The sequence below is a fragment of the Protobothrops mucrosquamatus genome, unplaced genomic scaffold, assembly GCF_001527695.2.
Source record: "Protobothrops mucrosquamatus isolate PMUCROS unplaced genomic scaffold, P.Mucros_1.0 scaffold294, whole genome shotgun sequence".
Lineage (NCBI taxonomy): Eukaryota > Metazoa > Chordata > Lepidosauria > Squamata > Viperidae > Protobothrops > Protobothrops mucrosquamatus.
The window spans coordinates 958,060-1,023,272 of record NW_015386638.1 but is presented as its reverse complement, the minus strand read 5'-3'; the positions used below and the strand labels follow the sequence as shown (position 1 = coordinate 1,023,272).

The 65,213-nt window shown below is 39.2% G+C and overlaps 1 protein-coding gene across 1 annotated transcript; it reads right to left on the bottom strand.

The window, feature by feature from the left end:
- Window positions 1-6,828: 6,828 nt before the first annotated feature.
- Window positions 6,829-41,234, bottom strand: BCOR (BCL6 corepressor). Its single transcript, XM_015814911.1, has 14 exons — window positions 41,095-41,234; window positions 39,706-39,784; window positions 35,823-38,648; window positions 35,147-35,200; window positions 34,561-34,744; window positions 33,254-33,529; window positions 32,575-32,928; window positions 28,750-29,078; window positions 28,183-28,320; window positions 21,126-21,292; window positions 10,976-11,121; window positions 9,325-9,402; window positions 9,000-9,150; window positions 6,829-7,997 (listed from the first exon to the last, which is right to left on the bottom strand). Exons 1-14 carry the CDS (start codon window positions 41,178-41,180, stop codon window positions 7,709-7,711), a joined length of 5,157 nt encoding a protein of 1,718 aa, XP_015670397.1. The 5' UTR covers window positions 41,181-41,234; the 3' UTR covers window positions 6,829-7,708.
- Between the last annotated feature and the right edge of the window lie 23,979 nt (window positions 41,235-65,213).

Below are 65,213 nucleotides of genomic sequence, written 5' to 3'. Positions count from 1 at the left end.
GGAACGCTGCTATCATGTCACCCCTAGTTCTTCTCTTCATTAAAGTAGACACACCCAATTCCAGCAACTCTTCTTTATATCAGTGGTTCTCAACCTGTGGGTCGGGACCCCATTTGGGGTTGATTGACCATTTCACGGGGGTCGCCAAGCAAGGCTGTCCGCCATTTTTTTTGTCCGCCATTTTTTCCCCCTTTTCCGGTGGGTGCCTTACCTCCCTTGGGCTGGGCCAGCTGGTGGTCGGCCTGCTCCGTCTCTGCCGCTTGCCAGCTACGCCTCGGCCAGCGCAGGGGGCGGAACCACGCATGCACGGCGCTCCTGGGCAGGGAAAGTCCTCAACTTACAACCGGTTGGGTAGTCCTCGACTTATGACCGGTTTAGTCCTCGACTTACGACCGGTTTAGTCCTCGACTTACAAACGGTTGGGGTCGCGGCATTAAAAAGGTTGAGAACCACTGCTTTATATGTTTTAGCCTCCAGTCCTCAGATCATCATTGTTACAAAAAAAAAAGTGGAGTAAATCTAGTAACTCCAATATGGATGCACAACAGAGCTCTTTCAAATGCTGACATGTGATAGACTTGGATGCACATGCATGCTGCAAATAGCAGGAGCTCACACAAAAATAAATACAAATATAAGATGGGAGATACCTGGGTTGGCACTAGTGAAAAGGATTTGGGAATTTGTCAACCACTTACTAAATATAGGTCAGCAGTGTGATGCAGCTATTAAAAAGACAGAGGCTATCTTGGATGCATTAGCACAATATAGAATCCACATCACACAAGTAATTCTTCTACACTGCTCTGCTCCCACTCAGAACCCATTTATATACTGTCTCCAATTCTGGGCACCACAGAGCAAAAGAATAGTAACAGATTGGAATATTTACCAGGAGGGTCTTGGAAATCAAGCCCTATGGAGTAGCTAGCAGTTAAAGGAATTGGGAATAGTTAGCCTACAGAATATACCACTGAGGGAAGATACAATAGAATTCTTCAAATATCTGAAGGGTTATTAAATAGAAGGGAAGGCCCCCCCTCCCTTCTCTCAATAAAATATGACGGGGTCTCCTGTCCTTGGGTTATTACCTCGTTCAAATCTACTCTACAGTCCTCCTTGAAGGGTGGACGTACTCTATAGTCAATACGACGGTGTTTTCACCATCCAAGAAGAGACTTCTAGAGGTTTACTTCCGACCTACCAATAGATAGTCTGGGATTTTACCTAGGAGGACCGAGGAAAGGGTTTGACTAGATTTGTTGTTGTTGTTGTTTAAGACACTTCTGTCTGCTATGGTCAAGAGAGTGATTTACATATATCCATAAAAATATACTAAAAAGTCCTCCACTCAGATAGGAAAAAAGCAAGAAAAACACAAACAGATATCTAGAACAGGGCTTTTCAACCTTTTCACCCATTGTACCACTTTTAGGATATGGCAATATCCGAGTACCACCAGTCGCCTGGCAAGGTGTCAAAAACTTGATGATCAAAAAAAAAAAGGAAAAAAGTGATAAAGTACAGGTAGTCCTCGACTTACAACAGTTCACTTAGTGACTGTTTGAAGTTACAATGGCACTGAAAAAAGTGCCCCCCAAGCCACAGCTGAGCAAGACACCTGCCTGCCTACCCAGCAGCGCTCTTCCTCCTGTCCGAGGTTTTCATTGTTGTGAGCATTTCTGTTGAGGATTGGCAGCGGTGGGCAGGGGTGTTTGGTTTTTATTCCCCCCCGTCTGCTGGGTGGTTGCAGCAGGTTTTGGTCACTTCACATGACCCTGGGACACTGTGACCGTCATAAATATGAATCAGTTGCCAAGCATCTGAATGTAAATCACAAGACCCTGGAGATGCTGCAACATTCCAGCTGATCGTTGCTTCTTCTGGGCTCAGCAGAAGCGCCAGGATCAGTGCTGCTTTCCAGCTGATTGGTGCTTCTTCAGGGCTCAGCAGAAGCGCCAGGATCAGCACCGAGCTCCAGCTGGAGCCTGGCGCTGATCCTGGTGCTTCCACTGAGCCCTGACAGCCCTGCAGCTCCAGCCATCTCTCGCTCAGGCTTGTGTGGTGCTGCCACCGGTTCAGTTCATTTCCCTCCCCTGCTACCACTTTTCTAGGATGGTCGTGTACCACCTGCCAGGTGCCAATGTACCACAGGTGGTACCCGTACCACTGGTTGAAAAGCCCTGATTAGAAGATCTCTCAGATTCTGCTAAGGCAGAAAGGAGGACGGGGAAGGCAGAGACAGACATATAGACAGACAGATGTGTGCCAAGTAGTCCAATCCAACAGCAGATGTAGTTCTGGCCCCTAAATTCAGAGAAACAATATGTGTAACATAATGATGTTACACCAATCTATAATGAAGTGAATGGTCATCTCTAATATTTTGGGTCTTGATTGGTATATTGTTATGACTTTATATCTTCCTTTTTTTAAATTAAATACACCACCACCAAGGGGTGAAAGAACACTGATGAGCAAGCATACCTCACTTCTGCCAGGCCAGACAAACTGCAGAATATTTTGTATAAATTGCCCAGACTTTATAAATGTTGAAACTTTTAGGAAATGCAAAACAACTATGATTTTTATGATACATTTTTTGGTGATGTTTTGGTAGCCAAGAGGATCAAACTGCAATTCTGCATCTAATCAAAGGAATTTAAATCTGAATTTAAAGCTCTGCCTCCTACCAACATCAAAAAGGGAAGGGGTTGCTTTAAAAAAAATATTTTAGATTTCAAAATCTAAATTTTGAAAGTTAAATTGGTAATTTGGGGGAAAGCTTGGTCTTCAAGGGAAGTACCATATTTTAGCATTTTCCCAATTCTGTGAACACCAAGTTGGGGTAGGCTACATTATTAGCCTTCCAGTATTTTGTGACATTCTGGTTAATCTCAGTAAAATCAGCTGGGTGCTATTGCAGAGAATAATCACAATATCTTTGCCTCCTTGCAGCAAGATATCTGTATCTTTGAAGAACATTCATCTGTAGGCTGGATGTTTTTTTTGCTTGTCTATCTCTGTCCCTCTTGCCTTACCTAATTTCCACTTTTATGTAATAAGAAAGAACAAATCTTGCTGAATCCAGTTCAGTAATTGCAAATGGCTCTTCATTCTTTAAAAACATGGACAATCATATCTTCATTTGTTGATATTTGTTTTAAAAGCAAAAGAAAGTCCAATATGAATCTTGTCTATACCTAACCATACTTTTTTTTTTTTTTTAGCAATTTCCAACTTGTTTACCTTGTATTTTTCCTATGTGGATATGTAAGAAAGTACTATTGAAAAATAACACTTTGTTATACTCTGTCCCTTCCTTACTTATTTAATTGTAGGACTTTTACATCTATTCAAATTAATTCCTAGTTAGGAAGGTACTGTATACAATTTTTGGAAAGCTACAGCCAATTAGCTTATTGTTTAAAATATTCTATATATTTTAATTGTAGTTGATTTTATTATTTAAATCCACTGCATTTATTAACACAATAAAGAGAGACTACAGCATCTAAGTCTGATGTAATGTAATGTGCAGCATTACTTGGGGCATTTCCTAAGGCTAGGGAGATCTTATTTGTTTAATAAGTACTCATGAATATGCAAATCGGCATCAGTGCAGCACCTCAATTCTGTCACAATTAATGAGTTGCAAATTAATGTGACAACAAAAGGAAATTCTATTTAGCAACAGAACTACGATGTTTTATACAAAATGCAGGGATGTCGATGGTTCCAACCATAGGAAATACCTGGATGTTGTGTACTTTCTTCCTTCCTCATTGCCAGGGATTGAGTTCAACTAGAAGGCACCTTTATCTTACTATTGCCATTCAGCAGTCTATGAAGATAATCCTATCCAATATTTCCTTCATTGCCAGCCTGTGTTACAGGAAAAAAAAATACTCTTGGCCATTCCATTTTGTTGCAGCTATCAATCTGCACAATAGCCTGAAGTAACATTTTGATTTCATCCAGATTAATCTAGTTCCCGATGTACTCTCCTACTTCAAACCTACTTGTTTGCAAGGCCGGTATAAAATTAATCCTCTCGTTAAAATATACCTCAATGTTGAGTTAGATGAGCACTTTGCAGACTGATTTCTATAATCTGTTTTCTGAACTGATTTAGAGCTACAATATATGGATTAGAAATAAAATATACATACTGGAAAACAAGAAAGAGGTAAAGCAAACCTTGTTGTTGTTAGTTGCGAAGTCGTGTCCGACCCATCGCGATCCCATGGACAACGTTCCTCCAGGCCTTCCTGTCCTCTACTATCTTCTGGAGTCCATTTAAGCTCACTCCTACTGCTTCAGTGACTCCATCCAGCCACCTCATTCTCTGTCGTCCTCTTCTTCTATTGCCCTCAATCTTTCCCAGCATTAGGCTCTTCTCCAGTGAGTCATTCCTATTGATGCCTAATGATGTGTCCATGTTTTTGCATCTCATGCTTGGTATACTAATATAGACAATGATGGCAACATTCAAAAGTCAAGGAAAGGTTACAATACTTAAAATATTTTTAATTTGGGGGGGGGGGGAGTAAGGACAGATGGAGTAGAGATTTATGGGGTTATAAGCACAATGTAAGATGAGACTTCAGTACCACTAGCAAGAATAGCTTTCAAAGGTAAATTTCACTGACAGTGGCAGATACCAACAATCCAAATAACTTCAATGATGCCTCCACCTGTAATACTAGCTGCTGAAAAATAAGACTTGGGAAGAATTTTGCCTTCATAACCTGACTGTATGACTTCCTACTGGTTAACATTAATTGCTTCTGGAACAAGATTATGGGCTAGCAGGTAGGCAACCTTGCCTCTTTTATGACCCGTGGACTTCAACTCCCAGAATTCCTGAGCCAGCATGGCTGGCTCAGGAATTCTGGGATTGAAGTCCACGAGTCATAAAAGAGGCACGGTTGCCTACCCCTGGACTAGACAGTCATGTAAGATGATCTAGCAATATCTCTATGTTCTAAAACAGGGGTGAGGAACTATGGCCCCTTCATGACAAGTGGACTTTAATTCCTTGAATTCTAGAGCCAGCCATGCTGGCTCAGGAATTCTGCGAGTTGAAGTGCACAAGTCACAAAGGGGCCACAGTTCCCCATCTCTGTTCTAAATCAATGATAGTTTAATCATGGATTTTAAAAGAATCAAGATTTTGCTCTATGAATGCACAAACAAAATCTTTCTCTACATCATTTTTTAGCTATAGAGAATGTTAATTCAAAAGCACCCCTTGAGTTCAGTGGAACTTACTCTCTAAGACCGTGAGTTTATAATTTCTGTTTCACATAGGGTTTTTTAGGTTAAACTGCTGCCGATATAATGTGAAATTTCCATTTTGAGCAGTGAAAAAATGAAAAATAAAAGGCCTATCCTTTCAATAGCTATGGTTATATTCATTTTTGATGTGCTTTTATAGTAAATACCAATCTCTGGAATACATCTGCATCTTAAATCATCAGAAAAAGTGACTTTTGCAATTCATGTTTGAAAAGAGTCAACATTCTTTTCAAGAAAGTTATACCAATCAGCCTGTTCTTTGTATCTTACCTCAGCTTTCAACATCTTCATAGTTGTCAACCTGAGCATTGTAACTTGAATAAAAATTGTAGGACTTATCCCAGAGGTACCAGGGATACCAGGGACCGGGTTACATGGAGAGACGTTTTTCTACAGACCGGAGGGGGAGTGGTTTTGTGTGCTGCCTGCATCCTGCGGATGGGGCTTTCCTTGTTCGTGCAGACCGATTAATGGCATGCTGCGGCCTGGTACTGGTCCATGGACCGGAGATTGGGGACCCCTGACTTATCCAACAAAGGATTTGAAACTGATGTGTAAATGTATTTAAACCATAATTTAGCATCTTTGTGTGACTTTGTTCTAGATGATTTTTCAAGCAATTCATCTATAGTTATTTTTGAAAAAGCTAAAAATTATGGTGTTCCAAAACAAATCATGCTTTGCCCATTATAGTGCTTTTATAGAGGAGGGCCTTCTCATCTCCAGTAAGCAGCAGAAGATGATGAAGAATATGCAGTACAACCAGTGAAGAAATGCACAGCTGCTGAGGAAGGGTTACAAGACTTCGTTCAGCAGCTTAGAGCCACCACAGATAATTCTCCACTGAGCAACCGAATCCTTACACCCACCAACCAAATTGTCCAAATTTATCTTCTTTCTGCTGAATAATTGTAGACACAAGTGTTTTCTCTAGCAAATTCTCTCACCAGCCAATTATGCTGAATATTAAGGAGATAGGAAAAGAGATACTCCTAAAAATATTTCCACAATATTTAAGAAAACAAATCTAACATCTAATATGATACGGTGCTTGTAACGCTGCTGCTTGTGTCCAACATTGTGAAAAAGTAATTAATGTTGGACTTAACGTAAGGCCAAACCCACACGTCAACAATGCAGATATAAAACTACAAAATGTGCTTGGTACAAAAAACATTTTTAAAAAAACAAACAAACTCTGCAATGTTATATGTAAGTATGTAAAGATTAGAATTTGTGTTACAACTTCATGATACATGTTTTGTCACTTCCAATCCCTCTCCCCATCCCATCTACAGACATCTACAGCCAAATCTTGAGCTTTTTAGGGGGGGGGGTATGTATGTGTATGTGTGTATTTGTTTGTAATTTTGAATGAAGACGGATTATATATGACTGAAGACTGACTTGACTTTTCTTTCTGGGTAAAGACTGTACACATTTTTACTCATGGGAAAAAAGAGATACCATTTGGGTTCTCAGTTCACTCAAAGGTCATACAGAAAACTTTTGTTATTTCAGCATTGCTTTTTCAACAGTTTTATTGCCTTTAGCATCTTTTTTTGTAAAATATAAATACAAAGGCAGAAGAATTTACTTACAAAGTTAAAACACAAATCTCAAACATAAACACACAATTCAGAAAAAAGATTTAGCTTCTGTACAGTTTTAAGCAACTTCAACATAGGTTAGTTTTCAGTATTTTACAGAAAAATAGTTCAAAGTTTTCTTTTAAATAAAGAGCATCAAATGTTTAAACACACACATATAAAATGTGTGTGTGTGTATATATATATATATATATATACATATATATATAAACAATCCAGTTTGCCATGTGAAAAGTAAATTTCACATCTTTAAATTAGGATATAAAAGTTCACACAATTAGTAGATGTGCATGTGTATGGTTTTAATTTATATTACAGTCTACTGAATTGTATTCAATAGTGTGTACCTGGCCAAAGCAGGAATTTTTGTAAACAAAAACAAAAATATAATGAAGTGCCTCCCCCAATAAACTTTCCCAAGCTTACAATATTGATCACATCACCTATAATAGGCATCTTTATGTAACCAGTGCTTTGTTTGAAACAAAGCTATTTTGTTTTTAAAAAAAGTTCCATGTAAAAACAAATCTATACCAAAGTTTGTCTGCACTTAAAGGAATGTGCACACACTTTTTACCAATTTTATAATTTGTAAAAACAGAGTGGTCTCTTAAAAAAAAAATCTTCCAAAAGTCCACCCATCTGATATATTTGTGAGTGTGTTTGTGTGTGTGTATGTGTATTAGAGGAAAGCTCTTTTATTTAACAGTATCCTTTTCTTTACAGAAACAACTGCAGTAACACATATACATAAAGAAATATCTTACACAGAACTGTACATTAAGAAGCTGGGAGATTCACCAATGAATATCAGTTTCTTCATCTGGATGCAACCATTCAAGTGAGGCTCCAAGCAAAGATTGTAACTCATTAGTAAATTCTACCAAGTCCAACAGTTCCTTGCCTTCTGGGCTGAAAGCTTCCAGATCCTTTTGGGAAGCAAACAGCTGACTCAAAGATACCTGTTTGAAAAATTCTGCTTCTGCAACACTGACAACTTCCAAATTTGGGAAACTGCAGCGAAATATCCTGGGTGACATTTTCAGCCTCTTTGTTACATCAGAGAGCAAAAACCAGTTCCGTGGTCTAGAGACAAAAGTAAAATATTGACAAGATGATGAGAGGTTTCAATCAATTGCTAGTAATAATTTTATATACATTTCTATTTAAGGCAAAGAGATTTAAAAAATAGGTTAGTCTCTGTACTCTTCCGTCCACTTCCTGCTCCCCGCTCCAGTAAACTCATGGATGAAATCCAGTTTTAAACAAGCAAACATCTGTTCACACAATGGGACAGTATTTTTTCTCTTTCCCCTCCACCCCTCCCCATGTCCTGTTCTCAACCAACTGTGGTCTGTTTTCATAAGCTGCACCAAACCACAAGTTTTATCTTGTGAATATGTCTGCAATATCAGCATACATTCACACACAGAAATATATTTACATTGAATATGAACGAAGATGATCGGGGGACTGGAGGCTAAAACATATAAAGAACAGTTGCTAGAATTGGGTATGTCGTTTAATGAAGAGAAGGACTAGGGGTGACATGATAGCAGTGTTCCAATATCTCAAGGGTTGCCACAAAGAAGAGGGAGTCAAGCTATTCTCCAAAGCACCTGAAGGCAGGACAAGAAGCAATGGATGGTAACTAATCAAGGAGAGAAGCAACCTAGAACTAAGAAGAAATTTCCTGACAGAACAATTAATCCATGGAACAACCTGTCTCCAGAAATTGTGAATGCCCCAACACTGGAAGTTTTTAAGAAGAGATTGGACAACCATTTGTCTGAAATTGTATAGGGTTTCCTGCCTAAGCAGGGGGTTGGACTAGAAGACCTCCAAAGTCCCTTCCAACTCTGTTATTCTATTCTATTCTAATTCCTGTTTTAAGGAAGCCAATCTATAGGGAGTTTTTATGTTAAAAATACATAGGATGTGAAACCTATTTCTAGCAGACTGAATAGTGAAAGGTTCACTGCATTCAGTGAGACAAAAAGATGGCCCTGAGTATGTCAATAATAACTCAGATATTTATACATTAACACACACATCTTCCCCTTCAGTATAAACAACAATAGTGCTTACCCTTGAGAAAGAGACACTTGGATGTTATAACATGGCAAGAGAGGCACATCTGAGAATTCAAACTCAAAGATATCATTAAATCCATCTTCATCTTCATCATTTGGGCCAGGTGGATTAGACAGAATGTCAAATCCTGATTCACCTTTTGGCTCTATTTAAATAAAAACAAAAATAATTGAAGACCCTTTGTCATACAGTGCTTTTTCTCCCTTTCCTTTTTTTTACTTGCTCTCCCTTCTGTGAATTCTGCCCCCTCCCCATACATATACATGCACACATTTTGAAATAATACCAAAAAAAACCCCAAAACACCATGTCTTCTTACCACACAAAGAGCTGCCATAGAAGTCCCAGGACAAGCCAGGGTCATCAACATCACGACCTTGGAGATCAGTTAAATACTCTAGAGAGATACAACAATACAATATTGGGGGGGGGAGCCAAAGATGGGAAGTTTTGCAATCATAGCATGACAAAATATAACCCAGAGAGGTTTTATGCTTATCTGAAAACATACAGTATTAACATAAAGTAACAATCTGAATACTGCAGAACTCTAAGTGAAGTAATATCAAGTATCTTATTTCTTTTCAAATATAATTATTCTACTTTCATTTACTTTTCAGCAATCTCCAAATCCCATTTTCAGTATTTCAGTTTTGTGTGCTTCAAATTGATTCTGAAGATATGACTATAAAATTTAGGCTACACTTGCTACACAATCAGGCCAAGATCTTCACACCTTAATCACTAGACCGTTCTTTTGATGCCTAGAACTTTGAAAGCACAAGTGACAATGCAAACCTGAACTTAGTTGATCCCTCCCAAAAGCTAAGTAGAGTGGGATTTGGTTAGTACTTGGATGAATGGGAGTCTACCAGGATATACATGAGCTGTAGAGTAAACACTCAAGAGTTGTTTGACAGTGAGATGGGCAGCATATAAAACGAAAGAAAAAGAAAGAAAGAAAGAAAGAAAGAAAGAAAGAAAGAAAGAAAGAAAGAAAGAAAGAAAGAAAGAAAGAAAGAAAGAAAGAAAGAAAGAAAGTAAGTCAAACTTCTCATCAGGAACTAAGGTGCACTGTAGCACATCAATCTGAACCATGGTACTTCAGGTGAGCTAAGTTACAGAATGTGTCCAAAACCCAGGACCCACGACTCACATGGAAACATTTTTATGACATAAAACTTATCATAAAACAGTTTCTGCCATAATATGTCATAAAACATTTCCTGTGCTGATGTTTGACTATGTTATACAGTTCAACTTGGGCTATTTTCCAGACAGATACATCTCTGAATGTATCCCAACTTTTTCAGTGAAGGCAATACATTAGAAGCTCTGCCATTCTTGAAGGTATTGAGCAATCAGGGAAGCAAATATCTCTGAAAGGATGATCCAAGATATCATGGATTTTCTAGTTAGAGATAAAGTCTTCCAGTGATGGCATCCAAAGTATGAGAACTTCCCCAGCTCAAGTATGTACACCCTTAATACTATTTTTGCTATTTTTAGTATTTGTTGCTTTATTCATTTTAATTGGTAATTGCATTAATACTCGAGTAAGACTATTTTGTTCTGGAGAAAACAGCTTTAGTATTTCCAATTGCAAAAGATATAAATGGAAAGGTATGAAAAAGAGGAAAGTAGAATACTAATTGAAGAAATGTCCCTGACTGTATATTTCATACTGGTTATTCATACATCTCTTCCCGCATCCCAAAATTTGGATGACATCATAATATTGGCCACTGTTGATGACCACAGATGAAGAGATCTATGAGCTACTCGGAAGACTAAGATATTAACACTTTAAATCACAATACTAATACTATGAAAAAAAACTCTGTATTTCTGTTGTAAGTTAGGCAACAAAATATCTGAACCCCACAATCCTTACTTTTACTGTTATCTGAAGAGTAATTTATGTTTTGTAGAATATCAAATTGCAAATGGACAAACAAAAGTCTACACACCTGTTAGAAAAGTCTCCATCAGTTCACTGTGTGTCATTTTCACAATTGTTCTACCTGAGTATGTAGCAAGCGTAGGGTCAGCGCCATAAGAAAGGAGCAATCGGACAATTTCTAGGTGATCATTTTCCACTGCATCATGGATAGGCCTTAGGAAGGGAAGAGAGAAACTTTTGTTTTAAATCCACACAATGTAATAAGTTATGTTCTGTCTCCATTTAAAGCAAGTAGTACATGATGAGGAAGAGGACTACTGCATAAAGTGCTTTTCTCACATTTTAAAATATATTGTTAATTTATTTCAGGAACTGAAACTAATATACATATACTCTATTAAACAGCAAGCTCCTTGGAGAAAGTTATATTTAAATAAACATCTTTGAATAACAATCAAACCCCCTAGTATTGGCATATTGGTACATGTGTAAACAATATATATGTGTAAACAATATATTGAGCATTCACATCATAGTTTTGCTTTATAAAATTTAACTCCTCAAAACCCCAAACAAGTAGCTGTCTTAATGTTTTCCAATTTTATACAAACTTAGTTTCATTCAAAATGTACAATAACTATTAGCAACTTCTGGCTTATGAATCAAGAAAAGAGTAAAAACTATACAGGTAAAATTAACAATTATTGGTTGAAACCCTTAGAAGTAAATGTAAAAATATGCTATCAGGTTATGCTGAATAATTTCTTAAAATATGTCTGAATGACTACAGATACCACACACATGTGGGTATATTTAGGACTGTGGATAAAAAAACAAGATCTTCACTCAATGGAATTATAGAGGACAATGAAGCTAGAAGCAAATATGCCTTTGTTAGAATAATTTTGTTTTATCTGAATCAGAATTCTGATATTAAAGTAAAAAAACCATAATAATTTTAAACCCTAATATTGTTAGAAATCTCTACAAAATAAAATGTGCACACAGGGCTTAACTAAGACCTTGTATTAATTGAAATCAAAAATAAAATGGCATCTGTTTCATTTTTATGTATGAAAGCCACTTGGACTACCAACTAAATCTTTCTTCAGCACTGATGCCTATAGGCTCCTCACTTAAAGACAGTAATTGGGGCAGAATTTCCATTGTTAAACAATAAGGTTGTAAAGCATGTCACATGACCACATCACTTAAAGATGACAATCCTGGCAATCCCCGTTGCCATTAAGTAAAAATTGCACGTCATTCAGCGAAGACCTTATGACTGTGGAAGGGTTGCTGCACTGCCACACACATGGAAGTAAGTTGAATAGGAGATGTTGTGATGCTGCACAAGTGCAAGCAGGCTAAAGAAGGGGCAAGCCTGCACTATGCAGTACAAGATCTTGGGGTGGGGGGAGACTTTGGAAGAAAAACAGGTGGGAGTAACTTGCAACCTTCCCTGCCTGCTTCCCCAGTTGTTGGTGGGAAGCCAGCAGGGAAGGTGGCAAATGGTGATTATGTGATCATGGGATACTGTGAGCCAGTTGTCAAGCACCCAGATCACAATCATATGCAATGACCAGAACTTCAAGGACTGGTCATAAGTAGCACTTGTTCAGCACCTGTTGGGAAGCATCCAGCCTGGCAGGGAGGAGGAATCAAATGCGGAGGTAGCCCAGAGTTGCTCTGCAAGCACAAAAGGGCTATGGCCACCACCACCCCTCAGTTCCTTGAAGCCTTGTCTCATTGTTCCCAGGGGTAGGCTGCCAGACCGGGGAGATTCCTTTCTTATAGGCAAGTTAGCTTGAATTCTGCACGTGTGGGTCTCGTTGTTCACACCTGAGAGTACCATCACAATTTCAAATGGTTGCTGAACAAGTGGTCCTTATGGTCATTGATCAAGGACTACCTGTATTGCACCTGAAAATATCAACTAGTTTTTATAAGATCTGCTCTGTGAGACCCATCTTTCCTCTTTCTTTTCTAATACTGTTTTGCTATTCCCTACTAATTATAGAACTGATCTTATACAAATACATACTGGGGTTGATCTCACACTGGGCAAATAAAACACTTATTTTAGAGGGAGCAATGCAGGCTGTCCACCCCATGTGACTGGCTCACCGGGATTGGCAAGGGATATAATTTCAACATGACACTCAGTTGTATAGCACTGTCCCGGGTCATCCAAGAAATGCTATTAAAATGCTTTCCCACTAGCTGGAAGCTGTGTGTCTGGATGGGGAAAAACTGGCTTCAACTCAACCCTGACAAGACTGAATGGCTGTGGATTTAAGTGCCACCCATATCTAGTTATTTTCCATCATAAACTCTTCATGGAATTATATTCCCCCAGGAAGAGTTGGTGGGCAATTGGAGTAGGAGGGTCCTCCTGGACTCACTGCTCTTGCTCAAGGAGCAGGTATCAGCTATATCTAGGAGGACTGTTTTACAAACACATCTTGTGTGCCAGTTGTGCCTATTCCTGATTGGAAGACATTGCTCAGCTACACTGGCTTCGAATTAGCTTCAGAGTGTATTTTAAGGTGTTGCTTCTCACTTTAAAGACCTATATGGCATGGAGCCAGGCTACATGTGGGACTGTATGTTTTATATTGTGTTTTGACTGCTCAGAATTCATTAAAAGGATAGCAGACTTAAAATTTGATAAAAGCATAGATGGCCTCAGGAAAAGAAATCTTTTGAATTTGAGTCCTTTTGCAGATTTTTTGAATTAAGTTAACAAGCTAACTAAACACAAAATCATAAGACTTTCACGCACATGTACATTTCATACTTAAACTTTAAGTTTAATATATTCATAAAATTGGACATTAACAGCTATATGCTATCATCAACTGTACAACTTTTAACAAAGGCCCACTAGTGAGTGACCCCTTCTACTTCCTATTTTTGAATATTGCCTGGGAGAGTAAAAATATCGTTTATTGACAGAGAAGAAAAATATAGGGGATAGATTATGACTTGTGAAGCATGGCTGCTCACTGTATTAACCAACTACATATTTTCTGTAGCAATGTTTTTCAACCATGGCAACGTGAAGACATGTGGACTTCAAATCCCAGAATGGCTGGGGAATTCTGGGAGTTGAAGTCCACATATCTTCAAATTGCCAAGATTGAGAAACACTGTTCTATACTGTAGACAAAAGTAATAATGCAAGAAATTAGGCAGCTAATTGTAATAGTTTCAGAAACATTTATCTCCTTATAACAGAGCAATTCTTGCATCTTCTTTACACCCACATTCTACAGTACTGTATATAAACACATACTCCCACATACCATACATGCATAGTTAATCAGCAAAGTGAAAGAGATGTATGCAATGAAGAAAATGTTGCTATTTAAATTGGTAACCAATAAAACAGGGCTAAGGCAGAAAGAGAGCCAAGGATGGTAAACTTTGATGTTGTTGAGAGTGAATTGTAGAGTGGAATATGAGATAGGGAGGAACCCTTGAGATAAGGTGGCCCCAAGGGCTGGGAGAGGGAAGACAGGATTTGGGAAGTAGCTGAGTTGCAGGGGAGAAACATCACAAGCACTTAACATCAGGGTAGTGAATGATAAAAGACGATGGGAATGTCAGAATGGGCTACTCATAAGAAAGTGTTGGTTATCTGAGATTGATTGGCCTTCCAGTTCTCAGTATTCATCTCTAATATTAGGTCACCAGTGGTGCTAGTCACTGGCTGTTGCCACTAAATGCAGGATGTAAGAAGGTGCTTTCACCCATGATTTGATTATGAATGAGTCAGTTAATCTGGCACACATTACCAAGACCTGAGTGTGCCAAAAAGTGATGTTCCTTTCTCCGAAATATGCCCAATTGTGGTTCAGGTTTGGCACCAGTCACGACTCCATAGCAGAGATCGTGGTGGCAGTTGTTAGCCAGGAAGCCTTAAGCTCTCTGCACATAACTGGATATAAAATCCCTGGAGCTGAAGTTGTTGTCTAAGAAGCAGATGAGTTTTTGCTGCTTTGCTGACTTCCCAGCTGCACAGAAAATCCTTGCCAGAGCTGCTCAATTCAGTCATGGACCTGGCAATGGAGTATCCCATGCTCCAATTCTAGGAGACTTCAACCTGCCCTCTTGTGGCACAAAGGTGGCACACAAGTTCATAGCCAACATGGCAACAATAGACTTGATTCAGATCACCCAGGACCTAATTCATGCAGGTGGTCAAATATATTTATTTTTTGTCTTGACGGTGTAAGACTTTCTGATTATTCCTTTGTCATGGTCAGCTTAGTCTCTGATTGCTTTTTGGCTTGCTGGTGCTGCCCTCCCACTCATCTCCCATACTCTGGGACGTGGAAACCATTAATCACTCTGTCTCTGATGTCTCTGGGGGGGGGGGTTGAGGGGGTTTATTTTTTTTTACTGAGAATCTATTGGACAGTTTGACTGAGCCCCTTTTTTTCTACTTGGAATAAGCATTTTATGGGACGCTTGAATTGGGTAGCCCCTACAAGGCCTCTCCCTGCCCTTTAATCTCAGAAGGCTCAGTAAAATTAAATGGCAGAAGAGATACCTAGAGTGTCATTGAAGGAAGACATACAGTGAATTTGATCCAATATAATTAAGAGCCCATTTCAGGATTACATAAGAGTAGCAAAATGTAAATATTTTTCAATTCTTACCATTCTTATCTACAGACTGCCAACCAATAGCCCATTTTAAAGTGACCTCTTTCCTGATGGGGAAGGATGAGCCACAGCAATACATATAAGGACAGTGTGAGGAATATCCTAGATAAATTCACTCATATCTTCTTAAACTGGACCCTTGACTGGGTCACTGAGGCACAGTCTTGTTCAGTTATATGGGAAGACTTTCACCCTTTAACTCCTGAAAACTTGGAACTATTAATCCCACCCTGGTTACCAGTGGGCTTCTGGGTGGAAGATAAAGAGTCTGTTGTTCAGAAATGCTTACATGAACATGCAAGAGCTATTTATTTAAGGGACCATCTTTGTCCATTGTTTCTGCCTGCCCCTCAGATCAGACACAAATCAGCAAACTCTGGATCCCATCCATTAAACAATGTCATCTAATGGGACCCTGGAGGTGTGCCATCTCAGTTGCAGCCCCTGCCCTCTGGAACAGTACTGCCCAGAGATTTAAATGGCTTTAAGAATGCTTTAAATATGACTCCCCCCCCTCCCAAACTGTGAGAGGGACATAAATTCTCTACATGTGAGGTTTTATTGATTGTTTGTATGTGTTTTGTTCTACTAAAATAACAAACATTTTCTTCTCTTCTGCCTGCTGTTTTATACCTTTTAGTATTAATTCTATGAGCTGCCTTGTCTCTTAGAATTGGGTGGTCTTAGAAATCTTACTTGTAAATAAATAAACATATAGTTATCAGTGTTGAAAAGAATAGAGGAAAAACAAGACATTTAGCAGTTCCAGTTATGCCTCTTCCAATAAAAGATTCATAGAACAAATCTGTACAATTCCAGTGGTATATGCCCAAATCCCCATCTTTAAACAAAAACAGATTTCTCTGATTTAGTTCTGAATACATCAGTACTACACCAACTCTACCTAAACAGAAAAAATGCTGAAAGACCTGTTGTATTCATTTTCCTCCTTCCAGGGGAAAACCTTGTGAGAGCTATCCTTAAGATTATGGCACCTGAGAGTCAGTTTTATTCGAATCTCCTCTTGGCTCCCTGCCTGCGGAAATCACATCACTCTTGAAAGTGCCTGTCTCTTCTAGGCAGCACCTTCACTCATCCTAAAGCCCACAAAACTGCATTCTCTTTCAGCTGCTGCAGGCATCCAGTTATTCTATAGTACTCATTGCCCAATCTCTTTTGCAAACACTATAGTAACTCAGAGGTCAAGGAAAGACCCCCAGTGCATACGCAGATGCTTTCCAACTTACTGTTTCTTCGTAAACTGTGCAAATGTCATTTAAACCAGGTATCCAGTGTTGTGCCCTTGCCTTGAAGTTCTATTTTTCAACGAATGAGCTGCTTAACAGATAAGAGTTTAAGTGACTCAAGTGGTTTTTTTCTTGTAGTATATTAGGTGAAACCCAGCCACAGAAATCATGCCAGCTAATAATTTCTCTCACAAACATTAGCTTTTTAGGATACTGTCATGAAACAGAATACAGCAAAGTAAAACTCTAAAAGTAGATAAACATTTCAGCACACTCCGGTCTTAAATAGAAATGTTGAACAAGTGAAGTAACAAGCAATAACATTTAACAAAAAAAATAACACCCAACAGAATACAGGGAAGTCACATAACAAAACGTGGGAAGAAAAATTAATGAGAGGCAGAAAAGTATAATTCTAGCTTCCCATTTCAGTTTTAGCCATCTCCCCATTCTCTAAGATTACCAGAAACACAACGGTAACTAAGATCCTATAATGCGAGCACAAGAAAACAGAGAAAAGTATTTCCACTATCAATTTAATTAATAAAGTATGCTAAGTGGAGATAATACTGAAGAAATGTCACAAAATACAAAATATAATGTAGGCCTGATGCTGAAGTTGCAAAACCCATCGGCTGCAATCAACTTTTATATCCCTAATTCTGTTTGATTATAGATGACAAATTATCCATAAATTATCTGAAATACTCAATTATTCCTTCCTTGACTTACCATCTAGAATTGCCTTTCTCAACTTACAAAAACAGAAGCATATCGTTAAGGTCAGGGTTGTCTAGTGCACACAGTTAATTATATTTTTATTGAAGTATCATATCTGGGTTATAAATTACAATGTGATTGAGGTTTTTAATAATAAGAGAAGTCTACAATGCAGGAAAGCTTCCCTTTTCCTGGAGATTTTCAGATAGATGATTGATAGGCATTTGTTGAAGATGCACTAGCTCTGGATTCCCTTCCTCAATCAAAAAATGAGTAAGAGGTTGACAAATTCTCTACCAGAAATATAATTCTGTACCTTTAACCAAAGATATAGCAAGGGCAGGAAAAATTTCCTACAGTAGCTAACCACAAAAATAAATTCATTCATTCTACTTTGCCCTCTGCTACTGCTTACTCCTTGTTCAGAAAGAGCCAAATGTTTTCATCTTATGAAAGTTTACTCTGTGAAATGAAACAGTATGTATCTTAACTGGAAATATAAATTTGTACGATACTTATTTTTATGTGGAAATTGTAAAGGTAGAGAAAATGTAGAAAAGGGAGGAAAAAGCAGTAGCACAAAGCAAATTCCCTGTTTGGAAAGTTTGGGCTTATTAGCTTAGAAAAAAGCAATTAAAGAAGGACTTCATAGAAGTGTATATAAAATTATATGCAGTAAAATTTATAGGGGGAAGTTTTTCTTTGTTTCTTGTAATACTAGAACCCAGTGCCATTCAATGAAGAGGAAAATGAGGAAATAGTAAAGCACTACTTCATTAAACTGATGCTTGAAATGTAGAATTTACTGCTCAGAATTAAATGATAACTTGTTACTTGGATGGCTTTTGAAGAAGATTAGATAAATTCATGGAGAATAGGGTAGGCTTGCTACCAGTTTTTATGACTATACATATATTACTTTAGTGACATTATACTTGCTGGAGACCACAAGCCTGAAGTGCTATTCTGACTATGTCCATGTGTTCTCCATAAGTATCTCCTTGGTTCCTCTTTGGTTTAGTTGGTGCTGGGGAGGATGTAAATATGGATGTACACAATGGGAACATGTTTTCCTATTAAACCTACTTTCATGAAAATTAATCATATGAGATACAAACATTTGTATGTGTGGACTTTCCTATGAATATATCCAGTTAAAACATGTTTAAAACATGCTTAGCATCATCATTGTATGTATGCCATGTATAGTTTCCCCCCCCCCCATTAAAGCCAATTTCCTTGAAAAGTACCCATGAAAAATTATCATAAATTTATAAAAGACTTAAGATTACAAAAAAGGGGGGAAGTTAAAATGTTTTAGAAACAATAGTTAAATCAGGAGTTATTAAAGTTATTGCCAAAATTATTTTTGTTCTGTTAAGTGCATTTAATATTAACTTTGCCGAAACAGAGTTCAGACATATTGCCTTCCATCAATCATGATAATTATTTCAGCTAATTTGGTACTGCAGCCTATTTCCAGGATCTTAATCTGTATCTTCTACTCTGGCAACACCTATGTTTTGTGTATCAACCTATATTGTGTCCAAGCTGTTGCCTCACTTCCCTTTATTAACATTTGTTTGTTTGTTTGTTTGTTTGTTTCATTTCATTTTATTTTTCTGTGCTGCCCATCTCACTGATACAGTGATTCTAGGTAGCTTACAATATAAATAAAAAATTCAAAAGTGCTTCAAAAAAGTTAAATTGGAAAAATTGAATAGAGAAATTAAAATTTAAAAACCAAGATGATGGGAAACCTGGGGTGAGAATCTACTCTACCCTGTCACCCATCCCCCGGATACTAGGCACCAGTCAGGGCCCCAGGTTAAGCAGTAGAGCCACATTTTTAGACTCTTCCAGAGGCCAGGAGTTTGGGGCGTATCTCACCTATACCTACAATTCTTTGGCCAATAGAATCTAAAGTAGGTACTTTCTGTTGGAAGGAGAGAGGTGAATTCCCATTGAGGTGAGATGGTTCCTCAGATACCACAAAGGGATTTAAAGATAATAGCCACAAAGGGATTTAAAGATAATAGCCAATATCTTAAATTGGACCCAGAAACAAACTAGCAGCCAATGTAGCTCGCATTAACAGAGATGTCATATGTGCCACTTCAAGAGTAGCTGTGAAAATGAAAATGTGTGAATGTGTGGTGTGTAAATAATACTATGGATTTGACTAGTCTAGATTGAGGGGGGAGAGATAGCACAGCAAACAGTGAAAAATTGCCAGAATCATGCAGAAAGTGTACAATCTGTTTTTAATTCAATGGTTGATCTCTGTACATTACAAAGGGCAGATGAAAGTAAACTATAGCAGAATCTGCCACTTATTACAAGATGAACATCAGTGTCTGATCATACAAATAATCCCCATAGATTTAACACTAACATCCTTAGTAAAATAAATTCATGATAAGAATTTTGCACATTCAAGGAATGAAACAAAGGTTCAATGAATGAAGAAAATTTACTTTTTGAGCCATGATTTTGTGTTTATAACACATGCTACAAAAATTTCTATGGCTTATTGAGTAAAGTGATCTTATTAAAATAAAGGTCTAACTGCTTAGTTTTTTTAAAAATCTCACAATGTGGAGGTATGTACCTTTTCCCATTATTATCTTTCTTTTTCTTTAGTTAGCTAATGGAAGGAACAAATATTCAAAATGTCTCTACAGAATCAATGAGGTCACAATCTCTGCCCAGAAGTTTTTAAAAAGGGTTGGTTTTTTTCTTGAAATCTTTGCAAGTTCTATTCAAATGCCAATGCTTACAAGGTTATTGGCTTTCAGACATGCTAATTTAGAGCTGAGTTACCAGATAAGGTGATAAGTGATAAAGCATTCAAACAGAAGAACTCAAAGAATATACCCATCATTATTACAGAACTTTTCAAAAATAAATACAACTAAACTGCTTTAGAAAAGATGAACTTTGCATAACAAAATAAGTTAAGGGAATAGTAATGGAAGAGGAATGATCTAAAATGTAAAAAAAATCTTCTGGGAGAAGGCATGTTTACTGCCTGTTTCCTTATGACTAGTAAAAACTTGCATGTTACTGTTGTCTAAACTTTGTATTTTTATTAGTACTTAAAGGAGTAATAAGAGCCAGTTTGATGCAGTGGTTAAGGCCTGAGGCTAGAAACGTGGAGGTAGTGAATTCTAGTCCCACCTTAGCTGGCTGTCAGTCATTCTCTCTCTCTCGACCATAGAAAGCATGCAATGGCAAAACACTTCTGAATCTAGCCATGGAAAGGAGAGGAGTTTGTCCAGGCAGTCTCTTAAGAGTCAACACTGACTTGAAGGAACAAGGACAACAACAAAAAACTGGAGGATTCTTTGCTTTTGATGATATAGACTTGCAGCCAAAATGTACCAAAAGTGACAATGTGTTGTCACATCAACTTTTGAATAGTATACAAGGACAAAAGCATCTACTATATACAGTATAAACCTTTCGGGAGAAATACGCCATTTCTTTAAACACGATTACAACTTAGGTGCAACTATATATTAATGCAATATTGAAGCACAGAAGATTTAGATTTAGATTAACTAGAATGGCTAACCTAGTTCCATCCTGAGCACTGCAGTTAACGTCTGCTCCATATTCTAGGAGATGTCGCACAATGCTCAGCCAACCTCTGGCACAGGCCTCATGTAGGGCACAATAACCAGCATTGTCACGATGATTTGCATCACAGACTTTGTTTTCCAAACAATATAGAACCACTTCCTGAAAAAGAAGAAGAAAACAGAGCAAATTGTTGTTGCAGAAATATACATACCATTTATAACATTCTGGGAATACCTCTCTGATTGGGCTATTAGCGAATTACAAAGGAAAGAAGGAAGCTACTATACAATTCTCATCTCAGATAAAGTCAAATGGTTGAAAAAGAAAGCCAGTGATTAGCCCAGAAGGAAGACTGAGATATCTCAAACAAAATATTTAACAATTTCAAAAGAGTTACCATACAAATAAATGTAGAAGGATAGTGGGGTGAATTAATTTACAAGAAACAATTGTTTTTCACTTTAACAGAAGAAACAATGTGGATGCATATAAATACAGTTTTTTTATATAGTGGAATTTTCTGTGGGGCAAAAATCTCTTCAGACTTAAGACTATATTTAGTTTTACTTCTATTTATGCAAACCTCTTTCATTGCATCATATGTTAATTAATGACATGCAAAATTTGCTGTATATCAGTTTTGTGCCACATATCAAAAGTAATAAGGCAGGCAATCATCATTTGGGTTTGGTTTTTTTTCCTCGCTTTTACTCTATTCCCAGGACAAAAGCCATGGTGGCACAGTGGTTACAATGCAGTATTGCAGGCTAATTCTGCTGACTGCTAGGGGTTTGATCTTCACCAGCTCAAGGTTTGACTCAGGTTTCCATCCTTCCGAGGTCAGTAAAATGAGGACCCAGATTGTTGGGGGCAATATGCTAACTCTGAAACTGCTTAGGGAGGGCTGTAAAACACTATGAAGCAGTATATAAGTCTAAGTGCTATTGCTAAAGGTACACCAATATGCATCACTATTCCTATGGTTCTATTAGAACCAAATGGAAATCCACTGAGAAATAACATGTAAACCACTCTATCTACTGGGATTTCCCTTAATATTTTATTATTGACGAGAGACTTCATGGAGATAAGGATCACTTGTCAATTAAGATCAACGCATGGAAAATCTTTATACTATTTTGAAAGAAAGAATTTGCACAACAAGGTGCAAATTTGATTGCAAGATTTCATTTGGTTACAATTCTTGGCAAGTATGGAAATTTCAGCCCATGAGCATTCTGTCGCCTAGCCCAAAAATCAAAATACCTGTAGTACATCCTCCTCAATTTGGTTATAATGGTTTAAAAATCTCTAGTGAAAGACTCTGGTGTGATGCCATCAGATTTGTTAAGATCACTGCAACTTCAACATTTCCTCTAATTTCTGAAGAAATTATTGTGGTTTCATATATGAGAATAGCTAATTGTGTACTAATCTAAAATAGAATTGGAACATCTCTACCTAAATCTGCTCCAGTAACCTTCCACAAACTAGTTCACTCCTATTGCTTAACCTACAATCAATCATTGCCAATAACTGATCACACCATAGAGGCATGCAGGACAAAACAAATGGTAGAACTTAAGATGCAGAAGGCTACTATACATTTTTCAAAGTTTCAGGAAAACTTTTTTACAATTTTTCTGAGATAATTTAGATGACAATCCTAAAATTTGATATCTTATTTGTACCTTATTATGATAAGACTTAAAACTATTTTGCATTAATCAAGGAATATAATATTTGCCTATATTAATAAATAAATATGTGTAAAAGAGAAATTTGTCAGGTTTTTCCCTCTTGTTTAAACTCATTCATTCAATCTGCACAATAGTTCCTGAAAGACAGCACCCATTCTGCATACAGTGTCTCACCACTGAACTGGTCAAGTTCCCAGTGGATTTTATCCAACGTCATTCAGCACAAAACATAGCAAAATAGAGTTTTATGATTAGTTAATTAAATACACCGTTAACTATTTAATTATGATTTATTTAATTCATAGAGGTTTCAGCCTTCTCTGCTGAATTTCAAAAATGTGATTGACAGCCCATGACTAGTTTGAATATGAAAATAGGAGCCCTGAGAAAAATAAATTACAATTTTTATACTTTTCTGACCTATTTATATTTTCATCAGAATTTTCATAAACCAAAAGCTATAAAGTACTTATCAGACAGAGTACATGCCTGTGTCAAAGTCAGTAAGAAACATAAATAATTATTTCCTTATATATATTTTTATGTTAATAAACACTGATTCTGATAGCAGCCTAGCGAGGTCATTCTAGAATGACCTTAATGGAGCACAATAAATGTAATATTTAGCATTTAATGTCAGGTTTATGTTTTTAAAATTATGCATTCCTTCTTCATTGCCAAAACATATGTAATACAAACAAAAATGTATTTAAAATAGTGATTCAAAGATAAGAATGTGAAATAAAAGAAAGATCAACAGACACACAAACAGAGATGCGGTTCCACTTGATAGTCTCCACTGACGTTTTAACTAGACTGCTTCCATGTCCATAATCCTAAATACTGTGATGTACACAGTATTCTGTGTACATCATCAGTTCAAGCCAGCAAAGAAAATCACTAAAAGAATAAACACGGGACTTTACAATACAACAGCCAGACTTGTCACAGTGATTTACATCACAGACCTTGTCTTCCACACAATACAGAATCACTTCCTGGAGAAAGATGGGAAGGGTGGGGAGGAAAAAAAAACCTGTTTGTTACCATGGAGACACCTTTAAAATCAGAGGTTTTTCACTTAAAGAAAATAGGTGGGGAAGGGGGAATTTTCCATTCTGGAAATTCTCCTTCAAAATGAGGCAGTGGTAGAAAAGAAAAGTTCTGAAAGGGAGGTTCCTAGAACAGTATCCAGAAAAGTAAACACATCTAGAGGGAAATACAAAGCCTTTGCAGCCAGAGTTTCCTGATGGTCCACAAACTCTGCAGATCAAACATTACAACATATTCCAGAAGATAAATCCAATTCTTGGGGGGGAAACCACAAAAGATGCCTCCAATTTTGTTTCTACAAGCCTATCCATTACCTTTAGCTATCTACTTACAATTCACTGTCTTTACTATCACGTTCCTGTATTGTTACAGCAGGGAATGTTGAAAAAAACACATTTACAGGAATATTTCTTTAATTAAAAAGCTCAACTTATACAATTTTTCAAAATCCCTTAACTTATTCCTTGTCAAATTATACTCAAGAGATGAAGAAAATGAGTTTGTCAGCAAATCCAAAAAATTGGCTGTATTGTTTCTGGCTGATTTATTTTCAAGAGTTTTATTGTTAAGCATTTCCATGTAATGTTGTGAAAGGCCACTCAAAAGGCTGCATCTGCACACTAATATGACATGCGGTTGAACTTCAGGTCTGACAGCAGTTCAATTTACACAGAAAGAGGCACGCATGTTTTCCACAGTGTATTCAGTGGTATCTTTTCTGCAGAACAGCGCTCTAGTCATGGAAAGATAAACATTGACATTAAGCAATAGTCAAGTTACCTCAATATCTTTTTGGTTTTTTAAAAAAAATATATTGAGCTTTATTGCCACAAGCTTGTTGGTTGTTGATATACATGGAGGAAAAGAAGAAGTGCAAACTGAGACAGATACAGCGGATCCAAATTTTTATTATCATCTAGCCACCACCTTCAAATGCCTCTCCCTCTTCCTTCAAACTGTGCATTCAACTACAGCTGCTTCAAAGGGAATTTTAATTTGATATTTGTCACTGTTTATTCATGAAAGACCTTCAGCACTGTCCTTTATTTTTACCGAAACCTCACAGAATATATTTTGAATTAATTAAGCCACCCAGATCTTAGGAAGTCAGGCAAGATTTTCACTTGCAGCAGTTTTGTATTGCAGTAATCAACAGAAGTTTAAATAGTTATTCATTTAAAATGGCATCACATGCATGAATAAGGAGATACTAAACTCTTATGGATGCATTGTGGTGTTAAAAGGAAACAGAAGTTCAGAATTAGCTTCTCTAATAGCTGGCATCTCAGTGTTCTATTAGACCAGGAAGACCTGTAATAATTGGTCCCGTTCAATCGTGTCCTATTCCCTCTGCAGCAATCATATGCTAAGTCTTCAATCAAATGTCTACATCTCTGAGTGCAGGGGGAATATAAATTAAAAAGAAATACACTTTGCATTTGCTTGTTGATATTTGCCACCTTGGCTGGTCTGGCTATATATGCATCAATACCTGGAAACGGATAAGGGCATCTGTGGGGGAGGTCAAAAAAGTTAAGATGATGGCATGGCTAACACACATTAAAAGGGAGCAGGACTTCAACTGCATGGATGCAGCTGCCATTTTGACTTTTTTCTCTGTCTCCCTTCCCCCTTTATAAAGAAGGGGATCTACATTATACTAGCTTAGTCAGACTCCTTCCTTCCTAGTCCACATTTTGTCTCTTAGGCAAAAAAAACAAGGGTTCAGAAACAAGTACCAAAGCAGGCTTGAGAAATTGGATCTTACAGTTCCCCCTTCATTAGCAACGCATTGATAGAAACATTGCATACAAAAGTAAACAAATAAAGACTAAGTCCCCCAACTGCCTTTTTTGCCTTCTCATGATATCTCATGCATTCTTGCAAGCAAAGGCTCTGTCACTTTTGAGAGTCCATGAGGGAATTCTTTGTGAAACGGACTCTCATACTACCTAGGTCTACACTGCTAACTTATTTTTTCTTTTCCCACTACCCAGCTTACTCCACTCCTTTCCCATTTCTCACTCTTTCAACCTTATCCCAAACTTATAAAGTAGGGAGAAAAGAATTCCCTCCTTTTTTGTTGTTGGCAGCTAAGCACAATTAGATGAATTACCAGCTGAGGATGTAAGTGAGGAATCTTAGATCTTACCAAAACTGGCATCACACTCCCAATATGAAAATTTCCATTTTTCTGCCCACTTCATTTTTAGTGATTGTTTGGATTACTTCCTAAGCGATAGGATCCCAGACTGATACTCTTGTCTGGACCTAAAAACATTTGCAATACTATATACTTGCTGGCTGCTCTATCACATTGACGTAAACAATCAGAACTGGTTTTTCATGGCTAGCCTCAATGCTAATAGGACAAAAAAGATGAAGGATGGCATTCTTAACCATCTTTCAACTCCAAGTCCTTTTCCACAATTCCTGAAATTGTCCTTTATCAGTTTGGTAACCACTCAATTAGGAAGATCACTGAGTCTTCTTTAATTGCTTAGCAGTCCTGCTTGATTTAACATAGACAAATTTATATAATTAAGATATTCAGAACACATTGCCTTGTTAGGATATAGTTAAACCATTACCAAGATTGCTAATATGTGTTTAAATGCAACAGGGGTTTATGTTTCTCTCCCCCCATTTCAGATTTTCCCTTTTCTCTTTCTAACAAAATGAAGTATATAATAACATTCAATTATAGCTAAGGAAAATGACTAAGTTGTTGTCCAAGCCAAATAAATCTAAAGCCAGAGACACATTTTTCATTGGACCTTTGCATTTATAAGGTGTCAGACCACCTTACCATGCAGGAAACTAGATATTTTGTGTGTCACAAAATATTTGGATCTAGGCAAATCTAGACAGCATACTAAAAAGCAGAGACATCACCCTGGCAACAAAAGTGCATATAGTCAAGGCCATGGTTTTCCTAGTTGCAATGTATGGATGTGAAAGTTGGACCATAAGGAAGGTTGAGCGACAAAGAATTGAGGCCTTTGAACTATGGTGCTGGAGAAGACTCCTGCGAGTCCCTTGGACTGCAAGGCGTTCAAACCAGTCAGTCCTAGAGGAGATCAACCCTGACTGCTCTTTAGAAGGCCAGATCCTGAAGTTGAAACTCAAGTACTTTGGCCACCTAATGAGAAGGAAAGACTCACTGGAGAAGAGCCTAATGCTGGGAAAGATTGAGGGCAATAGAAGAAGGGGACGACAGAGAATGAGGTGGCTAGATGGAGTCACTGAAGCAGTAGGCGTGAACTTAAATGGACTCCAGAAGATGGTAGAGGACAGGAAGACCTGGAGGAACGTTGTCCATGGGGGTCACGATGGGTCGGACACGACTTCGCAATTAACAACAACAAGGTTTGCTACATTACCTAACATCTCAATGTAGGCTTTCATAACAAACCTCTCCTCACTCTCTTTCAGCAAGAGAAAGTCATTTTTTAAATAAAAATCCTAGGTATGAAATAAAATTCACCTATTAAGGAACATTTTTGGCTTCTTGCTTCTGATTAAGATATATATATATAACCTCTTTTCTGTTCTTTGTCTCTTTTTGGCTGCATCAGAAATAAACTCTTCAATTAAAACATTAAATAAACAAGCTATATCAGGACTTTGTCCAACCTGATATTTAACATATATCTTTTTCGCAAAACATGATCAATGCCTTAAAATGTAGTAAATTTGCACAGAGAGACAAATACGCTTCATATATTGTTTTTTCACATTACGTGTGGAATCCATAGTCCACTGCAATGTGTATCTCCTAAAACTAAGGTTCTAAGGACTCTATATTTGTCAAAAGTATGAAATGACTCCCAAAATGTATTTATATACAGTGTGTCAATGCAATGTTTAAAGCAACCTTAAAATGCAGCATGCTTATACTCTTACACTGTGAAAATAAGGCAAATCACTAATTCTTTGTAAATACAGCAAAGAAATATAGATCTCTTAACTCTACCCCACCCTTTATCTTACTTTATACAAGATTCCAATCCTGCAAAGCACACCATACTCTGAATTCTTATTGGCAATGACGGACACCTAATTCAAGTTGAAGGTGCTTAAATTACATGGGTTTATATGGTTTTCCTCCTAAACCCGCTCACAAAATACACGAATTGCATGCTTGAATGAAAAACCAAAGCAGAGGGTCTCAAGTTATTTCATCGTGTCAAGAGGGAATACAGATTCTTAAACATGTGAGCAATAAAAATCATGTGACACCAAACATTTCCCATATTCTAATTCAAAATAGTGATCTTCAGAAACAATGCTTACCTCATATCCCAGTCGTGCTGCCCTTTGCAAAAGAGTTTCTCCAGCATTCTTATTGACAATAAGTCTTCGAGCTTCTGGGGGCATGGGACGACTTGGAGCAATCTCCTGAGGTGTACTTGCAATCTGCAGCTGTGAGGGCTGAAAAAAAGAGGCAATAATGAGGGAGTCTGCTGCTGCTGCAAGGCAATCATACAGTTTGCACCTAAGTGATTTGAGTGGTGAGGAATCTCAATCTGAAGGAGCCTCTAGTTGATTTCAAATTCTCATTAACTGTAACCTGTCAAAATCTGCACTGAATTCCATACCTCATTCCATCTACCCTCAATAATTCATTGTAAATCTTTCCTTTTTTTTTAAAGTGTATGGTAGTGTTATCTTCTCAATTACAGTGCTACCACTTAAAAGTTTGATATCCATATACAAGATTTCCATGAAATCTTGTAATTTGTCCTAGGAGAAAGCTGAATGAACCCTGAGTTACCACAAAAAGGAGCTGTTTTAAGAATTTAATATGGGTGATTTTATCAATCTGATAGTAATGGCAACTGAGTCATGATAAAAAGATACCTTCTCCTCAATGCTTTCAGTATCTGTTATGTCATCTCCAGTCAAGGATGACCTTGTTCTCCTCTCCTGCAGTGCCAAATGTTTTGTTTTACACTGACGTTTCCCTGGCGGCTTCTCACACTCGCTGTGTTTCTGCAACAGGGATGCAGCCTGGAAATCCTCTTCTTCATCCATGCACAGCCCATCTGTCTTCCAGTTTTCTTTAATTTTCTGCTGCTTGGCAGCCAACCTTGAAGTCAAAGTACAGCTTGGCTGAGTTTGCCTTTTGCTGTTTATATTGGTGGATGAGAGATTCTTCATATGTGAGGACACTGGGAACAGAGGGATACCTAAATGGAAGGAAAGGCATTGCACACTGTACAGCATGTTTAACAGGAAGATAAAGATACTCTTGCATATCTAACAATCAATACAAGTCCTTGCATTGTTTAAAAGCACTAATCTTTATATATGTATTATACCACTGTTTTTAAACAAAAACACATTTTAACTGTAACTGTTAAAACAAATATATAGAATGAATTGTTGTAACTTCTAAACTATGTTTTCTAATCTGCCTTAGACAAAGGACAATAAACAATCCCACAATTTAGACACCACATCACAGAAATAATGGCAAATTACTATGACGCCAGTCTAACTTCTCAAGTTACTTTGGATACAAACAGGAGAAGATGCTTCCTTACCTGTAACTTCATGATGCTAAAATGGGAATAGGTTGCTCTGTTAGGTATAAAACTTAGCTAGATCTTTTCACCTTGGGAGTCTGTTTTTAATAGAGCAAGTGTCAAAGGACAGTTGATTTGTTATGAATATGTAAACAGATGTAGATGATTTCCAAAAGCAGAAATGGCACTAAATTATCCAATTCTCATTTTTGTCTTTGAAAATTATCCCTTTGCATACAAAGATAATTGGAGTCAATTTCTTGCAGCATTTTGAAATGGTTTCATAGATCCAGATAGGTAACCATGTATCTATGAAAAATTACTATAATAAATAGCTATCTTTTTTCTGTCTAAACAACAGAAAGCACGTAACCTTTTCTGAGAATGTCAGGATTTTTTGTAAACATGATATGTACTTAATCCAACTGGAATCAATATACGGCGTCCCATTGATAACTTCTCAAAAAAAAACCACAGCTCTTTCTATGTTTTGCAATATTTCGCTATTGATGTCTGAAAAACTGATTGCCTAATACATGAGAAAAATGTGACAAGGAAATATGTCCCATAGCCATATTTTCAATATTACAGCTACTACTCTCTGAGCTAAATGAATGACTAAAGGTTGCTTTTAGAAGTATTCACATGCATATTTCAAAGGCCTCCAACATTTTTAAGTCACTGGGCAAATCTGGAATTTTGAAAGTGGCACAGTGCCATCACACAATGACTGCCGTGACTCAAGACATGCAAGTTCTGCAAAGAAACATAATATGGAGAAGAGTCTTAGACCCAAAGGTAAACCCTACTTTAATGAATATCCAGGGTTTTGATCTACCAGAAACTCTTTTTACAAAAATGAAAAACAGGTAAAGCTATAAAGCAAGGAATTTTCCCAGGTACCCCACTACAACATAATGGTATGAGCCTCTAAAACGTGTTGCTTACAACCTACAATTCTCTTCAAATACAACCAATTGTTCTTTTTCACAGCTGGAACATAATCCATTCATTTTTGTCAAAACATTTTTTCCACACACATCCTCTCTTCCTCCCTCCCTCCCCCACAAATCTTTTACATCCCATTCTAACCATAGTTTTGCCTTTTCCTATAACCTATCCTATCTTTCTTCCTTTTTCTATCCGTTCTTCCACTATCCTCTACCCACAATCTCTATTTGAAGCAATGATGGAGTCCATGTCTTCATTTTTTTTACCCTTGCATCATCATGTGTCCGTGGGACACAGCAAACAGCTGCATTTACGTAAATCCCCCTCTTTTCAGATAGGTCATGATTTTGAATGATCACTAAGCAACCAGCCATTAACTGAGGACTACCTGTATTGGGAAAAGTATTTGTTTTCCATGTGTTCATTTTCCATACATTTAATTTGAATGGAGAAACACTGACACATATAAAGGAAAACGCACAGTAACTTGAAATAGATATAGTCTAATGTTAAAACTTAGGAAGATAAAGCATATCAGCCTTCTCAACACACATACACTGTTCTGAAAAGCAAAAATCTAACTTCACTGGAGTGGGGAAAAGCATTATCTCCAATGCCCTGATTCTCTGAAACAGGCAAGAAGAGTATAACACAATCTGCTTATCTCCTAGCAAGAACTGGATTCTTCTACTTCTTAGCTAGATGGAAAACACAATTTTCACAAGTAGCATTCATAGAAATAAGATTCATGTTTTGAAGGTATAATTAAAGAACCTTGTTGGTCCTTCCATTAAGGCAGAGATTGGTGATCAGCTTCTGTAGAAGTTGCATTTAACATCTGGATAGGGATGATAGCTGCAAACAAATATGCAAAATAGGCAAGAATGTGTTAAGTGCTCAGCAAGGCCAGGATTAGTTATGAGTCCTTTCAGATTATTAAATTATGTCACAAATGTAACGAGGGATTACACCATAGTTTTTCTCTGTTGCCCATCTCAGATACCTAGCAATAATATGATAAAGAAATATTGCCTTCCTCTACATTAAGATACTTAATCCAAACTACTTTTATGAATAAGTATACACAGGTCTGGCTCTAGATTTCTGAGCCTCACTTCAGGCTACTTAGACTACCAACTATAGAGTTATAATTGGTAGCTTAAGGTAACCTGAAGTGAGGCTCAGAAAGTGCCCACTTTCAAATGGAGTCAAGCAGTCTAACTCATTCAGGGCCACTAGGTAAGCCCATGAATAAGCCCCAAAGAAGGTTTTTGACTGCGGCAGTGTAGTTTCCTGAGTGGTAGTGCTGATAGTGAGCCAGGTATAAAATTCCATTGGACCCTTATTTCAACCCAACCCAATACCAGTGATCAAGCATTTCAGTGGTATTGTTGCTACTTACAGTATTTAAATTATCACCTTTTTTAAATCTAAACTGCTTTGGAGCATCTTATATTTTTGGAAAATGAAGTTCACAAGTAGATTAACTGACTAAATAGGAAAGAAACGAAATATGTGGTAAGGAGCTTTACCACTACAAATTAGACACAAAGAACAAGAGATTCAGGACATCATCTGTCACTTCTCCTAACACAGATCAAAGATCTCCCTGAACGTGAAGATTTAGCTCAGAAGTTCAAAACCTAATGGAGCAGCCTATTCCCATGAGTGATCAAAAATTCACAACATTTTATACTTGGTTTAATTTTAGCCCATTTGATATAGTCGTATTTTAAAAAATCAACCAATAGAAGAAAATGTATGTTGAATCCTTGCTTGTTTTTCTTGTGGACATTTCATTACCCAACTAGTTAACATCATCCTTAGCTCAGAACACTAAGAACTCCACAATAAAATCAAGCATTTTCAAATGAGCATTACCATTATTATAATCATCATACAAAAATTGTTCGAGATTGTTTCTAAAACACATAAACATCTAGGATATTGGTTTTAAAATAATACTATACCACACTTTATAAATTTGGCAAAACAAGCACAATTTAATGGTGGTTCTTAAATCTTTTATATAGTAACAATATAATTGATATTGTAATACATAATGTAATATATTACATTAAATGTATTAATGTATTATATTATAATATAATTCTATCCCCCAAAAATCACTACTGATAACTTCTTAGCATTGGTGGCAGCATGCGTCACTAAATAATGCTAAATTTCCCTAGTAATCTCTGCATACCTGGTTCATTGTCACTTGTTTTGAGGGACTCTTCAGACCAACTTCTATTGCTTTTGATCTCTGACCTTTTCTTGGTGTGCCTTTCTTCTGTGCAGTCTTTGACCTTTGCAGCGGCCTCTGGCTGAACAGTCTCAGCTAAATCTTTCCTGCTTGGCCGGCCCAACTTGCCGGGTGGGGATCTCTCTGGCGATACCTGCTGCTCCCATAGTTCCCTAAGATGCTGCAGGTGACGCTGCTTTTTGGGATGGAGCCCTGTTAATTCAATGCACACCTTCAGGTTGGTCACCTCATTACAATTGGGCTCTTCTAAGTGGTTAGAGGAATTGTTTGTCATTTCCCTCTCAGGCCAGTCATCTAATGGAAAAATAACTAAAAATTAATCAAAAGGCCCTGAACTTGAAACAAAAACTATAGTTCACTTGTGGGGCAGATTCTTTCAGCTTCACCATTACACTTGTATTTTAAACGTTTAGCTCAGGAAGGGGTTGCATGCATACAGCCCTTTGCATTGTCCAATGATTACATTGTCCAATGACTAGTTTTTAACCTTTCAGATTTCCAAATATCATTCAGGGAGAATTTGGGATTGGCAGAATTAAGGCCATAAAGGGGCATGTTAATCCAAATAGTGTTCATTTCACAAACCATGCCTGAAAACAGACAAACTGGGCTTGATTACCTTTAGAGGTCTTCTTCTTTTTTGCTTTTGATGCAAATTCTTCTTCCAGTTCCTCTACAAAGTTTTCTTTAGGGGTTCCATCATTCTGCATGTTCTCACCAGAATGTTTACGCTTTCGGTCCAGATATGAGCACGGAACCTGGCTTATATCTTCTAAAGGTTGGTCATTTGTCTTTTCGTACACAGTAAATCTCTCCAAACCAATATCTGCAGAACTTTTGTCCTCAGGAATTTCAGAACTCTGATCATGGATATTTTCTGTGTTATGAAAATAACCTTTAAATAAAGCCACATTATTAATTTGGTTAGTTTATTGTGCAAGAATGCATTTGATCTTTTCAAAGAAAATCTCTCTCTCTCGTCTAAAACACAAATCTTTTTCAGGCTGAATATTACGAGAGCTGTACAAAAACCAATAGGAAAATCAAGTTTATAAAAACTTTGATATCACTTCATGAAACTATTATTTCACAATATTGTTATACTGGCTATAACAATATTATATGCCCATAATAACAATATTATCTGCCCATAATACAAATGCAGACCAAAAAAATGTAAGTTATAAAATAGATCCATAATCTGAGGGTCCAGGCAGCATGCCAAGATTTTGAGTAAAGTCCCCCACCCAAACCTTAGATACGCCTCTTAACACCTGTTGCTACCAAATTGAAATCTGTATTGCAGTACTGTAGGGAAGAGAAACTTATATTAAATACACAACTGGCAAGATAATATATAACTGGTTAGTTATTCATTATCTTTTACATGAAATTAATTGATGTGCAAATGAAATCAATTGTAGTTTTGCTCTGACTCTAGCCAGTGTTTTTTGCAGTGAAGTCCCCATCCTATCCCATCCTTCAAATATACAACACAGTCCTTGGGTTGGAAAATGCTCAGCATCCTTTGTCACCTAGATTAGGAATGGTGATAGTCGGTGGTCAGAATGTGACCTAGCAGTCTCTCCTGTTATGCACTAGCTCTTCCCAGGACTCCCATACTATGCAGCTCTTTTCTCACTGAGAGGGTTGGGAAATTACATCCCTTGTTTTCTTTTCTCTAACATCTAGCCATTAGTTTACCAATGAAGAGAGCAAGGCAAGAAGACTGGAGAAGGGTTGACTTTAGTTCTGTGCTTTGTCAGCCTACATTTCTATGAATTATGGTAATATTCAAATGCACCAAATAAAAAAGCTCTATGTATACTAAGTACCCCAACAATTCAAATTAGAACATAACATCTCCCTTTTCAGTGAGTAAATTAACTCTCCTCCACAAATCTGCTAAGACTAATATATGCTTACATCTGCTTTTGTCATTTGGCCCAGCAATAACATCTTCTGAAGGGACAGAGTTAGCCTTTTTTTCATTATTTCCTTTCAAGTTTTCCCAGTCTGCTTGGTTGAATCGGCAGACCTCTGAGTCTTTGGTTGCTACATGGCCTTCTCTCTCTTTCATCTCCAACTCTGAGAAGCGCATCATTGCACGCTAGAAAGAGAAATGATATGAAAAAAAGACTCACAATAAGAGCTACTTTATTTACCTTACCTTAAATGAAAGTACATTCAAATATTCTGTTCAAAATCAAATATATAATGTATACAAACTGGCATACATACAATATTTGAGTATATATAATTACAAAATTTAAAAATCTCAGTATGCAAAAGATACTGTATTTATACATATACATATAGAGAGATGCTATGGAGGTGTTTGTGTATAATATAGGCAAGCAAACACACATTTTGAGAAATATAACAAGCAAAAAAGAAAAACAAAACAATGAATAAAGACGATCATGGCCCACAATTTCCCTTTGTGTATTTGGAAATGAAATTTTTAACTCAAACTTTTAAGAGTCTAGTAATAAAAATTTGAAGAACTGACCTCACAGTAAGCAGCAGGTAGACATAAAATACTGTCCTCTTGTAATCCTTCCATCTATGTAATTAAAATGGGCACTCAATGGATCATTTGGATAATTTCATCCATTTTTATAAGCATCAACCAATTCTTTTCTTAACAATGCAAACAATTTGGCTTAACTCATCTTGTCATAAATTGTAAACTTAACCTACAATATTTGCCATCATTCAACATTTAATTCATTACAGCTTCTATTTTTCTATGCTATATTTTTGCTTGATAAAGAATTTGCATTAATTTACTAAAATGCAACTCCTTTATCAAATGCCACACTTAGAATATTAATTAGAACCTTTGCCATTATTGTACAATGCTGGCCAAACAAGCTAACAAGGTATAAAAAATTACCTATGCAAATAAGAAACACGCATTTTTTCAGCTCTTCACTATTATATAATAGGCTTTTTGAGATTAAATTATTTATTTACTATTATTTACATTTAATTTGTATCTATTACTGCTCAACTCCCTCTCATCTCATAGCAGTACCCTCATATATGAAAATTTATCATTAATTTTGTCAACAGACTTAAATTTGTAGTATATACATACATTCTCCCAACCCGCATAACATCATTCTCAACTGCAATTTTATAAAGCAAATATTGTTTTCAGTAAGTTAACCCCAGAGACTCACCTGCAAGGCCCGTTGTTCTCGACTCAGTTGACTAGAATCTGCATACAGTTCAGTTGTAACACACTTGAATCGGTCACCTACGTAACCAGCAGAGTTTGCTATTCTCTTTGCCAACTTAGATGGCTTAGGTTTCAGGAGTTTGCCATCATTAGATTCCATACCCTCAGTCCCATCTTTGGCATATGTCTGATTGATTTCAATGTTTGACTGTGCATTTCCCATACAAAGCTGTTTGGCATCATCTGGCATTTTACAAAAAGACATAGCCAAGCCATCATTCCCATGAGCAGTCTCCAGAAATACCGAAGAAGGGGGAATAGTCAATCTCTCTCTATTATGGCTTGCTGAGAGATCATCTTTCCTTAAGTTGAAGATTGATGGGTGTGGATTCTGAACTTGCTTAAAGTTGTACACTTCATGGAAATTATTTCTCCCACATTCTTCTCTCATTACAATAAAATCTCTATGCTGAAAGCCTTGTTCCACCTTGTGCTTTGTAGGGTCATTTGTTTGATTACCATTTTCAATAGGAAAACTCGGATTTGTCAGACCAGCTTCACCTTTTGCATCTTGCTCATCTCTCAAGTCTGCAAACATGAGTTTTTCAGTTTTGGTACTATTTTTATTATGACTTGAACTTTGGTGTGATTTCACATTTCTTTCTGTAGGTACTTCAAAATGTAACTGTGTGCTGGTTTCTAGCATCTCTGGCAATCTGTTTCTCAAAGCAGGGTCTTCATAACGGACCCTCTCATGTGACCTAGATCTCCTTTCTGATTTATCATCTTTTAGCTCAAGAGCTGCATGGGATAACAACATTGGATGCACCATTCCCATACCCAGTGCATCTTGATATGTCATAAACTCACCACTGCTAGTTGGTAAGCTGTATGGAATAGTAGGTTTGGGAGCTAAATGCCCAGGGAAAAGACTGCCACTAGGTAACAGAACAGGGTGAGGATACACAGGTCCTTTTCCATGTAGAGACAAAGGACCTAACGCTAAACCATCTGGAATTGGATATGGGAGATAGCTTCTTGGATAGGGCAATGGTGGAGATCGGAATGCGTCATTTGGAGAAAAAAATATGGAACCTGGGGCAAGAGTGTTTTCATTTGCCTTGAACATAGGTTCTTGATTATTGCATTTAGCTGCCTTATTACTATGCTTTGATGGTGGTGGTGATGACAGTGACGATGATGATACTGAAGGTTGTCCTATATGCTGTATGACAGATGCAGTGGTTTCTACAGAAATGTTAGTTTTGGGACAATCTACATTAGCATTTGGAGCTGGAGAAGCAGATGCTGGGCGACCTTCCGTTGATAAAGATCCCAAAGTATTATTAATTACTGTTTCTGTGCCTCCCATCCTAGGGCAAGAAGAACTTCTTTGTTGAGGTGTTACCCAGTCGGGTGTTTTGTTTTTCAATGGCATGTTTTTGCCACTGTTATCTTCATTAGGAGCTGGACCAGGAACCACCCAGGAGGAAGGTGCAGTGCTAATTATCTCAGGTCTATAGACAGGACAACCATTTCCAGGAGAAATAGTTTCTTTTGGAAGATCACCTCCAGGTAACACCAATCCTCCTCCAGCCCTGCTATGAACTAACACGGTTGGTACCATTTTCTTAACATGATCAGACTTGGTTATTTCTGCATCAACAACTTTTGATGACAAATCCAGGGGTTTGTCAATGATATCTTTGGTAATAGTTTGCTGCTTTTCTAATAATGGAGGGGATCTGCTATCTTTCCGGTCATGGCCTGTTTTCCTTCCATGCACTGCAGGTTGCTGAGAAATTTCATTTGAATCATGTGTTTTGGGAGCTTTCCCATTTGAGATTCTGGAAGAAAATTCACTGCTTACATTCATGTATGGCTTGGGGAGTGCAACTGAAGAAGGAGAGGATGAAATTCTGGAAAAGTGTTTATGGAACTCTGAGTAAGTATCTCCAACCTGTGTGGGGAGATGCATTCTAGGTGATGGCCTGGGTGAATGTGACAGCAAAACAGAAGGATCAGTTGGCATATTATTAGCAGCTGGTTTGCCAGACGGAACTCTGGGTGGTTTACTATTCTGAATATGTGAATAGGTATGAGAGTCTATAGGATTTGCTGGACTCACTCCCATCTTCCAAGATAAGCTTTTATCTGGACAGTGTCCCAAAGGGGGAATTCCAGGTGATGCTGATGTAGCCGAGATCCTCATCGGTGAAGCTAACGATGATGGAATGTGGGGAGCAACATAGTGAGAAGGTGGCAAGTATAAAAAACGTTCACCATTTGTACATACAGGTGAATAAGTCAGATGCTGTGGCAAGCTAAAATTAGACTGCTGAGGTAGCAAAGCCTTATACATATTCAGTGAATACTTATTTGGTGAGTCAAGAAAAGGATAAATAGCACCCTCCATATAAGGATTTACCCAGGGTAGCCTTAGGTAACTAGCACCATTGACGCTGAGGGGACTTTGTTTGTCACTTGAGCTTCTATCCAAGCCTAAAGTCTCCCCAGTTGGAACAGAACTCTTTTGTATTCCAGGTGGTGTTTTGTACAGAGCACTGAAGCCATTTGGGTTCTTTCCAGCTCCATTTTCAATTGCTTCAGTGGGGTTAGACTTGAACTGTATCTCTGGGTTCCTTTCAGGACCAAATCCAAGGCCAGCAATAGCACTTGTAGCATCCCGGGGCTTGTCTGAGCCAAGTCCACATAAACTGGAATAGACAATACTACTGGGGACTCTAAGTCCTTCCCGCATAAGTCCAGTACGATCCATAGTCAGAGCTGCAAGGCTGTCAATGCGATGCACAGGCGTTGTATCCACCTTTGAGGAATAAAAAATGATGTTACTCTGGCATCTAATGAAAGTGATGATCAAGACTACAGTTGGTATTTTTAATCGGTGGAAACAACAGGCTTTCTATAATTAAAAACAATGTGCATCAATACATGTAAAGGAATTTAAGCATGTAAAAAGTATAAGATGTTTCATACAGGAATTTAAGAAGCCTGTCTTTTTTTTCAACGAAGTTTTTTTTTTTAAAAAAAAAGAATAACTTGACAGGCATCCAGATCCTTTCATACTTAGCAAACATCTATGTAGATACTGCCTTTAAACAATAATCTCTCAAAATCTCTCCTACTGAAATGACACATTCATAAAAAGAAATCAGTTTCAATATCTTTGTCACCTATAGTCTTTTTTAGATACATATCCATGTATCTAAAGTAACAAATGAGAGAAAATACCCAAATAATACTTTTTTAAAATTCTCCTTATCAATTAGGATAGATTCCAATGCTATACAAACACTTAACAAAAAGTCCCATGAACTCAATAGGATTTACTCTAAGTAAAAAAGTATAAAGTAGCATACAATTATAACTTCAAAGCCTACTGATTCCAAACAGGATGTAACCTATTGTCTGTGGAGATTCTCAGTGATCCAGTTCATAGTTGTATTGAAGGTGTTTTTTCAAAAGGCTGGACTGTTGTTTTTTTTCTTGAGAAAGAAGCTAGCTAGGCACTCTCAAGATACTTAATATAGTAAGAGTTCATATCCAAACTTGCACAATTGTTAATCACAGAATTCCTAAGTGTGGGATAGGTAATTGTAATATTATTTGGAACTATTGTAACTGTTCATGAACTAGGTATATCACAGAATAAGAGGCTTTAGGACTCATTCTAAATAAAATATAGCATGGAAAGTTTTACTTATGCCACAAAAAAGAGAGATCTTAATGTCTAAATACCACATCTGAATAGTAGTGAAATAAATGCTTCATCACCTCCAACTGTACTTAATTATTTGTAAATGAAACAATATATAACAGGTTAACAACAATTGTATCTTTAATCTGTATTATCTGTTTCTTACCACACTGTGGTTCAGATGATTTTCTTCCCTTAATTCCAGCCTGCTTTTCAAGACATCTCCATCATTTACAGGGATTTTCCTGTTTTAAAGGAATGTTTAAAAACAGGTTTAGAAATAAAATTATAAAATCTTGTATCTTGATATGACTACTTTTTCCTATTGAACTGTACATTAATATGCATTTGTGAATACTATGGATACACAGCATTCTGGATTGTAGGCAAAAATGTGCAGTGGGGTATAAAGGGGCATGAGAATAATATCTATAGGCAACTACTTAAACCTGCCCATTTTTGGATCAAGGAATTGCACATGAATGCTACATTTGCACACACTCACATACCAATCTATATTTTTGTGCTTGGATTCAAAGCCCTAATACATATTCTATTGTCAACGAGATGTTCTTTAGAATATGTTATTATTATTTCATTCAGCAACAAAAGTATTTTTTTCTATAAAATGAAGAGTAGTGTTTCTTTAGAGTCATACAATAGCCTTCCTAGTTAACATTCCAGGTTGATTTATCTTTTTTAAAAATGGAAGTAGAAAATTATCACACCATCCTAATATCATACAAACAAGAGCTGTTCAGTGAAGAAGAGGGAACTACACATCTGTGCCTCAGCAGTGCAGCAGGCCAGGGACTTGTTATCATAGAAAACGCCAATAAAAAAGCACCTTGGTGCCAACTTTCAAATCCAATTGCTGACATATAGCAGAAGGAAAGTTTCATCATTACCCAGAAAAGCCAATTCTAATATATAATATTTAAAGTGACACAATCAATACATAAGATAAAGTAGCACCCATATTTTTTATAGTTTTGATCAGTTATTGTAGCAAAACAGAGCTGGCCAAACACTTTAATACATTTTTGTATGTATCCTTTTACTAGTGCTTTGATAACAATATGTAATGCCAATTAGTCTTTCTTTGTTTCTTCCTTTCTTTTTTCTTTCTTTGCGTATCACTTTAAACTAAAAAGAAAAAAGCTATATATCTTCAGCAAGGTTAGCAATCTGTAGCCTTTAGCATAACCTCTAGGAGAGACATCAGGTAATAATTGTTTGTCCTGTCATTCCAGAGTGCCAAAAAAGTGGGTTTCAAAAAGAGAAAAAAGTGGGGTGTCAAAAAGAAAATGGCTGCCATCAGCTACTATGTGCACTTCCAATCAGAAAACCATTGAGGAAATATGCTCCTCAACAGAACAATGTTGTAACATTGAATACAAATATTGTACTTACTATCGTTTTATCCAGTCTCCCATGAAACTTACTCTGAAAACTTTTATTTGTAAAATGGGCAAGTGAATGCTCTCTATTATGGTAATAGAAAATCTCCAGTAATAATGCTATAGTTTAAGTTTTCTGAAACGTAAATATTTACCTGTCTTCATTAATTCCACACATGCGGATCCTCTCACTGCTCATCCAGCTATGAACATTGCCATACAGGGGAGTTGCAGAAAGCATGACGTCACTTAGAAGAGACTCTTTCTTCACACGTGTTTACAATCTATTTAAAAACAAGAACATATGGAATTGAGAAAACTGGCCTAAAAGGAAATGCAAATATCACAGCAGAATCACCAGCCTTTTTTGATAATTAATTCTGAATGTGGGATTGATAGATAATAAAAATGCATAGTTTTATACACACACACAAAATAAAAGGAACACACTGAAGAAATTTATAGGTCAAATGAGATAGATATGTTCTCTTCATACACTTTCGGAGAATTAAGATTTATTCCATACTATTGACAAATCTAACACTTTAAGAGTTTCATTAAATTTAGAAAAATAAAATCATTCTATTTTTATGAACAAAATTCACCAGATTTGTACTCAGAAGACAGACAACTATTTAATATTCCAGCAAAGTATATCTATATATACCTATTTCATTCTTCTACAATATTAGTTTGAAAACACAATGGAACTAGGCTCTAGAATGAATAAGCCATCAAAGGAAATCCAACTAATTAGTTATATCATTTATTGCATGTATTCTGGCTCAGCTAACTAAAGATGTTAGAAACTGTAGTCCAACATAGTGTATGGAAAGCACCAAGTTGAGAGATCGATCTACTACACTGCCTAACAGTAAAACCGTAAAATATATTAAGCAAACAGTTCCAACAGAAATCTATTATCTATCTATCTAGTATGCTGCTTCCATCAGCAAAATAGACAAATAATATGCTGGCATTTAAAAACAGCAGAACAAAAATAATAAAAAGAAACTAGAACCAAGAAAATAATACTTCAACACATTGGAGAAATGATAAACCAAAGCCAACAACTATAACACCAATACACAATTAGAGAACAGATCACTCACTGTGTCCCAATGCCTTCTGAAAGATCCAGGTTTTCAAAATTTTATGAAATCACAGTAGGGCTTGGGCTATAGAGATTTTGAGGGAACAATGTTCCACAAAAAAGGCATACTTACAGAGAAGGCACATCTCCTATAATGCTTTAGGGCCGGGACTGGAACATGCCACTTTACCAAACCTTTGTGGTTGAGGTGAAATAACAGGAGAAAGATGATACTATAGGTAAGCAGGTCTAAACTACAAAAAGCTCATAGGTGACAACCAACACCTTCAATTGTACTAGGAAGACCAGGATAGCTAATTCAGTTCACAAAACAGAGGTGCTGAATGGACAAAACAGAAGCTCCCGTAACTACTCTCACGACTATATTCTATACCAGTTGTCACTTTCAGTAATTTTCAAGTGTAAAGTGCACTTCAATAGTCCAAACTTGAGGTCACTATGAAAAGGACTTCTTGATCCAGGAAAGAATATAATTAGTGCATGAGATGGATTTTTGGAAAAGTCTTCATGGCTGCAAGTGCCACCTAGTCCATTGAGCATGAATTGAAAATCCACGAGAATTCCCAAATTATGTACAAATTTTACTTGGGAAAGTGCAATCCTATGAAGAACTAAATTTCTGGAACTGGAAAGTTCTTGAAACCAAAGCCAGTCAGTCCCATTCCAGCCTTTATAGACTCCAGACACTAGGACAAGGATCTCCACAACACTAACTGCCTGGCCAGGGAACTGCATATCATCCCATACCAATGATGGCTGATCACTTGCTGATAGATGAATGTCATCTAGCACTCTTATGTAGCTGTTGAATAGAAGCAGGAAAAGTATTAAGCCTTCTGAACCCCATACAGCAAAGGTTTCAAACTAGGTGTTTCCTCACCTACTAACACTGATTGGAACCAGCACAAAGGAAGAGGAGAAACCGCATTTCCATAACAATACTATGATTCAAGGTTTTAAGTGCCACTGGTGGATCAGACTAGGGAAGTTGTACTATTTCTATTCCAATCTTGATAGAGGCATTCCACAAGAGCAATTAATGCCCGTCAGTATTATATTCAGCCTTACTAAAAAAAAGCCTTCTTGAAAAAGATCCAGATTATCCTTGATAGGTCTTGATAACCAGAAGAAACAAGTGATCAATACATAGTCGGCAGTGCTAAGATTCTGAAGGACTCTGTCTACTTCCTTGAGATTCACAAATTCAGACTCTTCTCCAGATAATAGAGCAGGGCTCCTGTACAGTCAGTTCCCCAGAACACGTCCAACCAAGAGTCCACTGAATGAATCCAAGAATCCAAGTGTCAGATGCCTAGCAGATTCCTCACAACAGCCCTTCTAATGTTTATCCTGGCTCTCTAGCCACATAAAAGTTAACAGATTCTTAGAAGGGGGCACTGCATGGCATTCTGCAAATATGATAAGATGGGAAAATAATTACATTTTGCTGCCCTTATCACCACGTTGTCATAATATAAACTCATGCAAATGTTTAGACTCATTCTTCTTATTTCTCCAGTTCTATGTGTCTTTTCTGACTCTTCATTTACTGACACTCCTCCAAAAACCCAAGGGGTCCAACAGAAACAGAACAGAAGCTGCTCAGATGCAATCCTATGTAAAGCCATTCCAGATAGCAACTAAGATATCAGGTTAACTGCCCAGGAAGCTCTCCAAACACCATCTGGAAATCAAATGGTACAAGGGAAAGACTGATTTAATAGGCCCAATCTTTATGCACTGCGAAGCTGGACTAAAAATCTCCAAAGGAAACAGAAAGTAGTTTTAATATGACAAAGGATAGGTATTGATGTTCTTTATCCTCAGATTCATCATATCTGCCCCTGTACAGGGACTATATCTAATATCTGACCATCCATGTCTGTTGTTTACCTTGTCTTAAATGGGCTAGGCCTGGATAGCTCTTTACAGGATATAAAAGTTACTGATCTTATTAGTATAATCCTTTTTCATATATTTTAAGCCTCAGTCATATAAAGGATCACATAAGAAAGCATAAAGAAAATAGTGCAACAAATCACTCTTAGAATTCATAAAAATCCAGAACCGCACTGAAATCAACACAGATCTTATTTTTGTTTGTTGTCTCTTTCGCACTTTGTAGCAAATTTCTGGGAATCTTGAAATCCAAACAGAAATCAAGAGTTCTACACTTCACATTTCATACCAACACAGAATTGAAAGGAGCCATTTAGACCTTTCAAAACCCTGTTCAGTGCAAACTAAAGCATCCCTGCAGATGGCTGTCCAGACTCTGGTTGAATATACTTGAAGCAGCGTTCAGCACCTCCAATGACAGTTGGCTCAACTAAACACTTTTACTCTTGCAAAGCTTTTCCAATATTCAGCCCAAATCTACTTTTCTGTAACTTCTGTGTGCCACGCCTGCAGTTCAACAAAAGAGAGTTCCTAATCTTTTCTATGCGACATCCCTTCAGTCATACTGTATTTTCTAAAATCCAAAAAATACTCAATTGCCCTCAGCTCTCTTTGTAAGATTTAGCTTCTAGTCTCTTCAGCATCTTCTCAGAACCAGTTTCTGATTCTTTGTGTGACACCCAGCACTGGGCCCAGTGCCATACCCAGAATTGGATGTAATTTGTAATATGGTGTCCAACTAATGCAAACCTATTTCCTGTTATTTGGAAGCTACACTTTTATTGATGTAGTATAAACCTGCATTTGCCTTCTTAGAAAATATGTCACACTGCTAACTCATATTTACTTTGCAATCAGGTACAATTCCAAGATCTCAGACTCCCCATGTATAATTCAAGACAGATGGCAACACCTAGTTGACCTTGGCTGAACTCAGAAAAATTAAGCAGAATTGGACCAGGTTACTATCTGGATGGCAGATCACCAGAAATTTCCAGGAATATAAACTAGGCTAACACTTAAAAAGAATATTCCTGGAATAGATTAACATAGAAAACTAGTTCCATACTATTACCAAGAAACCAATACAAATTTGTCTATAACAAAGATGACCCAAGGGAGATGGTACCATTTATTATTAACCTTGATGTCCCCCCTTCTAACCTCAGCCTTTTATTTCTTTTATCTAATTGAAGTATTTCACATATATCTTGATTAAATTTCTTTCTCTTTAGCCCATTAACATTTTTTTTCTGTCTCCTGCAGCATTAGCTATCCTATCCAGTTGTGTGTCGTCAACAAATCTGAAATCCTCAACCATCTCATTAAGAAAAATGTTGAAGACCAGGGTCAGAACTGCACTTTATGACACCTAACTTGATACTCCCTTCAACTTGTTAAGTAAACACTTTTCAAGTGCCATTTTTAAATTAACTGTTGATCCACTTAACAGACTTGCCAATCAGCTCATAATTTAACAAGTTTGCTAATCAGAATGCTATGGGCTTCTCTGCGAAGAAATGTTTTGTTGTGAAGTCAAGATATTTTAAATTTGTAGCAGTCAGATAATCTACAAAGGAAAATGAAATAAGTCATTAAACTGAGTCTAAAGAGATGTCCTGGTATGGGAGCAGAGTGAGAGTGAATCTTTGAACCTTTATCTCAGGCAGAAACCCTATTCATCATTAAACAATAACAAACAATATGTCTGCTTCTTTTTTAAAGAAACTTTCTAAGATTCCAATCTCCAAGAAAAAGCTGAAGTGGCTATGGGCTATGAAAGTTGGACTGCCATAAACAGGAAGTTCTAATTTTAAAATGGTAACATTTCAATTTTCCTGGAATAAAAAAATTGCATCTCAGCCCAGAAAGGGGTTAAAAATAGTTAGTAAACTCCTCACTCTTGATTTGATTAAGTAACCAAGCCCTAGTGGCTTTTACCATTGGAGCTGTTGTTGCTGAGCTGCTGCTGCTGCTTTGAGTGCTTTCAGTAATTCAATGACGCCTGTTCACTCCAGGGAAAGAAATCATTAGCGGGCTCACTGGAGAAGCATTAGCAGTCCAAAAGGATCAGCGCTGCGTGCAGTAGGGAAGGCAGGTGAAAAGCAACCAGATTTTTGTGTCCAGAAACAGAACAACTTTGCTTGCCTTTATTCCTTCCAGAACTAGCTACCTCCACCAGCATTAAATTCTACTTTGCTGCATGAGTGAAGTGTCAGGACAAGCTGCGTTTTATTAACCCGATTATCCCAATGCATGATTTATTCCAGTGCCAGATTTTAATTGTTCTTTGGAGGCTCAGTCGATTATTTTGATTGAGGTTCAGCCTACATCCCGCTGTTAGATGCTGGGTTAATGGGGAGGGATTTTAACACACAAGATACTCCTTCAGATTTTCCTCTCGTCAGAAAAGAAAGAAAAATGCAAACACCAATATAAGCTAGTGATGTCTTATATTATTACACACTATTACACACTAGGTGTGCAATTCTATATATGCACAAGAGAGGTCATGGTACTGAACCCATATGGGATTAATTGGATGTAAAATGCTTTAGGTATAGCAATAGCACTTAGACTTATATACCACTTCACAGTGCTTTACAGCCCCTCTAAGCGGTTTACAGAGTCAGCATATTGCCCCCAAGAATCTGGGCCCTCGTTTTACCGACCTCGGAAGGATAGAAGGCTGAGTCAAACCTTGAGCCATTGAGGATGGAACCCCTGGCAGTCAGCAGAATTCGCCTGCAATACTGCACTCTAACCACTGTGCCACCACCGCTGATATAGTGCTGCACAGCCACAAATACTGAAAATACATGTTCCTTGTGTCCAGTTATTAGTTTAGATGGCACAGAGTCACAGAACCCCAGGCACAGAACAAATGGAATGACATGCTCCTCTAATGCCTTCCACCGTAACTGGTTCCCAAATCGCTAGAACAGGAAACCAAACCATACCCTTCCTTTTCCTCCTCCCCTCCCCAATCCCTTCCACTATTACCATAGCCGGCTAGAAGAAAACATTGTGCTATCATTCAAAAGGAGTTATTTCACTGGAAAGATAGGTTTGCTGAACAGATTTACTGTTTTCCAGATGTACCGTTCTTAATGTTTTCAAACAGAGCAGCCACAGCCTGGAGAGAGTGATTTAGAGTTTTACATACAGTTAGTAGCTGCCCAGTGTGCTGCCTCATCTGTGAGGAATGGAGTGGACACAAAGTCCAAATAGAGAAGGTTGTGTGACAGGAGGGAAGGGCACCATTCATTCTCCCTCCCCTTTCTGAAAATAAAACATGGCAGGGAGCCTACTTATTGCGCTTCTGGTTTTTTTGCTAGTAATACACTGCTGCTATCAGCTGCCGTGCCTGCCTGGTTAAGATGTTCATATTTTGGAACAAAAAGAAAAATCTTCCTAAGAATGAAATCCCCAAATATGCTATTATGGAAGTTCCAATGAATGGGAGCCCTCACTTCTAAGAACCCTTAATTTTAGAAACACGTGAAAACTTTAAGTAAACCGTACAATAATAATCAGTGTAGGTATGATAGTCTACCTTCCGAAACACTGTAATAATCTTAAGGAAAGGAATCTTAAGAAAGCACTGAGAAAAAGAAAATTATTTTGCTATCTACTGCAAGACAAGCATCTCTCTGCTATTGCACTCTGCAAAACTGCCTCAAGCGGAGGTGTTTGCAGAGAGAGGCCCTGCATGAGGCTTGCGCAGCCAGCTCTTCGAGCACCGCAGCTGCGTGCTGGTGAGACGAAGCCACTGAATACGAAGCAAACGTTTTTCAGGATCAGAGGCTGTTCTGGGTGTGTGCGGTGGCTGAGCCAGTTCTTGGGGATTGTGCAAAATAAAGCCAAGCACTATGATCAGTGTGTGTTCCTTCTGGGAGGTGGGTGGGACGACAAGTTTGCTAGTTCTTGCTCATTTTCAGGGTCATACTGTGTAGTTGGATACGTACATACGTTATTTATAATCATCACCGCCCTGATGAACTTTTTGTGAACTGTTTAAAAGTGGAGGTCTGTTGAACAAACAGCGGCGCCACTGCCAGCCATAATTTCATTGCAACAAGCAACAGACTTTAACTCTTCAGATTCCCTTCATTCAGCCTTTCCTTGTAGGATGGAGAAAAGGGGGGGGGGCAAGAAGAGGGAGTAAATGCTGCTTGTATCCTTGATCTGTGGCGATTGTTAGAAAGATAAAGAACTTTTTCTAAATAAAGCAGTCCATTACTCACTTCAACAGGAACATTTGGAATAAGTGACTAGTGCAGGTTTTATACTTGGAAGCCCATACTTAGTTGCTGACATTCAATCTTAGTTATACTAACTTAAACCTAAATAAATAACCATTCTCCCCATTTATAAGAAACAAGTCCAATCACATTCAGTGAAACTAATTCCTAGCCACTGGTAAATAAGAGCAGGCTTTTTTAGAACTGAGTTGGCCTTAGGTAGTAAGGAGCCTTAAGAGTGATGTTAAGAGATGGACCTATATTAATAAAAAATGAAAATGTAGATAGAAATGTTTAAGCTAGAGGTCAGCCCTGTTTACTTTGCATGCCTAAGTTTTCAGGGAAGTTAGCTGGGTAGCATTGTCATTTGCTGTTTCAAAATACATTTTATTTAAAAGTAATGTTTGAAAGTAATGTATGTGGTTAAATATTAGAAACTCTTGGCCTACAAAGAGGGAGTCAAGCTATTTTTCAAAGTGCCTGAAGAGAGGACAAGAAGCAAGGGATGAAAACTAATCAAGGAGAGAAGCAACCTAGAACTAAGGAGAAACTTCCTGACAGTTAGAACAATTAACCAGTGGAACAACCTGCCTCCAGAAGCGGTGAATGCTCCAACACTGGAAGTTTTTAAGAAGAAACTGGACAGCCATTTGTCCGAAATGGTATAGGGCAGGGGTAGGCAACCTTGGCTCTTTTATGACTCGTGGACTTCAACTCCCAGAATTCCTGAGAATTAAATAAAATTCTTTTATTTCATAAAAGAGCCAAGGTTGCCTACCCCTGGTATAGGGTTTCTTGCCTGAGTAGGGAATTGGACTTGATGACCTCCAAGGTACCTTCCAACATTATTATTATTATTAGTATTAGTATTAGTATTATTATTATTATTATTATTATTATTATTATTAGTAGTAGTAGTAGTAGTAGTAGTATTGTTAGTATTATTATTAGTCTCAACCTCAAATTTAGGTACTGTTGTCCACTGATTTTAGGACCCACATGCCAACCAGACCTTCTAACTAAGAATTATGGAAGCTCAACACATTTGAAGAATTCAATCAGAAATGGGTTAAAATTTTCCCAATTATAGTATTGTCTGTATCTTTATGTGTGTATTTGTGGGTAAACACACCCTCAAGAGTCCGATTTGATTCCTGGCAACTGCCTGCCCAAGCCCTGCAGTTTTCCAGCACCGGACTGTAGTAATGATCTGGTTTAATCCTGCCGTAGTCGAAAAATCAACTGGGTTACTCTCTGCCAGTCACTCTCTCTCAACCCCAAGAAGCAGGCAAGGGCAAACCACTTCCGAAAAATCTTGGCAGGAAAACTGCAGGAACTCATCCAGGCATCTCCAGGAATCCAAATCTGACTCAAGCTTTGTATATAACAGTTGTCTTTGGTGGCTTTGGTAATAAAGTTCAGTGAATTTGGAAAAGAAAGAGGAGGGGGAAGTCGGAGGGGGGGAGGGGGAAACCCCGTCCTAGACAACACACGCCCGTTTTGCTCACTCAATTGCAGAAAACTTTCAAAACGTGCTCACCACCTTTCCCCTATTTAATGGCGTGGAAAGCACCCGACTGCTCAGATGCAACTCGCGCTTGCTGGGCTGCGCTACTCGAGTTCCCAGGTACAGCTGAAGGAACAGCAGTAACAGGTTCAGGTTCATTCCGCGCCAGAAGCTCAGAGCTGCTGCTGCTGCTGCTGCTCCCGCCGCAGCGGGAAGAAAGGAACCGCGCCGCCCCTCCTGAAGAGCTCTCCGCGCTGGCTCGCCCGCTCCCTCGCTGAGCGACGAGGCGACCCAAGAGGCAAAAAGTCAGGCTCCAACCGCCGCGGAGACTCCGGGATTTCCTTCCCAGAGGTATCTCCCTGGCGGAGCTAGGAGGCCGATTTGCAGGACGGGATTTCGCCGCGAAGGGAGGGGCTGCTGGCGTGCAATAAATGCACGAATAAACAGCGCGTGCAAGCGGCAACCTGCTTCTCGATTCTCGCCCAGCCGAATCTCCCTTCCCCTCCCCCCCTCCAGTCAACCGCGCTCAGGTTACAGGGCAGACGGGGGGGGGGGAGAAAAATAATAATAATAAAATAAAAAGGAATCCCGGCGCTCGGCCTCCCTGGCTGAACACCCAGTTCTCCGGGCACCGTTGGCCGCCGCAACTCCGCGCCGGCTGTGAGGCAGACAAACGCTTACACGCAGAGCCTGGCTTGGCCGTTTGATCTTCCTCTCTCCCCCCTCCCCCCTCCCCCCCTCCCCTTTATTTCTTCAAAAGGGAAACGTTTGCATCTCCCTCGCAACGAGAGCAGACTTTTGGCAGCTTCTGACGCCAGCCGCTGCGGGCGCAGGAGCAAAGTTTTGCTAGCACGCTCCTGCCTTCACAAACTAGAAAAACCTGATGCCCGCGGCCAAGGGAAGCGGCGGCGGCGGCGGCGCTTTGCTCTCGCCTCCTAGGAAGGAGGGGAGGGGTCAGGGGAAGCCATTCAGCGTGTCAAGCCTCTCTCGTCTCCCTCTCCCCACCGCCTACGCTTTCCCGCGATTCTCCTGGCGAGGACGCATTTAGTGCAGTTGCAAAGGTGCAAGCAAAATAATCCACGAGGAAGCCCCATCGGGCCTCGGGCAGCCCTAGCGAGTCAAGAAGGAGAGCGAATGCACCGAGCCCACGAGTTCCCTTTTGGCGCCTTTACTCTTTCCACCTCCAGCTCCTGTTGGCAGCCCGCCAGTTTCCACTGCATAAACCACAGCCGCCGTCAGCTGAACTGCAGGCGGCTCCAGCTTTAGCGAGCTACACAGGGATGGTTCGTGTCGGCGAGTAATAGCGGGAGCCGAGCGAAGCACGTAAGACCTCCCCCCCCCCCAAAAAAAGCAAGAGCTTGGACCGGCACACGCCTCAGAGCAGCTCTTTCAGTTTTCTCCTTAGCAAGCCGAGAGAAGGATCGCCTGTAAAACAGTGACTCTCCGAATGCAAAGAGAAAAGGCCAGACTCCTTGATGCGCTTATTCTTACATGCACCGGTCAAAAAAAAACGTTTAGGAGGGACTAGAAAAGCACATCCAAACGGAAATTCTAATGGCCCTTTCTCAAACTAAAGTAGCCTTAGGAGATAAATTAGACTGGGAAATGGTGAAGTCGCGATACTCACACGTTTCGCTAACCTATTACACTAGTAGTTGTACATGTTATATTCATCTTTCATTTTTCCTCCAGAGGCACAAAGTGCGTAGGTGCTACACTTTCCTCAGTGTTTTTCCCACAAGAACAAGCTAAAAAGATACGGCGACTGGCCCCAAAACATCCAGTGAATTTGCGATTCAATCAGGGCCCTAGTCCGATTCCATTACTGTGCCACATCGGCTTATATGAAGCCCACCAGTTAACCTAAGTGTAGGTAAAAACGAACTATACTTTAGAGCAAACAAATTCGGATCGAATGGGGATAGTTATAAGTTTAAGCGTTTTCTTACAAGTAAGCTCTGCAGTTTTAAGTGCGGCCACGTTCTTTCGAAGTGTGTTAATCCCTAATGGAACCTACTCGAAGGTAGGCATTTTAGTTCTTTTGCTAGCAATCACTGAATGCTTAATAAATGCAGTTGCATATATTTGAATGCAGAGATAGCGGAGGCGAAAGAAGAATGTAATAAGCACAGCCCCGTTTGCGAGGCGGCGAGATGGGAAACGGCGAAGTGACTGCCGGCACCGATGGGGGTGGGAGGAAAAACTGACCTTTAGCAGAGATGTGTGGCATTTCGTCTGACCATAAAACTGAGCATAGTGCGCCTGCAAGTTCTTACGAAGTAAAAATACGTATCGAAGCTCTGCAGAAAGCTGCTTAGTTTGGCAAAATAGCGCCCCCGGTCAAATGTCGCGGTTGGGGGTGGGAAGGAGTGTTAAACTTCCTCTTCTCGGCGCTTGCTCTCTCTCTCTCGGTTCCCTCAAGGCTCCCAAGACTTGTCACGTACAGAGAAGCGATCCGGAGTTTCCAGTAACCACAATGCTGTTCGTCGGGGCGACGGACTCTAGGGCTGTGCATTGCCGGGACAGACGCCGCTATTAGGCAAGCGATTCAAGCCCTGACACAGATAACGCGAGTAGAGGAAGGAGGGAGCGTCGCTCTTCCAGTTTAGGCACGGAAAAAGCTTGAGTTTTTAGGAGCGGGAGCGCAACTCCTTGGAAATCGAGGAGTGCTGTATTGGTGTGGCGGTGTTAGAAAAATGTGGTATCCGCGGCCAGGGGGCTTTCCTGCTCTCCCAGTAGACTCGGGGAGTCCCTGCTCTGGAGAGAAACCGAGGCTCTAGCTTTCGCTTTGTTTCTGCGAGAGCGGGGGCACAATCGGCAGCTCGTCAATTCTACTTTCTCATTACCGCCACCCAATCCTCTCTGTGGTTGCCTCTATTACACACTGAGCTTTAGACCGCATCCGCAGCACCAGCGTCTCGCCTCGTTTTTTCCAGTTTCGTATTTCTATAAATCGTGAGGAAAGCGGTATGGTTTCTGCCTTTTGACGCCATTTGCCAGCAAAACTTGTGAATAAGTGATGCGGAGAGAAAGCGAGAGAGGAGAGGCTGTCAATAAGGGAAAGGTAAAATGGCTGGTGGAGCCTTCAAATAACCTTGTTGCCCGTCTTTCTCACCTCATTTCTGCCAGAGGCTTATAGAATGGAGAAACAGCGCCCTCCCCAAATGTCAGCCTGCGCAGTACATTTCCTCCACAGGACTAACGCATGTGTGAAGGGGGACTGTCAAGGCGGGAAGGGAGTTACTATTTCAGGGGGCTGCTCAGGAACCAGATTTAGAGCCTTTAACGCTGTCACAAAAGATGGCCCTTTAGAACTGCTGCTTGAAGAGGGAGTACGGCATGGTTATCTCCTATCTCTTGCTCTACCCTTTTCTCCCTATACGCGGAGAATAAAGTACAGAAGCAACCCCTCATTTTAGTTTCAAGGCAGAATTACCACAGCTCAAATAAAGCAACTTTGCCCCGTTACCACTGAAGCGTTCCCAACAACCGTTCCTGGAGCAAAGCAAGCGTGCTCTCGCTCTTTCTGGGCAACTTTAGAGCGGCGGAGTGCAACCCAGCCCACGGAAAAACGCTCACTTGGTCTGGACAAGAGCAGACCTCGGCCTTTCCCTTAACTCCCAACACCACTTAAACGCCCCGTTATATCTTTTTGTCTCGGTCTCCCGGACCAGGCGCGCCATTTTAGACAAATGAAAGATCGGCGGCGAAGTTGCTGTTGCTTTCAGAAACAACAAGCCGGCAGCGACAGGGTCTTAGTAGTGGCAAAAGAGGAAGGACGTTCCGTAGCAATAGCGGAGATCGCGCTAGCGCAGGGAGCGATACATCCACCGAGCCAATCCGCTTGGCACGAATAGACCCGTCAGGTAATTAAGCGAACATTTCCCTTTTTGGGTCGGCCAAACCAGAGCTTGGGGAAAACGCGGAAGAGGCCGCGCTGGCTTCCGCTGCCGGCTGCAGCCACAACCCCATTAACCTTTCGAAGGCCTCTTAGGCCCAGACGGAAGCAAAGCGTTCATTTTGCCAGAGTCGGCTTGAGGCGGATTCGCCGCCCCCCCCCCCCGGTCCCCGAAACAGAAACAATGGTCTTTTGGTCTCGCTATTCCCGGAAGGCCAGAAAAAACCGTGGTGGATGCTGGTCTCCATAAATACAGCCCACTGGGACCTAAGAACCAGGTATTCGGGAAGAGGGATTCGATGTGTACATTTATAGTTTGGTAAGAATGTTCCATTTAAAAAAAAAACCCGTAATAATTCACAGGCGTAATAAGGAAGTTCTGTTTAAGAAGAACCCACATCCGCAAACGTAGGGCCGTGACTCGTATGCATCTGTGCTGTATAAATAGACCTACGGCCTAGGAGCACTGAAAGCAGGCTCGATTGATCCGTACCCTGGCTTCTATAAGCACCAAGTCTATATTCCTCTCCCAGGTCCTACACGCGGGTTCCTTTCCCCACGTAGCAGCGCACCCTCATGATTCGTGCATTCCACGTCCTTTTTCTGGATCCATGGCTGCCTCGGTTCGCTTGCTCCGCATTACACAGTGTTGGGCCGACAGCCTGAGCTGTGCGTCCCTGGAGGGCAGGGGCGCCTCCCGTGTTCACCGGAGGAGCCAGCAGATATTGAATCACGGGCGAGTTGATTTTGCTTAATTGTGGCTGACAGTACCTGTGGTTTCCTCATTTACGGAGCAACAGCATTGAGGGGTCTGATTGATTGGGAGCGCAGCGCCTCCCACTCCCTTTTCCCCGGCAGACACACACTCAGCCGCCACCTCCGAGAGAACCCTGCGTGAAGGCGAATCCCTCGGGAGGGGAAAAGAAGCCGCTTCTCATTATTCAGCAAATGGCCGGCGCGCCAGCAGCGAGAGATTCAGCTTGGTTGGTTCGCTGTCGAACGCTCTGCTGAGCTTAACTAGCCTTAAATCCTCTTGCTTCCCCCTCAGGCCCGTCTGCCTGCCTGCCTGCCTGCCTGCCTTTGCCTGCGTCGTCGGCCCCACCGCCTCCACCTTCCCGCCCGCCACCAGATTGGTCCGGGAGTTAAGCACTCGCAAACAGAGACGGTTTTAACCGAGGCGGGAGGGGGAGGCAACGCGGAATGATCGTCGCTTCTTGAAAAGCACTTAAGCTGAAGGCCTCTTGTTCCTGATAGGGAAGCCCAGTTTTTTTTTAATATATATATACATACATACACACACACACACAACACAAGAATTCTCAGTATAGATACTACCTGCATCATGGTGGGGGGGGAAGGGGGAAGGAGCGTTGCAGGTGAATTTATGCTCATTTGGCTGCCCCCTCCATCCATCCCTGAACATGAAAGGCTCCATTATTTGTTTGAAAATTCCTACTGTATGTATATTTCAATCCAGAAGCGTATCAGCCTTAAATATCAGAAATGGAGCCACATGGTAACCCGCAAGCCACTGGATAAGGAATATTTTCCTGATTAACATGAAATCCGTAGCTTCTATCTTAAAGCAGCCCATCAAATGAGATAATTTTCCTACTACTCCTTTAGTTTTCTCTCATCTTCGCGCATGTCTTCTGAGAAGTGGTCACATACATTAAACTGTTATCACAGAACTCTTAAAGTGTCTAAGTAGACATAAACTTGATTGGGGTGAGTGGTGTTACTCACAGCCTTAATCAAGAAGGCGGGTCTCTTCTGTGACTTAGGTCAGAGCTGAAGGTCACTTAGATTGGGTCATGGGCTAAAGTGCTCTTCCAAGAGTTGGACTGCATGGGAAATCTGGTAATGGGACTCAACGAGCCCAAATGCAACCACCACCCACAAGGATGCAAGTCAGCAGGATGAAACTTCAGCCCCTGTCTTACAATGGGCCTCCTCTTTAGCAGTTAGTGTGCCGCCTCTTGCTAAAGCAGGCTCAATAGCAGATCTGGACAGTCTGCCTTTTTTTTTTTATAAACCGGAAGCGACAGCCCCTGGACAACAAGAAGGGGCCTGGAGCAGAGCTCAGACTTTGCAAGTGAAGCTTTATGGTGCAGCATAAGGCTTCTTCTCTGTGTGTCAGCCCTCAGCAGCCCCAAGACTCTCAGCAGAGCCATCTTTGCCATCTTGAAGTCAGCCCCACATCAGGGTTGGGGGACCAGGTTGGGCAGGGTAGCAACACTGCAGATGGGCAGCTATGAATTTTTTGTTGCTGCTTAGAGCCTTAATTACTGGCTCTTGATCCTTGGGACTACGACTCGATACCGCCAAGGTTAAAACGCCCAGAACAGCTCTGAGCAGATGTGAGCAAGTTGGCAGAAGCGCAAATGAGGTTTGCCTCCAAGCACGATAACAAGTGACTAATACATTGCATATCTCTGAAAGAAAATTATTTTCCTCTAATTTGCATTAGCTCTTTTCCCCTTAAGACCAAACGAAAAAACCAACAGCAGTCCACTATCAGAGGCAGCAGCGTAATCCTGGGGAAATAATAAAAATGCTGGGTGACTTTAAGAGAATTGTGGAAACACAGACAAGATTTGCCAATATTTTTTGGTGAGCCAGTTATGTTTATCTTGCACCTAGTGTCACAATCAACCTTCCTAGAAAAAATAGTGGACCTCGTGTTAAAATCCAATTTATTACTTTGAACTGTTGGAGGGGTCTTCTACCAAAAACGCTTTTTGCAAGGAGACTGGAGGCTGACAAATACGCTGTATGAGAGTTATGAGGAATAAATTCTATATACAAATGTGAGTCACCCTTAAACGAATCAGCTCTTGCCCAACGAACGATTCAGATTTCAAGCCAAATGAAATTTGTTTGAAAAGACTGGTTCTACAAGCCAAAATAAAATGCTGTTGTTCATACTATTGCTCTTTTGGTTCCTACATGTGCTTTTCAGAAGTAAGTTTCCCTGAGTTCAGTGAAGCTTATTTCCTGCAAAGGCACTATTAGGCCTGCAGCCTCAAAGCCTGTTCCATTAATTTCAAGCTCTTTAAGAGCAATTAAGTCGGCTAAAAACAGGTTTCCTGTTAGTTCAAATCTCCATCATTTTTGCATTTCTCCTACATCTGTAATTCAAATGCAGAATCACCTAGGGAAGCCAGAATAGAGGTTCGCTGAAAAATGATAAGTTTCCTTTTTATCACATTCAGTTACTTGTGACATTGTGGCCCCTTACAAGTCATTGTCACATATACAAAGGTAGCATATTTTATTTATTTAAATGTTGTTATAAAGTCTTTCATTTATATAAAAGAGAGGTTTCAGTGTCATGAACATCACAAAAAACTCCTCCCTCTTCCCATACCATGGTTTCAGACGTAAGAGGAAACGAGGCAAGTAGATACATGTGCACTGGGCTTTCTAAGTAGGGTCACAAGTAACAGATACGGGAAGAGCTCTTGCATTTTAATCCTGGAAGAAATAGTACTTCCTCTTCAAATATTACACCAAGGCATGAAGTGCCCCATACTGTCTAAAGATATGCATTCACTTGTAATAATATCTCTTCCAGTTGAGATAACTGCATAACCTATAAATTAGTTATATAAGACCATAGCTTTGGATGCTATGGATCTAAAACTTCTAGAATATGCCAAGACACCTACTTCTGATCTAATTTAACCTTGGTACAGACATCATACTATGATATTATACTACTATGACGACATAAACAAATTCAACTTTCAACTCCAGTGAAACAACCCAGTACCATGAGAGAGTCTTTACTTATTGCCAAATATCTCTCGCTGTTAGAAAGTTGCTCCCAACATTTAGTCAAAATTGGCTTCCCTAAAACACAACCAGTATTTGTGTAAAAACTTGTTTAAAGACTATATCAAGTCTCTCCTTATTCAGGCGAACCAAACCCAACTTTTTCAACCCCTTTTTATTTGACCTGAGTACCATATCACCACCCCTATCCAGGCTGCTCTCAACCCGATTCAGTTTTACTGTCTCCATAAAAATATTATGCCCACAGCTAAATATATGTTGTTAAACATAGCAGTTTTTTTCACTACACGTAAGCAAGGAATAGATTTGCATTGCAGAGAGATTCCCAAATGGGACCTAATTAATTCCAATTATGAAAAGGAATAAAACTACTCCAATTTGCTCAGCTGCCATTGGACCAAGTGCTGAGAGCTTTTTGTTCATGTGCAGTCAAAGGGTCATTCTAAACAACAAGCTCCAGTCCTACTGAGCCAAAGCAAAGTGTAGCTTGGAATAAAGCAAAATGGAATATTTTTACATTTTCTTAAGCATATACTTATGTGAAATATAGTATTAATTCTGAAAAGGATATATGTAATGATACAGGATTTTAATCAAAGTTTAATGTAGGCAGGATAGATTTTAAGAATTGCATTTCTACAATTGTTATATACTCGTATGAAGAAATAAGAGTTACTGGGCTCAAAAAAAGACATAAAATTATATTGTTGGGCATCAAATTGTATTTCAATAAAAATCTTTTTATCAAAACAGAAAGAAGTGAGATTCACTAGCATGGCCAGATTCTAAGGTCCTATTTTAAAATAAAAAGATAAAGTCTTCTTTGGATCAACCTGGACTCCTGGTGGCTTTGTGGCCAAATGTGTGTGGTATTATTCCTGGTGAAAGAATATAAGTTGTATGCAATGGCCTTCTCCCAGAATGATTTGGGACCTCTCAGTCTTACTCCAACACTGGAACTCCCTGCTAATCTCCCATCCAGGTAGTAACCAGGCCCAATCCTACTTAGCTTCCAGGTCCAGGAAAAGTAAGCCAGATGTAATTGTAATGCATTTTCATTTAGCTACTTTGTGCGGGTAGGTTTTTTTTTTTAATGTTATAAAAAAACCTAAAATGTTTATCAAATCACCTGAGAAACCTTAAACCAGGCAGAAAAGGCACAAATAATGAAAACTGATTGGATGAAAGGATGTATGTGGTAAATGGTTTGCTAGTTTTCACATGGTTCCAAGGCTGTCTGTTCCAAAGCTGGCGCCAAAGTAAAATGCAAGCTGTGAGTTAATTTTCTTTTGCTGCTTCAGTCTTGCTCTAAAAACAATACTTAGGTTCTCAATTCATCCAGGCAGGACCAAGTCTATGCTTTAATTTGGAATACCATGCAAACTGATCCTTCACGTATTTACTTTACTCAATATTTAGCACCTCATTCTCCCTTGTAAACATCGCTCAGATCGAATCTGGTTTATAACAAATTACCAGCAGCATTTTTCTCTTAATAAAATGGTTGAAAATAATTATCAAATCAATGTGTCATAAAAGTTTGAAGGAAACTAACAAATCTTACTGGGAATAAGTGTTTGATAAATGTAACACCTATCAAAATCTCTACTATTTTTACCTCAACGTTTTGCAAAAAAAATTAAAAATAGATTAAATTGGAGAAAACCGTGAACTTTACAAAATGAGGTCTTGCCCCTTGTATATTTATATTAATAAAAAGAAATAATTGTACACCTGTGTTTTTAGTAGCACATAATGCTATTGTGAAACTGGTTCTGTTGTATTGTCTAACATAAAAAAGTGAGAATAGCAACATGTTGCTTCAGAATTTTATTTTAGAACTTCATAATTTAATATTTAAAAACAATGCAGGCTAATTAATTTGAAAAATACTGCAAAGATGTTCTAACCACATTACACGCTCGTGTATTTCTGTTTGGAAGTCTTACCTTGTACATATCAGAACACACAAACATATTATGCATTAATTCCTTCTCCTTGTCTCTCCTTCATTTTTGTAAGGCTTAATACAGTAATTTTCTTCCATGAAAGATATGCAATTTTGATTCAGACAGAATCAAAGTTTCATTGCACTGTGAACAAAAGTGATGCTTACATCCGATGTTCATAGAATCATTGTCTTAGACTCAAGCCTCTTGGTTGAGTTTTGCTTTGTGAAAGCTCTTGGTGTTCTAATTTCAGGTAAAGGCCATTCATATTTAACTTAAGGATGTGTTTGCAAGTTGGAGCTGGCTTATAACAGGCTCTTGGCTTGGAAATCCTTAATCCTGAAATAATATAGAAATTTACTTTTAGCTGGTTTTCATACTTTACTTAAATGGGTATATTAAGTAAGAATTAGAGTCAGATAAGAAATCCTTTTTTATGTTCTTTGCTGCTATTTATATGGGATATTTAATTTGATATGGCAATTAATTCCCTGATACGTGAATTATATTAAGAGAGCTAGTTGCCCTGGCATCTGCTGCTAAATAAAGAAACTGGGGATCCTGGATTTCCAGCACTGATTCCTATTTGTAGGGCTAGAACAGGAGGGGAAACTTTTATCTTCTCCAGCCAATTTGCACATGCATAAAAAAAATGTCCATCTACCTCTTGAATGAAGGGGTAGGAGGCCAGGCTGGCTCAGGGATTCTGGGAGTTGAAATGAAAGAGCCAAGGTTGCCTACCCCTGGGGTAGGCAGATGTTTACTTTTTCCGATTGAATGTATTTGATGGAGATGTGAAAACAGGATGCAAACTATTTTGCATAAAAGGGGTTGACAGCTTTTGGATCTCTGGATGACTGTGGACTGCAACCTCCATGCTTCCTTATTGGCTAGGGCACTGAAGTTCAGCAATTTTTTGGAAAAGATCGCTAATCCATAACCTTCACCATAGACTTTGCATATGGGAGCAAGCCATTAAGAGACATTTGCCTCCTCAGCCATGGTGTATTTTAAGATGGTTAATATTTCCCTGGCATTTTTAAGACATCCACTAAAGGCTGGAGGCACTTATTTTCTCAAGTTTTCAGATTGTTGTTTTGTTGTCTTACATATTATATGAAAAGAATCGTGTAATCTCATGTATGATTTAGCTTTTATATAATATTATTGAAAAAGTCACTAGACCGTTTTAGAAATCTTAAAAGCTGAAACTGAGTTACATAAAAAGCAAATTGTATTAATTGGGTATAATTTTATTATGAATTATTTTAAAGTGGAAAAATAGGTGATTTTGTACCTTCTAGTTCTTCAAGCATTTGTCCTGGTTATACAGGATAAAGAATAAACTCAAAGGGCTAGTTAAGATGTTTTGATTCTGGTCTGCAGCTAGCTCACATTCTTAATTCCCCAATGGGCAAGAGCAACTTTCAACTGGGGTTACTGTGGGTGATGATAATAACCTTCCAAGCAGCAAAATCCCACTAGTTGCCCAATAACTCTTTAATGTCTTATGTTCAATTGTAGCATCAAACAATTCTAGCATTACATTGAAGATATATAGGCAAATATAGGACTCAAAACTTCTCAGTGGAATCGGTTTACACATTAAATTAAGATTCCCCAGTGGTGAGATAAGCTAGGATGTGTGTGCATGTGTGAATCAATCTTCAGTTAAACTAAAACCTGTTAATGTGTAGATGTTTGTAATATTAAATAATATGCAGGCGTCGGATAACTTCCAGAAGAATTTTAAAATAATATACCTATCCCCTTTTATACAATGTAAGAAGACATTTCCCAATAATTTAAATCTTCTGTCCTAAAACACAGGTAACTGGGGAATAAGGTTCACAGAATTCCTGTGCATTTTACTACTCAACCTTATTCTGCAAGTTTCTCAAAGAAGGGAGGAGAGATGGTTTTCTTCCCCCCCCCCTCCCCAATAAAAAGAAAACAACTCATCCCACCAAGACTTCCTAGGAACCTTTCAAATCTGTTGAGCCTGCCCTAAAGGAGCAGGAAGAGGACGCCGCCTTTGTCGGGTGTGCTCTCTGCAAGAACCGGAACGAAGCTGTCGTCCCTGCCACCACCCCCCATTTAGCTTCCTCTCTCCCTCCTCCCTCTCGCCATAGTGAGAGCTTTGTGTAAAAGCCGAAGAGGCGCTGGCTGCTCGCGCTCCCAACAGCTGTCACATTATTTGCACTAGCTGTAAACAGCCTTCGCGCCCCCCCTTCTTTCGCCCGCCTCCCCATACCACATAGTTAAATCCAGACTAACAATCCCCAGTTAGAGATCAAGCCAACAACAGCAGCATTGTGTCTGCCTCGGTCGCTTTAGCATCTCTCTTGCAGCTGGTTTACTCAAAACAAGGAGCCCCCTCTCTTCGCTTCTCGCCCGGGAAGCCAGGGAGCTGTTTGTGTCAGCTGATCCATCATTCCACGAACCTTCCCTGTCAATCTAGGGGCGTTTTTTTTATAAAAAAATAATAATAATAAAAAATTAAAAGCTTTCCCTTCCAAGCAGAGGGAGGCCGTCCGCCCACTCGCCCCGCCCGCACTAGGACCTTTCCTCCCGGAAAAGCCCGGGCAGGTCCGCCATCCAGTGCGGTTTCCCCCCCCCCTCACGCCCAGCTGTGTTAGCCTCGCCTCTCCTGGGTTCACTCTCAGCCAGACACGCTGACAAGGTCGTGCTCCGACCTCGGGGCCCCAAGAAGCCCCAGGCCTCTTGTTCCGGAGGAGACGTTTCGCCGCTCGTGAGGGTTGCGAGCGGCGCGCTGGGCTGAGGAGAAAACGAAACAAGGAATGAGAGCTGCGCTCCGCAGCTCCTTCCCGCTTGGCCGCCGCTCCTGGTCCTCAAGGCCCGCTCCGTTTTTGCCTAGGAGGCGATAAGACGGAGCTGAGACTCCCGAAGGGCTTCAAGGAAGCTGCCAGGACGACAAGGGCTTTGACGGGCCCGCGTCCTCTCTGCGCCTGGAGGAGGGATGGGGAAATCTCCTTCGCCAAGGCCTCCCACTGTGGAGATCAGGCGCCAATTCGGCGATCTTCCAGCTCAGTCGTTTGCCGGGCTCCACATAAAGCCGGTTCGCCAGAGCTGAGGAAAAGGAGCCGCCGTCCATGGCCAAATTCCTTTTCGAAAGAACTTTCCGTTCTCTTCAGACGGAGGGAACTGCTGATGTCACAGCGCGCTACACTTGAAGGTGGTGGGTTGGAGTTAGCCCGAGTTGCAGGAATTCTGGTTTTTGTTTCGTAAACTACGGCTTATGGCCTAGCACGGAAGAGCGAACGTAGCCCGAATATGGAGCAAGGGAAAAGAGTCTGCCTGAAATAAGGTGGCTCCACCTTGCTAAACAAGGAAGGGGGTGGTGGGTTAATGAGCCTTAGTGGCCAGGGTTGTGCTGGGAATTCTGGAGGCTGTGGTCCCAACACATTTAGATGCTATCTTGTTGCCAAGTTTGGCTAAGTATAGTTCCTCTACATTCTTAAGTGTGAAATCTCTTGCAGTGTTTACTTGAAGGAGTTCACTGGAGCCTTTTCTCCACTAAGCTACGGTATCCCCAGATCCCAGGCCCATGGCTATATATCGATATACCAACTGATATACCTGGTTCAACAATAGTAACCAGAAGAGAAATCTAAGTTTCATACTGGACCACCATTTAAGTATGAACTAGCTCAGTATGCTGCAGTGCCAAAAAATACTAATATAGTCCTTGATTGCATCAACAGAGGGATAGTATTCAAGCTCAGAGAAGTGCTAGTACTGCTCTATACTGCACTACTGAGGCCAGGCTTGGAATACTGTGTCCAGTTGTGGTCGCCACAATACAAAAAAAAAGTCCTTGAAAAGAGTGCAGAGAACAGCAACAAAGATGATAAGAGACCTGTAGACTAAACTATACAATGATGAATTGTTAAGGTAACTAGGTGCATTCTAGGCTAATGAAGAGAAGAATTAGAGATGACACAATAGCTCTCTTCCAGTATTTCAAGGGCAATCAGATGAGGGGGTTTACTTATTCTCCAAAGCATCTGAGGGTAGGACAAAAAGCATGAGATGGAAACTCCTTAAAGAGAGATTCTATCTGAAACTAAGGAAAAATTTCCTGACAGAGCAATTAACATTAACAGATTGTTTCCCAGAGTTGTGGGTGCTCCACTGTTGGAGATTTTCAAGAAAAGATTGGACATTGATTTGTCTGGGATGGTATAAGGACTCCTTCCTTGGACAGTAGGTTGGACTAGAACAGGGGTAGGCAACCTTGGCTCTTTTATGACTCGTGGACTTCAACTCCCAGAATTCCTGAGCCAGCATAGCTGGCTCAGGAATTCTGGGAGTTGAAGTCCACGAGTCATAAAAGAGCCAAGGTTGCCTACCCCTGGACTAGAAGATCCCTGAGGTCCCTTCTAGCTCTATGACTCTATGATTACTCAGGGACTTTAGCAACAGAAGGCATAATAAGATGTCTTACATCCATGGAGGATGGCTGTGATGGCCTGGATCAAACCCAGAGTGTTCCATCTCACAAGGATGTCCTAAGCTGGATGTACTTTAACTGTAAAATTCATTCCCACTCCTGCTCTTTTTAGGACATGGAAAAATAAAATTCATTTACCACTTAAGGGAAGCACAGAAGGGAGCACTGGACAGATACTATGCCCTTTGGACAGAAGTATCAGTTCAGCTAAGCCTGCCTTTTATGTGTAGAACTGCTCCATGCAGCATTTGCACATTCAGTGCTGACATTTTCCTTGAAAAATTAGTCCTTTTCATTGAGCCATTCTTAAAAATCTGCCTTTAAGTTGATTGTAACACATCTGGACTAGAAGGGAGACCAGGTGGTAGGACTATGAAGCCAAGTCTTAAAGAGTACCTCTTAGGAGGCACCAACAGCTACAAAACTTAATCTCTGGCTCTAAACCCATTCACATTGTGTGACTTCAGTATGCAAATTTAATCATTTTACAAGAAAAGAGTTAATTTTTGTGCTTTTGCATTTTCAGGTCCAGCTCCAGAAGAACATACCTACACTGTAAGTAGCCCTTCTATTATACTGGTATTTTCTTTATATTCATGTGTTCTTTAAAAAGCCTTTCAGCAATATGATTAAAAAGGAAGCCACACATGGAAGCAAAAAATAAATTGACAATAAGTTTTATACATGAATACAGTTGTACTGAGTTACATGTATGTAAAATGATTGCCAAGTTAAATAGGATTACAATCAAAGAGTACCTTAGGAACAAATAGTTTGGTTCTATTCATCAATATTCCTCAATCTGGTGCCCCTTCAAACTCAACTGTACTCTAACTGCCATAATCCCTTCTGCTGGTTATGAGAATGAATGCCCTACATATCTAGAGTACATCAGGTTGAATAAGGCTAGTTATTTCCACATCATAACTGGTATAGCAGAAGGGATAGAATGTTACTATATCTAGAAGTTTCACTAGATTTATTTTTGAGTAACTACGCAAAGACCAGGCTAGATTTTTTTTTTGTCAGCAATGCCTCACTTCCCAAGAAGCCAAAATGATATGTTCAAGAGAACTTACTTCCAGGTAAATACATAAAAAAATCACGTGGCTAGCCATTTGAAACAGTAGCATTGGATGACTTGAGGCAAGCATCTCTGATCCAACTAACAAGAAAGATAAAATGCTTCCTAATTCCCAGCTGTAGGCTTTCTAACTAACAGGCTGCATTTATCTCAACTTTCTAGCCAAATTCCCCAGTAAGGGAGTCCAAGTATTCAAGCAGTTGAGCCCCCTGTGGTCAGTCATAACCATTGTCTCAACTGAGCTGGCAAATACCTCTACTACAGAGGTTTTGTGTACGTAAAAAGTACTAAAAAAACCAACTCTTGC

Bases quoted from the DNA above. Each gene is read 5' to 3' on its own strand.
- BCOR (XM_015814911.1), bottom strand. From the start codon at position 41,180: ATGCTTTCTGCAACTCCCCTGTATGGCAATGTTCATAGCTGGATGAGC. The intron at 32,929-33,253 runs GTAATCAAGCCC...TTTTTCCATTAG, and splicing joins AAAGAAGAAGACCTCTAAAG to ATGACTGGCCTGAGAGGGAA. The intron at 29,079-32,574 runs GTATGCAGAGAT...CCTTCCATTTAG, and splicing joins AACAAGTGACAATGAACCAG to GTATCCCTCTGTTCCCAGTG.